General features: G+C 46.9%; 5 protein-coding genes across 5 annotated transcripts in view; all 5 read left to right on the top strand.

Moving 5' to 3' along the window:
* The window catches only part of LOC142920260 (MAD2L1-binding protein-like), a 5,528-nt gene extending 22 nt beyond the window's left edge, over window positions 1-5,506 (top strand). Inside the window, exons 1-2 of the mRNA XM_076062770.1 lie at window positions 1-353; window positions 2,646-5,506. The exon at window positions 1-353 is cut by the window's left edge and continues 22 nt beyond it. Coding sequence (XP_075918885.1) covers window positions 201-353; window positions 2,646-3,161 — 669 coding nt within the window. The 5' untranslated portion in view covers window positions 1-200 and the 3' untranslated portion in view covers window positions 3,162-5,506. The remainder of the gene's footprint in view (window positions 354-2,645) is intronic.
* A 29,435-nt stretch (window positions 5,507-34,941) lies between these two features.
* Window positions 34,942-36,486, top strand: LOC142920259 (heat shock protein HSP 90-alpha-like). The gene is made up of 3 exons (XM_076062769.1): window positions 34,942-35,142; window positions 35,281-35,428; window positions 35,838-36,486. The coding sequence occupies exons 1-3, from the start codon at window positions 34,957-34,959 to the stop codon at window positions 36,128-36,130; spliced, it is 627 nt and encodes a 208-aa protein (XP_075918884.1). The 5' UTR covers window positions 34,942-34,956; the 3' UTR covers window positions 36,131-36,486.
* A 984-nt stretch (window positions 36,487-37,470) lies between these two features.
* Window positions 37,471-43,232, top strand: LOC142920258 (MAD2L1-binding protein-like). The gene is made up of 2 exons (XM_076062768.1): window positions 37,471-37,843; window positions 40,372-43,232. Exons 1-2 carry the CDS (start codon window positions 37,691-37,693, stop codon window positions 40,885-40,887), a joined length of 669 nt encoding a protein of 222 aa, XP_075918883.1. The 5' UTR covers window positions 37,471-37,690; the 3' UTR covers window positions 40,888-43,232.
* Window positions 43,233-56,475: 13,243 nt separating this feature from the next.
* On the top strand, window positions 56,476-58,037 carry LOC142920257 (heat shock protein HSP 90-alpha-like). Its single transcript, XM_076062767.1, has 3 exons — window positions 56,476-56,693; window positions 56,832-56,979; window positions 57,389-58,037. The coding sequence occupies exons 1-3, from the start codon at window positions 56,508-56,510 to the stop codon at window positions 57,679-57,681; spliced, it is 627 nt and encodes a 208-aa protein (XP_075918882.1). The 5' UTR covers window positions 56,476-56,507; the 3' UTR covers window positions 57,682-58,037.
* A 933-nt stretch (window positions 58,038-58,970) lies between these two features.
* Window positions 58,971-64,733, top strand: LOC142920256 (MAD2L1-binding protein-like). Its single transcript, XM_076062766.1, has 2 exons — window positions 58,971-59,344; window positions 61,873-64,733. The coding sequence occupies exons 1-2, from the start codon at window positions 59,192-59,194 to the stop codon at window positions 62,386-62,388; spliced, it is 669 nt and encodes a 222-aa protein (XP_075918881.1). The 5' UTR covers window positions 58,971-59,191; the 3' UTR covers window positions 62,389-64,733.
* Window positions 64,734-72,089: the final 7,356 nt, after the last annotated feature.

Genomic DNA, 72,089 nt, shown 5'->3' with positions numbered 1-72,089 from the left:
CCTTCTTCCCGTCGTGCCCTTTTCCGGTGGGTAGGCCACGTGACGCCGTTTTGAACTGTTCAGTTTATTAACTGGGAGACGACTAACGGGCCAGCGGAGCCGGGCGAGCGAGGGGAGTGAGAAGAAGAGGAAGAAGAGGAGGAGGAAGGAGAGGAGGAGAGAGGAGGAGGAAGGAGAGGAGAGTGGCGGCAGCGGCGGCGATGTCGGCGCGGCGCTGCGAGGTGACGGTGCGCGGCGCTGTGAGCCAGCGGAGCCTTGGCGCCCTGGTCTGGGAGATCTTCGCTCACGCCCTGTACCAGCGCGGCCAGCTGCCGCTTCCCTACCCGCAGCTGCTGCACTTCCACAGCCACCTGGTGAGGGGAGTGGTGAGGTGGGGGTGGAGTGTTCAGGGGTGGAGTGTTCAGGGGCGGAGTGTGCAGGGTGGAGTGTGCAGGGTGGAGTGTGCAGGGTGGAGTGTTCAGGGGTGGAGTGTTCAGGGTGGAGTGTTCAGGGGTGGAGTGTGCAGGGTGGAGTGTTCAGGGGTGGAGTCTGCAGGGGTGGAGTGTTCAGGGGTGGAGTGTTCAGGGGTGGAGTCTGCAGGTGGAGTGTGCAGGGTGGAGTGTTCAGGGGTGGAGTGTGCAGGGGTGGGGTGTTCAGGGGTGGAGTGTTCAGAGGTGGAGTGTTCAGGGGTGGAGTGTTCAGGGGTGGAGTGTGCAGGGTGGAGTGTTCAGGGGTGGAGTTTTCAGGAGTGGAGTGTTCAGGGGTGGAGTGTTCAGGGGTGGAATGTGCAGGGTGGAGTGTTCAGGGGTGGAGTGTTCAGGGGTGGAGTGTGCAGGGGTGGAGTGTTCAGGGGTGGAGTGTGCAGGGGTGGAGTGTTCAGGGGTGGAGTGTGCAGGGGTGGAGTGTTCAGGGGTGGAATGTTCAGGGGTGGAGTGTGCAGGGTGGAGTGTTCAGGGGTGGAGTGTGCAGGGTGGAGTGTTCAGGGGTGGAGTCTGCAGGGTGGAGTGTTCAGGGGTGGAGTCTGCAGGGTGGAGTGTTCAGGGGTGGAGTCTGCAGGGGTGGAGTCTGCAGGGGTGGAGTGTTCAGGGGTGGAGTGTTCAGGGGTGGAGTGTGCAGGGTGGAGTGTTCAGGGGTGGAGTCTGCAGGGTGGAGTGTTCAGGGGTGGAGTCTGCAGGGGTGGAGTCTGCAGGGGTGGAGTGTTCAGGGGTGGAGTGTTCAGGGGTGGAGTGTGCAGGGTGGCGTGTTCAGGGGTGGAGTGTTCAGGGGTGGAGTGTGCAGGGGTGGAGTGTTCAGGGGTGGAGTGTGCAGGGGTGGCGTGTTCAGGGGTGGAGTGTGCAGGGGTGGAGTGTTCAGGGGTGGAGTGTGCAGGGGTGGCGTGTTCAGGGGTGGAGTGTGCAGGGGTGGAGTGTGCAGGGGTGGAGTGTGCAGGGGTGTAGGCTTTGAGGGTTCAGCAATTTGGGTTTCGGTGTGTGGGCGCAAGGTCACCGATTGGTTTAGACCTGACCCCGGGTCGTGTGTGGAGGCGGAGCGGCTGTGGACGCGAAGGGTGGACACGAGCGGGCGACATTCGACATGAAATTAAGGTTTTAATAATTTCGGTGATGTTTAAACAGTAATAGAAATCTCCATATATATAAAAGGCAAAGTTGTGATTGTGTGTCTGTTCGAAATGTTTAGCGTACTTCCCGACATGCAACAAACTGGAAATTTGCCATGTGGGTACTTTCCAGACTGTACACTATGCAAAAATTATAAAAATACACTTTCTTATTTTTGGGAGGGGGGTTGGGGAGCTCAATGCATTTATTTTTTGCACGGCAAGTGAGCTGTGATTTCAGTTCTGTCACGTGACCCGCGCATGTGGAAGCGTAACGCATTGTAGTGTAGTGGTTAGCGCGCCGCGCTACAAACCCGGCGACCCGAGTTCGATTCCCGCTCACGGCCACCACGATTATTTGAACCGGTCCTGGGCCTCCCCTAGGTCGACTCAAACGAGTAACTGGTGTGGTGTGTGAACATCGCCACTGGGGAGACAAAGACGGCCGGGCGTCCCGGGCGAAGCCAGGTAGTCAAGCTAGTGAGATTATAAAAAGCAAAGATACATTTTATCATTATGGCCGGTGTCCTTCACGTGTTAGATGACGCTGTACCCATGGAGTACAGTCGCTGAACTACAGCATCTCTTAAGGACTCGTAAATGGGGCGATGGTGGCGAGGTGGCAGTTAAATGTTGGATGTGGTGATAGTCGATGTTGCTGCTGATGTTAAATGTGATGGTGGAGGTGAATGTGATGATGGATAATATGTGCCGGATATAGTGGTGGTGATAGTATGGTGTGACAGGTGACTGTTGCGATGTTTGTGGTAGAGGCCGACCGAAAACGAAACCAGACTGAAAGTTAAAAATTTACTTTCGGCCGAAACCAAAACTATGCCGAAAGAGGCCATTTGCCAACTTTCGGCGCCCAAACCGAATTTCGGTCGGCCTCTAGTTTGTGGTGACGGTGATGGTAGAGGTGGATATATTGACGTGGGACACAACGTAATAATGCTGGACGTGATGTTTATAATATCTGCAATTGCATCTCAGGGCAGCAGTTCTGTTGGTGGCTGAAGACCGTGGCTTTCGTCCTGGTGTGAACGCCTCCCTCCCCTCTTCCCTGCAGGCAGAGGTGCCCCCCAGGTTAAGGCAAGAAGCACGCATGCTGACGGCCCTGCACGAGCTGAGCGGCCACCTGGAGACGCTCTTCTCCCTGTCGCACGTGCCCCGGGTCCTCATCCTGCTAGGGCCGAGCCCCATGTCGCCGCTTGAGCTCTACGAGCTGGACTTCCACGAGCTGGCGCTGGGAGGCAGCGGTGATTCACTGTGCCACGCTCGCTACAGCCGCCACGTGTTTCACTCACTCTTCGTGCAGAATGTGTTTGGCGAGCCGCGCGCTCTGCCTGTCACCTCGGCCACACTGCTGCTGTGGGCGCACAGGGACTGCGGCGTCGACTGGTTCAAGCCCAAGCTCAACTACAAGCCGCCCAACCGCGGGAGGAGGGTCGTCGTCGCGTTTAGCAACAGCCTGGAGGAGCCGCTGGGCACGGCCCTCGGCCAGCCATGCGAGGACGACTGCGTGTGGTTCCAGGCCCCTGTGGCCATCAAGGGCGTCCTGGACAGTGGGTCAGGCCAGGGTTAGAGGGGCTGATGGATGGGACCAGCTAGGCCAAAATTCTAGGGATGCTGCAAATTTTAATATTACTTATTTCAATATTATATCTGAATCTCCTTCCTTATGGTCAATCAAGGCCAACTATTAAAAATTCTGCCGTAAACGTATTCATCCATTAAATTGCCTAGTCTCACGTTTATATTTGGGGCAGTGCGAATTCACGCGCTACGTGGTTTTAATTTCGGAGCCGCAGTTGCACACAGGAGAGTCTCTGATTCGCAACTTGTGCAACTCGCGTGCTTCGTGTGGGTCCGGGTATGTGCTGCCCCGTTGTTCCCATGGCAGTTGGAAGCCAGGGAAGTCGAGCTGGAATATAGTGCTTGCAAGGGTGTCCAGGGTATGGGGACACTTTAGTACATTGTACGATTCAAGGTCTGCAATAACACAATTTTTTTTGTTCCTGGGTAGTGAGTGTTATTTCCTAATTGCTTATGCCTCAAAAGTACAGAAAATGGCTATTATTCCCCACAAACTTTGCTTTTGTGACCAGGAGAATGATATTTAGAAATTATCCTATTTTCCAGAACATTCCAGATAGATTCAGTGCTGAGTAAACTTGTAGTAACTTCTAGAACATTCTGGAACTTTCCAGTAATATAAATAGTAGTATAAATACAGGGGCCTTAAGCCCACCAGTTCAGTTTAGTTCCAGCTGCCTAAGTGGATACATATCTGCATTTTTCTGAGATGGCATCAAGAGGCTGCAAGCATCCGGCAGACGCATTTTGCCATATCTGCGGCCAATTTATCAAGACAAGAGCGAAAAAGTACTCTGTGGAAGCATTACATATACATACACAGATACTCAGCTATTGTGAAAGCCTGGTGGGCCGTTTGCCCATTTCTCCACTAACAAAATTATAAGAGGCTTGCAGAAGTCTAAAGAGTTAAGAAATTGGGGAGTAAATATTTGATATAAAAGGTTCCCGAAAATTGTCGACCCCCCCCCTCAAAAGCAAAGTATGTGCTTTGGTAACAAAGTTTGTGTGGAATAATAGCCATTTTCTCTACTTTATAGGCATAAGCAATTACGAAATAACACTATCCATTTCCAAAATAACATCACATTGTGATAATCTATACTGATTATGGTTTTTAAAATGTTATTTCCTGATTATTTTGTGAGATAAACTTTGTCATAAAAGTTGTCAATTTGTAGCCGTTACCCACAACATTGGTGCTTTGCAAAATGTCATGCAGAGTAATTGAACAGTGCTGGTTTTCATGATAATGTTAATAGTTCATTTATTTAATAGTTTTTGTTTTCCTTTTACCGAAAGCATATACATGGTGAATGTTATATGTTGAAAAGTTTTAATGTTTGCAAGACTCATAGGCTAATGCTGGATGAACTGCAGTGGAAAGAGTTTACCGGTCTTTATTGGCACTGGAAGCCATCAAGGGTATAAAGACTGTCAAGGCAGCAGGCATTCGGACATCTGCACTGAACAGTTAAAGAATGTTGCACTAAAAACAAGGGATTGGCTCTTGAGAATGTTAAATTTCTGTGCTCATACCCAAGACACGGAAGACTTGTCACGTTTCCAAAGCCAGGAAAAGACCCATCTGACCCTAAGAGCGTCTGACCAATGGCCTTGTTCTGCTACCTCTTCAAACTTTTTGAGAGACTTATCTTGAAGCAGCAATCACCTATACTGGAGGAACAACTCTTTCCAGAACAATCTGATTTCCAGCCGCGCAAGTCCTGCACTGGCCAAGTGCTAAACCTCACCCAGTACATAAGAGACGGTTTCAAGAACAACCAAATTACTGGTGTCGCCTTGGTCAACCTATCAGCAGCATATGCCACTTGTTAACCAGATAATTCTCCTTTCAAAGATCTACAGCCTGACAAAGTACCACCACCGAGTCGGAATAATTCTGTCACTGATTGAATTATTGGAGCAAAATGCAGTGGAATGGACTACCACAAGGAAGTGTTCTGATACCCCTCAAGATCTACACAAAGATCAAACTTTCTACCCACATACAGCTTCATCTATGCCGATAACCTGATAATTGCAACGCAAGCAGGAGACTTCGCCAAAATTGAGCACACCCTGACACCAACCAGCTCCGGCAAAACCCAAGCAAGACAGGTCGGTCATAACGGTGATGTAAAAAAAACGTAAAAGGTCACCGAGAATGACATTCCCCTGACTCGCAGCACCAACTTCATCTACCTTGGAGTGACCCTGGACCGCACACACTCCTTCAAGACCCACGTGTTGTACATGATAGTATACCGTGTGAGGCTATGCAAGGGATAGGTGCCAAATTTGTGGAAGGTGAATAAATGTTTTGACACTGAATCATCTAGAATCCCCCTACAAATCAAACGCATTGTTGAGGAAATGTTGTTAGCAAGCACCTATTACGGGGTTCGCGGCGAAACCAGGGGGTGGTGGAGCCAGCACCATGCTCGGCCACCTTTGTCTCCCCAGTGCTGATGTGTTCGCATCGTGCGGGGTGCTCATTAACTTTTGCAGTGAATGAGTATTTTACTGAATACTTTCAAGTAAGCTCTTATACAGTACGAATTGGAAACGGCAATAACGAATCTCGACGTTTCAGCTACTTTGCCTGCAAGAAATTACGAGAGAACATAAAACATGCAAAATCAACGTATGTTAAATCCACAGACCATGCTCAATCCCTGGTGTGTGTTAAATCCACAGACCATGCCCAACCCATAGCGTGTGTTAAATCCACAGACCATGCCCAACCCATAGCGTGTGTTAAATCCACAGACCATACTCAATCCCTGGTGTGTGTTAAATCCACAGACCTGTGTTAAATCCACAGACCATGCCCAACCCATAGCATGTGTTAAACTCACAGACCATGCCCAACCCATAGCGTGTGTTAAATCCACAGACCATGCCCAACCCATAGCGTGTGTTAAATCCACAGACCATACTCAATCCCTGGTGTGTGTTAAATTTTAGTATTTGGGTGCTACAAATTTCCACATACACTGCTTCGTTGAGCTATCAGTTATGTCCAGATGGCTTTTGAAAAAGAGCTATATAACTCAGCAGGCCTTACCTGGTAGAATAAAACATAGTTTTAAATCGTGTTTTTACAGTCGCTGCTAAACCCAAACATATTACATCTACAGACCACACCCACCCTACAGCCTGTGTTCAAACCACAGACCATGCTCAACCGATGAAGTGTGTTCAATCCACAGACCATGGTTAACCCATGCAGTGTGTTCAATCCACAGACCATGCACAACCCTTAGCGTGTGTTAAATCCACAGACCATGCCCAACCCATGGCGTGTGTTAAATCCACAGACCATGTCCAATCCATTGCGTGTGTTAAATCCACAGACCTGTGTTCAATCCACCGACCATGATCAACCCATATCGTGTGTTAAATCCATAGACCATGTCCAATCCATAGCGTGTGTTAAATCTACAGACCTGTGTTCAATCCACAGACCATGCCCAACCCATAGCGTGTGTTAAATCCACAGACCATGTCCAATCCATTGCGTGTGTGAAATCCACAGACCTGTGTTCAATCCACCGACCATGATCAACCCATATCGTGTGTTAAATCCATAGACCATGTCCAATCCATAGCGTGTGTTAAATCTACAGACCTGTGTTCAATCCACAGACCATGCCCAACCCATAGCGTGTGTTAAATCCACAGACCATGTCCAATCCATAGCGTGTGTTAAATCTACAGACCTGTGTTAAATCCACAGACCATACCCAAACCATAGCGTGTGTTAAATTTATAGACCATGTCCAATCCATAGCGTGTTAAATCTACAGACCTGTGTTCAATCCACAGACCATGCCCAACCCATAGCATGTGTTAAATCCACAGACCATACCCAAACCATAGCGTTTGTTAAATCCACAGACAATGCCCAACCCATAGCGTGTGTTAAATCAACAGACCATACCCAAACCATAGCGTTTGTTAAATCCACAGACCATGCCCAACCCATAGCGTTTGTTAAATCCACAGACCATGCCCAACCCACAGCGTGTGTTAAATCCACAGACCATACCCAAACCATAGCGTGTGTTAAATCCACAGACCATGTCCAATCCATAGCGTGTGTTAAATCCACCGACCTGTGTTCAATCCGCCGACCATGCCCAACCCATAGCGTGTGTTAAATCCACAGACCATACCCAACCCATAGCGTGTGTTAAATCCACAGACCATACCCAACCCACAGCGTGTGTTAAATCCACAGACCATACCCAACCCATAGCGTGTGTAAAAATCCACAGACCATACCCAACCCATAGCGTGTGTTAAATCCACAGACCATGCCCAACCCATAACGTGTGTTAAATTCACAGACCATGCCCAACCCATAGCGTGTGTTAAATCCACCGACCATGCCCAACCCATAGCGTGTGTTAAATCTAAAGACCATACTCAATCCCTGGTCTGTGTTAAATTTTAGTATTTGGGTGCTATAAATTTCCACATACACCGCTTCGTTGAGCTATCAGTTATGTCCAGATGGCTTTTGAAAAAGCTATATAACTCAGCAGGCCTTACCTGGTAGAATAAAACATAGTTTTAAATCGTGTTTTTACAGTCGCTGCTAAACCCAAAGCATATTACATCTACAGACCATACCCACCCTACAGCCTGTGTTCACACCACAGACCATGCTCAACCCATGAAGTGTGTTCAATCCACAGACCATGGTTAACCCATGCAGTGTGTTCAATCCACAGACCATGCACAACCCTTAGCGTGTGTTAAATCCACAGACCATGCCTAACCCATAGCGTGTGTTAAATCCACAGACCATGTCCAATCCATTGCGTGTGTTAAATCCACAGACCTGTGTTCAATCCACCGACCATGATCAACCCATAGCGTGCTTTAAATCCACAGACCATGTCCAATCCATAGCGTGTGTTAAATCTACAGAACTGTGTTCAATCCACAGACCATGCCCAACCCATAGCGTGTGTTAAAACCACAGACCATGTCCAATCCATAGCGTGTGTTAAATCTACAGACCTGTGTTAAATCCACAGACCATACCCAAACCATAGCGTGTGTTAAATTTATAGACCATGTCCAATCCATAGCGTGTTAAATCTACAGACCTGTGTTCAATCCACAGACCATGCCCAACCCATAGCATGTGTTAAATCCACAGACCATACCCAAACCATAGCGTTTGTTAAATCCACAGACCATGCCCAACCCATAGCGTGTGTTAAATCCACAGACCATACCCAAACCATAGCGTTTGTTAAATCCACAGACCATGCCCAACCCATAGCGTGTGTTAAATCAACAGACCATACCCAAACCATAGCGTTTGTTAAATCCACAGACCATGCCCAACCCATAGCGTTTGTTAAATCCACAGACCATGCCCAACCCACAGCGTGTGTTAAATCCACAGACCATACCCAAACCATAGCGTGTGTTAAATCCACAGACCATGTCCAATCCATAGCGTGTGTTAAATCCACCGACCTGTGTTCAATCCGCCGACCATGCCCAACCCATAGCGTGTGTTAAATCTACAGACCATACCCAACCCATAGCGTGTGTTAAATCCACAGACCATACCCAACCCACAGCGTGTGTTAAATCCACAGACCATACCCAACCCATAGCGTGTGTAAAAATCCACAGACCATACCCAACCCATAGCGTGTGTTAAATCCACAGACCATGCCCAACCCATAACGTGTGTTAAATTCACAGACCATGCCCAACCCATAGCCTGTGTTAAATCCACAGACCATGCCCAACCCATAGCATGTGTTAAATCCACAGACCATACTCAATCCCTGGTGTGAGTTAAATTTTAGTATTTGGGTGCAATAAATTTCCACATACACCGCTTCGTTGAGCTATCAGTTATGTCCAGATGGCTTTTGAAAAAGCGCTATATAACTCAGCAGGCCTTACCTGGTAGAATAAAACATAGTTTTAAATCGTGTTTTTACAGTCGCTGCTAAACCCAAAGCATATTACATCTACAGACCATACCCACCCTACAGCCTGTGTTCAAACCACAGACCATGCTCAACCCATGAAGTGTGTTCAATCCACAGACCATGGTTAACCCATGCAGTGTGTTCAATCCACAGACCATGCACAACCCTTAGCGTGTGTTAAATCCACAGACCATGCCCAACCCATAGCGTGTGTTAAATCCACAGACCATGTCCAATCCATTGCGTGTGTTAAATCCACAGACCTGTGTTCAATCCACCGACCATGATCAACCCATAGCGTGTGTTAAATCCACAGACCATGTCCAATCCATAGCGTGTGTTAAATCTACAGACCTGTGTTCAATCCACAGACCATGCCCAACCCATAGCGTGTGTTAAATCCACAGACCATGTCCAATCCATAGCGTGTGTTAAATCTACAGACCTGTGTTAAATCCACAGACCATACCCAAACCATAGCGTGTGTTAAATTTATAGACCATGTCCAATCCATAGCGTGTCAAATCTACAGACCTGTGTTCAATCCACAAACCATGCCCAACCCATAGCATGTGTTAAATCCACAGACCATACCCAAACCATAGCGTTTGTTAAATCCACAGACCATGCCCAACCCATAGCGTGTGTTAAATCCACAGACCATACCCAAACCATAGCGTTTGTTAAATCCACAGACCATGCCCAACCCATAGCGTGTGTTAAATCAACAGACCATACCCAAACCATAGCGTTTGTTAAATCCACAGACCATGTCCAATCCATAGCGTGTGTTAAATCCACCGACCTGTGTTCAATCCGCCGACCATGCCCAACCCATAGCGTGTGTTAAATCCACAGACCATATCCAACCCATAGCGTGTGTTTAATCCACAGACCATACCCAACCCACAGCGTGTGTTAAATCCACAGACCATACCCAACCCATAGCGTGTGTAAAAATCCACAGACCATACCCAACCCATAGCGTGTGTTAAATCCACAGACCATGCCCAACCCATAACGTGTGTTAAATTCACAGACCATGCCCAACCCATAGCGTGTGTTAAATCCACAGACCATGCCCAACCCATAGCGTGTGTTAAATCCACAGACCATACTCAATCCCTGGTGTGTGTTAAATTTTAGTATTTGGGTGCTATAAATTTCCACATACACCGCTTCGTTGAGCTATCAGTTATGTCCAGATGGCTTTTGAAAAAGCTATATAACTCAGCAGGCCTTACCTGGTAGAATAAAACATAGTTTTAAATCGTGTTTTTACAGTCGCTGCTAAACCCAAAGCATATTACATCTACAGACCATACCCACCCTACAGCCTGTGTTCACACCACAGACCATGCTCAACCCATGAAGTGTGTTCAATCCACAGACCATGGTTAACCCATGCAGTGTGTTCAATCCACAGACCATGCACAACCCTTAGCGTGTGTTAAATCCACAGACCATGCCTAACCCATAGCGTGTGTTAAATCCACAGACCATGTCCAATCCATTGCGTGTGTTAAATCCACAGACCTGTGTTCAATCCACCGACCATGATCAACCCATAGCGTGTGTTAAATCCACAGACCATGTCCAATCCATAGCGTGTGTTAAATCTACAGACCTGTGTTCAATCCACAGACCATGCCCAACCCATAGCGTGTGTTAAATCCACAGACCATGTCCAATCCATAGCGTGTGTTAAATCTACAGACCTGTGTTAAATCCACAGACCATACCCAAACCATAGCGTGTGTTAAATTTATAGACCATGTCCAATCCATAGCGTGTCAAATCTACAGACCTGTGTTCAATCCACAAACCATGCCCAACCCATAGCATGTGTTAAATCCACAGACCATACCCAAACCATAGCGTTTGTTAAATCCACAGACCATGCCCAACCCATAGCGTGTGTTAAATCCACAGACCATACCCAAACCATAGCGTTTGTTAAATCCACAGACCATGCCCAACCCATAGCGTGTGTTAAATCAACAGACCATACCCAAACCATAGCGTTTGTTAAATCCACAGACCATGTCCAATCCATAGCGTGTGTTAAATCCACCGACCTGTGTTCAATCCGCCGACCATGCCCAACCCATAGCGTGTGTTAAATCCACAGACCATATCCAACCCATAGCGTGTGTTTAATCCACAGACCATACCCAACCCACAGCGTGTGTTAAATCCACAGACCATACCCAACCCATAGCGTGTGTAAAAATCCACAGACCATACCCAACCCATAGCGTGTGTTAAATCCACAGACCATGCCCAACCCATAACGTGTGTTAAATTCACAGACCATGCCCAACCCATAGCGTGTGTTAAATCCACAGACCATGCCCAACCCATAGCGTGTGTTAAATCCACAGACCATACTCAATCCCTGGTGTGTGTTAAATTTTAGTATTTGGGTGCTATAAATTTCCACATACACCGCTTCGTTGAGCTATCAGTTATGTCCAGATGGCTTTTGAAAAAGCTATATAACTCAGCAGGCCTTACCTGGTAGAATAAAACATAGTTTTAAATCGTGTTTTTACAGTCGCTGCTAAACCCAAAGCATATTACATCTACAGACCATACCCACCCTACAGCCTGTGTTCACACCACAGACCATGCTCAACCCATGAAGTGTGTTCAATCCACAGACCATGGTTAACCCATGCAGTGTGTTCAATCCACAGACCATGCACAACCCTTAGCGTGTGTTAAATCCACAGACCATGCCTAACCCATAGCGTGTGTTAAATCCACAGACCATGTCCAATCCATTGCGTGTGTTAAATCCACAGACCTGTGTTCAATCCACCGACCATGATCAACCCATAGCGTGCTTTAAATCCACAGACCATGTCCAATCCATAGCGTGTGTTAAATCTACAGAACTGTGTTCAATCCACAGACCATGCCCAACCCATAGCGTGTGTTAAAACCACAGACCATGTCCAATCCATAGCGTGTGTTAAATCTACAGACCTGTGTTAAATCCACAGACCATACCCAAACCATAGCGTGTGTTAAATTTATAGACCATGTCCAATCCATAGCGTGTTAAATCTACAGACCTGTGTTCAATCCACAGACCATGCCCAACCCATAGCATGTGTTAAATCCACAGACCATACCCAAACCACAGCGTTTGTTAAATCCACAGACCATGCCCAACCCATAGCGTGTGTTAAATCCACAGACCATACCCAAACCATAGCGTTTGTTAAATCCACAGACCATGCCCAACCCATAGCGTGTGTTAAATCAACAGACCATACCCAAACCATAGCGTTTGTTAAATCCACAGACCATGCCCAACCCATAGCGTTTGTTAAATCCACAGACCATGCCCAACCCACAGCGTGTGTTAAATCCACAGACCATACCCAAACCATAGCGTGTGTTAAATCCACAGACCATGTCCAATCCATAGCGTGTGTTAAATCCACCGACCTGTGTTCAATCCGCCGACCATGCCCAACCCATAGCGTGTGTTAAATCCACAGACCATACCCAACCCATAGCGTGTGTTAAATCCACAGACCATACCCAACCCACAGCGTGTGTTAAATCCACAGACCATACCCAACCCATAGCGTGTGTAAAAATCCACAGACCATACCCAACCCATAGCGTGTGTTAAATCCACAGACCATGCCCAACCCATAACGTGTGTTAAATTCACAGACCATGCCCAACCCATAGCCTGTGTTAAATCCACAGACCATGCCCAACCCATAGCATGTGTTAAATCCACAGACCATACTCAATCCCTGGTGTGAGTTAAATTTTAGTATTTGGGTGCAATAAATTTCCACATACACCGCTTCGTTGAGCTATCAGTTATGTCCAGATGGCTTTTGAAAAAGCGCTATATAACTCAGCAGGCCTTACCTGGTAGAATAAAACATAGTTTTAAATCGTGTTTTTACAGTCGCTGCTAAACCCAAAGCATATTACATCTACAGACCATACCCACCCTACAGCCTGTGTTCAAACCACAGACCATGCTCAACCCATGAAGTGTGTTCAATCCACAGACCATGGTTAACCCATGCAGTGTGTTCAATCCACAGACCATGCACAACCCTTAGCGTGTGTTAAATCCACAGACCATGCCCAACCCATAGCGTGTGTTAAATCCACAGACCATGTCCAATCCATTGCGTGTGTTAAATCCACAGACCTGTGTTCAATCCACCGACCATGATCAACCCATAGCGTGTGTTAAATCCACAGACCATGTCCAATCCATAGCGTGTGTTAAATCTACAGACCTGTGTTCAATCCACAGACCATGCCCAACCCATAGCGTGTGTTAAATCCACAGACCATGTCCAATCCATAGCGTGTGTTAAATCTACAGACCTGTGTTAAATCCACAGACCATACCCAAACCATAGCGTGTGTTAAATTTATAGACCATGTCCAATCCATAGCGTGTCAAATCTACAGACCTGTGTTCAATCCACAAACCATGCCCAACCCATAGCATGTGTTAAATCCACAGACCATACCCAAACCATAGCGTTTGTTAAATCCACAGACCATGCCCAACCCATAGCGTGTGTTAAATCCACAGACCATACCCAAACCATAGCGTTTGTTAAATCCACAGACCATGCCCAACCCATAGCGTGTGTTAAATCAACAGACCATACCCAAACCATAGCGTTTGTTAAATCCACAGACCATGTCCAATCCATAGCGTGTGTTAAATCCACCGACCTGTGTTCAATCCGCCGACCATGCCCAACCCATAGCGTGTGTTAAATCCACAGACCATATCCAACCCATAGCGTGTGTTTAATCCACAGACCATACCCAACCCACAGCGTGTGTTAAATCCACAGACCATACCCAACCCATAGCGTGTGTAAAAATCCACAGACCATACCCAACCCATAGCGTGTGTTAAATCCACAGACCATGCCCAACCCATAACGTGTGTTAAATTCACAGACCATGCCCAACCCATAGCGTGTGTTAAATCCACAGACCATGCCCAACCCATAGCGTGTGTTAAATCCACAGACCATACTCAATCCCTGGTGTGTGTTAAATTTTAGTATTTGGGTGCTATAAATTTCCACATACACCGCTTCGTTGAGCTATCAGTTATGTCCAGATGGCTTTTGAAAAAGAGCTATATAACTCAGCAGGCCTTACCTGGTAGAATAAAACAGTTTTAAATCGTGTTTTTACAGTCGCTGCTAAACCCAAAGCATATTACATCTACAGACCATACCCACCCTACAGCCTGTGTTCAAACCACAGACCATGCTCAACCCATGAAGTGTGTTCAATCCACAGACCATGGTTAACCCATGCAGTGTGTTCAATCCACAGACCATGCACAACCCTTAGCGTGTGTTAAATCCACAGACCATGCCCAACCCATAGCGTGTGTTAAATCCACAGACCATGTCCAATCCATTGCGTGTGTTAAATCCACAGACCTGTGTTCAATCCACCGACCATGATCAACCCATAGCGTGTGTTAAATCCACAGACCATGTCCAATCCATAGCGTGTGTTAAATCTACAGACCTGTGTTCAATCCACAGACCATGCCCAACCCATAGCGTGTGTTAAATCCACAGACCATGTCCAATCCATAGCGTGTGTTAAATCTACAGACCTGTGTTAAATCCACAGACCATACCCAAACCATAGCGTGTGCTAAATTTATAGACCATGTCCAATCCATAACGTGTTAAATCTACAGACCTGTGTTCAATCCACAGACCATGCCCAACCCATAGCATGTGTTAAATCCACAGACCATACCCAAACCATAGCGTTTGTTAAATCCACAGACCATGCCCAACCCATAACGTGTGTTAAATCCACAGACCATACCCAAACCATAGCGTTTGTTAAATCCACAGACCATGCCCAACCCATAGCGTGTGTTAAATCAACAGACCATACCCAAACCATAGCGTTTGTTAAATCCACAGACCATGCCCAACCCATAGCGTTTGTTAAATCCACAGACCATGCCCAACCCACAGCGTGTGTTAAATCCACAGACCATACCCAAACCATAGCGTGTGTTAAATCCACAGACCATGCCCAACCCATAGCGTGTGTTAAATCCACAGACCATACCCAACCCATAGCGTGTGTTAAATCCACAGACCATACCCAACCCACAGCGTGTGTTAAATCCACAGGCCATACCCAACCCATAGCGTGTGTAAAAATCCACAGACCATACCCAACCCATAGCGTGTGTTAAATCCACAGACCATGCCCAACCCATAGCGTGTGTTAAATCTACAGACCATACTCAATCCCTGGTGTGTGTTAAATTTTAGTATTTGGGTGCTATAAATTTCCACATACACCGCTTCGTTGAGCTATCAGTTATGTCCAGATGGCTTTTGAAAAAGAGCTATATAACTCAGCAGGCCTTACCTGGTAGAATAAAACATAGTTTTAAATCGTGTTTTTACAGTCGCTGCTAAACCCATAGCATATTACATCTACAGACCATACCCACCCTACAGCCTGTGTTCAAACCACAGACCATGCTCAACCCATAAAGTGTGTTCAATCCACAGACCATGGTTAACCCATGCAGTGTGTTCAATCCACAGACCATGCACAACCCTTAGCGTGTGTTAAATCCACAGACCATGCCCAACCCATAGCGTGTGTTAAATCCACAGACCATGTCCAATCCATAGCGTGTGTTAAATCTACAGACCTGTGTTCAATCCACAGACCATGCCCAACCCATAGCGTGTGTTAAATCCACAGACCATGTCCAATCCATAGCGTGTGTTAAATCTACAGACCTGTGTTAAATCCACAGACCATACCCAAACCATAGCGTGTGTTAAATTTATAGACCATGTCCAATCCATAGCGTGTTAAATCTACAGACCTGTGTTCAATCCACAGACCATGCCCAACCCATAGCATGTGTTAAATCCACAGACCATACCCAAACCATAGCGTTTGTTAAATCCACAGACCATGCCCAAACCATAGCGTGTGTTAAATCCACAGACCATACCCAAACCATAGCGTTTGTTAAATCCACAGACCATGCCCAACCCATAGCGTGTGTTAAATCAACAGACCATACCCAAACCATAGCGTTTGTTAAATCCACAGACCATGTCCAATCCATAGCGTGTGTTAAATCCACCGACCTGTGTTCAATCCGCCGACCATGCCCAACCCATAGCGTGTGTTAAATCCACAGACCATATCCAACCCATAGCGTGTGTTTAATCCACAGACCATACCCAACCCACAGCGTGTGTTAAATCCACAGACCATACCCAACCCATAGCGTGTGTAAAAATCCACAGACCATACCCAACCCATAGCGTGTGTTAAATCCACAGACCATGCCCAACCCATAACGTGTGTTAAATTCACAGACCATGCCCAACCCATAGCGTGTGTTAAATCCACAGACCATGCCCAACCCACAGCGTGTGTTAAATCCACAGACCATACCCAAACCATAGCGTGTGTTAAATCCACAGACCATGCCCAACCCATAGCGTGTGTTAAATCCACAGACCATACCCAACCCATAGCGTGTGTTAAATCCACAGACCATAACCAACCCACAGCGTGTGTTAAATCCACAGGCCATACCCAACCCATAGCGTGTGTAAAAATCCACAGACCATACCCAACCCATAGCGTGTGTTAAATCCACAGACCATGCCCAACCCATAACGTGTGTTAAATTCACAGACCATGCCCAACCCATAGCGTGTGTTAAATCCACCGACCATGCCCAACCCATAGCGTGTGTTAAATCTACAGACCATACTCAATCCCTGGTGTGTGTTAAATTTTAGTATTTGGGTGCTATAAATTTCCACATACACCGCTTCGTTGAGCTATCAGTTATGTCCAGATGGCTTTTGAAAAAGAGCTATATAACTCAGCAGGCCTTACCTGGTAGAATAAAACAGTTTTAAATCGTGTTTTTACAGTCGCTGCTAAACCCAAAGCATATTACATCTACAGACCATACCCACCCTACAGCCTGTGTTCAAACCACAGACCATGCTCAACCCATGAAGTGTGTTCAATCCACAGACCATGGTTAACCCATGCAGTGTGTTCAATCCACAGACCATGCACAACCCTTAGCGTGTGTTAAATCCACAGACCATGCCCAACCCATAGCGTGTGTTAAATCCACAGACCATGTCCAATCCATTGCGTGTGTTAAATCCACAGACCTGTGTTCAATCCACCGACCATGATCAACCCATAGCGTGTGTTAAATCCACAGACCATGTCCAATCCATAGCGTGTGTTAAATCTACAGACCTGTGTTCAATCCACAGACCATGCCCAACCCATAGCGTGTGTTAAATCCACAGACCATGCCCAACCCATAGCGTGTGTTAAATCTACAGACCATACTCAATCCCTGGTGTGTGTTAAATTTTAGTATTTGGGTGCTATAAATTTCCACATACACCGCTTCGTTGAGCTATCAGTTATGTCCAGATGGCTTTTGAAAAAGAGCTATATAACTCAGCAGGCCTTACCTGGTAGAATAAAACATAGTTTTAAATCGTGTTTTTACAGTCGCTGCTAAACCCATAGCATATTACATCTACAGACCATACCCACCCTACAGCCTGTGTTCAAACCACAGACCATGCTCAACCCATAAAGTGTGTTCAATCCACAGACCATGGTTAACCCATGCAGTGTGTTCAATCCACAGACCATGCACAACCCTTAGCGTGTGTTAAATCCACAGACCATGCCCAACCCATAGCGTGTGTTAAATCCACAGACCATGTCCAATCCATAGCGTGTGTTAAATCTACAGACCTGTGTTCAATCCACAGACCATGCCCAACCCATAGCGTGTGTTAAATCCACAGACCATGTCCAATCCATAGCGTGTGTTAAATCTACAGACCTGTGTTAAATCCACAGACCATACCCAAACCATAGCGTGTGTTAAATTTATAGACCATGTCCAATCCATAGCGTGTTAAATCTACAGACCTGTGTTCAATCCACAGACCATGCCCAACCCATAGCATGTGTTAAATCCACAGACCATACCCAAACCATAGCGTTTGTTAAATCCACAGACCATGCCCAAACCATAGCGTGTGTTAAATCCACAGACCATACCCAAACCATAGCGTTTGTTAAATCCACAGACCATGCCCAACCCATAGCGTGTGTTAAATCAACAGACCATACCCAAACCATAGCGTTTGTTAAATCCACAGACCATGTCCAATCCATAGCGTGTGTTAAATCCACCGACCTGTGTTCAATCCGCCGACCATGCCCAACCCATAGCGTGTGTTAAATCCACAGACCATATCCAACCCATAGCGTGTGTTTAATCCACAGACCATACCCAACCCACAGCGTGTGTTAAATCCACAGACCATACCCAACCCATAGCGTGTGTAAAAATCCACAGACCATACCCAACCCATAGCGTGTGTTAAATCCACAGACCATGCCCAACCCATAACGTGTGTTAAATTCACAGACCATGCCCAACCCATAGCGTGTGTTAAATCCACAGACCATGCCCAACCCACAGCGTGTGTTAAATCCACAGACCATACCCAAACCATAGCGTGTGTTAAATCCACAGACCATGCCCAACCCATAGCGTGTGTTAAATCCACAGACCATACCCAACCCATAGCGTGTGTTAAATCCACAGACCATAACCAACCCACAGCGTGTGTTAAATCCACAGGCCATACCCAACCCATAGCGTGTGTAAAAATCCACAGACCATACCCAACCCATAGCGTGTGTTAAATCCACAGACCATGCCCAACCCATAACGTGTGTTAAATTCACAGACCATGCCCAACCCATAGCGTGTGTTAAATCCACCGACCATGCCCAACCCATAGCGTGTGTTAAATCTACAGACCATACTCAATCCCTGGTGTGTGTTAAATTTTAGTATTTGGGTGCTATAAATTTCCACATACACCGCTTCGTTGAGCTATCAGTTATGTCCAGATGGCTTTTGAAAAAGAGCTATATAACTCAGCAGGCCTTACCTGGTAGAATAAAACAGTTTTAAATCGTGTTTTTACAGTCGCTGCTAAACCCAAAGCATATTACATCTACAGACCATACCCACCCTACAGCCTGTGTTCAAACCACAGACCATGCTCAACCCATGAAGTGTGTTCAATCCACAGACCATGGTTAACCCATGCAGTGTGTTCAATCCACAGACCATGCACAACCCTTAGCGTGTGTTAAATCCACAGACCATGCCCAACCCATAGCGTGTGTTAAATCCACAGACCATGTCCAATCCATTGCGTGTGTTAAATCCACAGACCTGTGTTCAATCCACCGACCATGATCAACCCATAGCGTGTGTTAAATCCACAGACCATGTCCAATCCATAGCGTGTGTTAAATCTACAGACCTGTGTTCAATCCACAGACCATGCCCAACCCATAGCGTGTGTTTAATCCACAGACCATGTCCAATCCATAGCGTGTGTTAAATCTGCAGACCTGTGTTAAATCCACAGACCATACCCAAACCATAGCGTGTGTTAAATTTATAGACCATGTCCAATCCATAACGTGTTAAATCTACAGACCTGTGTTCAATCCACAGACCATGCCCAACCCATAGCATGTGTTAAATCCACAGACCATACCCAAACCATAGCGTTTGTTAAATCCACAGACCATGCCCAACCCATAGCGTGTGTTAAATCATCAGACCATACCCAAACCATAGCGTTTGTTAAATCCACAGACCATGCCCAACCCATAGCGTTTGTTAAATCCACAGACCATGCCCAACCCACAGCGTGTGTTAAATCCACAGACCATACCCAAACCATAGCGTGTGTTAAATCCACAGACCATGCCCAACCCATAGCGTGTGTTAAATCCACAGACCATACCCAACCCATAGCGTGTGTTAAATCCACAGACCATACCCAACCCACAGCGTGTGTTAAATCCACAGGCCATACCCAACCCATAGCGTGTGTAAAAATCCACAGACCATACCCAACCCATAGCGTGTGTTAAATCCACAGACCATGCCCAACCCATAGCGTGTGTTAAATCTACAGACCATACTCAATCCCTGGTGTGTGTTAAATTTTAGTATTTGGGTGCTATAAATTTCCACATACACCGCTTCGTTGAGCTATCAGTTATGTCCAGATGGCTTTTGAAAAAGAGCTATATAACTCAGAAGGCCTTACCTGGTAGAATAAAACATAGTTTTAAATCGTGTTTTTACAGTCGCTGCTAAACCCATAGCATATTACATCTACAGACCATACCCACCCTACAGCCTGTGTTCAAACCACAGACCATGCTCAACCCATAAAGTGTGTTCAATCCACAGACCATGGTTAACCCATGCAGTGTGTTCAATCCACAGACCATGCACAACCCTTAGCGTGTGTTAAATCCACAGACCATGCCCAACCCATAGCGTGTGTTAAATCCACAGACCATGTCCAATCCATAGCGTGTGTTAAATCTACAGACCTGTGTTCAATCCACAGACCATGCCCAACCCATAGCGTGTGTTAAATCCACAGACCATGTCCAATCCATAGCGTGTGTTAAATCTACAGACCTGTGTTAAATCCACAGACCATACCCAAACCATAGCGTGTGTTAAATTTATAGACCATGTCCAATCCATAGCGTGTTAAATCTACAGACCTGTGTTCAATCCACAGACCATGCCCAACCCATAGCATGTGTTAAATCCACAGACCATACCCAAACCATAGCGTTTGTTAAATCCACAGACCATGCCCAACCCATAGCGTGTGTTAAATCCACAGACCATACCCAAACCATAGCGTTTGTTAAATCCACAGACCATGCCCAACCCATAGCGTGTGTTAAATCAACAGACCATACCCAAACCATAGCGTTTGTTAAATCCACAGACCATGTCCAATCCATAGCGTGTGTTAAATCCACCGACCTGTGTTCAATCCGCCGACCATGCCCAACCCATAGCGTGTGTTAAATCCACAGACCATATCCAACCCATAGCGTGTGTTTAATCCACAGACCATACCCAACCCACAGCGTGTGTTAAATCCACAGACCATACCCAACCCATAGCGTGTGTAAAAATCCACAGACCATACCCAACCCATAGCGTGTGTTAAATCCACAGACCATGCCCAACCCATAACGTGTGTTAAATTCACAGACCATGCCCAACCCATAGCGTGTGTTAAATCCACAGACCATGCCCAACCCACAGCGTGTGTTAAATCCACAGACCATACCCAAACCATAGCGTGTGTTAAATCCACAGACCATGCCCAACCCATATCGTGTGTTAAATCCACAGACCATACCCAACCCATAGCGTGTGTTAAATCCACAGACCATAACCAACCCACAGCGTGTGTTAAATCCACAGGCCATACCCAACCCATAGCGTGTGTAAAAATCCACAGACCATACCCAACCCATAGCGTGTGTTAAATCCACAGACCATGCCCAACCCATAACGTGTGTTAAATTCACAGACCATGCCCAACCCATAGCGTGTGTTAAATCCACCGACCATGCCCAACCCATAGCGTGTGTTAAATCTACAGACCATACTCAATCCCTGGTGTGTGTTAAATTTTAGTATTTGGGTGCTATAAATTTCCACATACACCGCTTCGTTGAGCTATCAGTTATGTCCAGATGGCTTTTGAAAAAGAGCTATATAACTCAGCAGGCCTTACCTGGTAGAATAAAACAGTTTTAAATCGTGTTTTTACAGTCGCTGCTAAACCCAAAGCATATTACATCTACAGACCATACCCACCCTACAGCCTGTGTTCAAACCACAGACCATGCTCAACCCATGAAGTGTGTTCAATCCACAGACCATGGTTAACCCATGCAGTGTGTTCAATCCACAGACCATGCACAACCCTTAGCGTGTGTTAAATCCACAGACCATGCCCAACCCATAGCGTGTGTTAAATCCACAGACCATGTCCAATCCATTGCGTGTGTTAAATCCACAGACCTGTGTTCAATCCACCGACCATGATCAACCCATAGCGTGTGTTAAATCCACAGACCATGTCCAATCCATAGCGTGTGTTAAATCTACAGACCTGTGTTCAATCCACAGACCATGCCCAACCCATAGCGTGTGTTTAATCCACAGACCATGTCCAATCCATAGCGTGTGTTAAATCTGCAGACCTGTGTTAAATCCACAGACCATACCCAAACCATAGCGTGTGTTAAATTTATAGACCATGTCCAATCCATAACGTGTTAAATCTACAGACCTGTGTTCAATCCACAGACCATGCCCAACCCATAGCATGTGTTAAATCCACAGACCATACCCAAACCATAGCGTTTGTTAAATCCACAGACCATGCCCAACCCATAGCGTGTGTTAAATCAACAGACCATACCCAAACCATAGCGTTTGTTAAATCCACAGACCATGCCCAACCCATAGCGTTTGTTAAATCCACAGACCATGCAAAACCCACAGCGTGTGTTAAATCCACAGACCATACCCAAACCATAGCGTGTGTTAAATCCACAGACCATGCCCAACCCATAGCGTGTGTTAAATCCACAGACCATACCCAACCCATAGCGTGTGTTAAATCCACAGACCATACCCAACCCACAGCGTGTGTTAAATCCACAGGCCATACCCAACCCATAGCGTGTGTAAAAATCCACAGACCATACCCAACCCATAGCGTGTGTTAAATCCACAGACCATGCCCAACCCATAGCGTGTGTTAAATCTACAGACCATACTCAATCCCTGGTGTGTGTTAAATTTTAGTATTTGGGTGCTATAAATTTCCACATACACCGCTTCGTTGAGCTATCAGTTATGTCCAGATGGCTTTTGAAAAAGAGCTATATAACTCAGCAGGCCTTACCTGGTAGAATAAAACATAGTTTTAAATCGTGTTTTTACAGTCGCTGCTAAACCCATAGCATATTACATCTACAGACCATACCCACCCTACAGCCTGTGTTCAAACCACAGACCATGCTCAACCCATAAAGTGTGTTCAATCCACAGACCATGGTTAACCCATGCAGTGTGTTCAATCCACAGACCATGCACAACCCTTAGCGTGTGTTAAATCCACAGACCATGCCCAACCCATAGCGTGTGTTAAATCCACAGACCATGTCCAATCCATAGCGTGTGTTAAATCTACAGACCTGTGTTCAATCCACAGACCATGCCCAACCCATAGCGTGTGTTAAATCCACAGACCATGTCCAATCCATAGCGTGTGTTAAATCTACAGACCTGTGTTAAATCCACAGACCATACCCAAACCATAGCGTGTGTTAAATTTATAGACCATGTCCAATCCATAGCGTGTTAAATCTACAGACCTGTGTTCAATCCACAGACCATGCCCAACCCATAGCATGTGTTAAATCCACAGACCATACCCAAACCATAGCGTTTGTTAAATCCACAGACCATGCCCAACCCATAGCGTGTGTTAAATCCACAGACCATACCCAAACCATAGCGTTTGTTAAATCCACAGACCATGCCCAACCCATAGCGTGTGTTAAATCAACAGACCATACCCAAACCATAGCGTTTGTTAAATCCACAGACCATGTCCAATCCATAGCGTGTGTTAAATCCACCGACCTGTGTTCAATCCGCCGACCATGCCCAACCCATAGCGTGTGTTAAATCCACAGACCATATCCAACCCATAGCGTGTGTTTAATCCACAGACCATACCCAACCCACAGCGTGTGTTAAATCCACAGACCATACCCAACCCATAGCGTGTGTAAAAATCCACAGACCATACCCAACCCATAGCGTGTGTTAAATCCACAGACCATGCCCAACCCATAACGTGTGTTAAATTCACAGACCATGCCCAACCCATAGCGTGTGTTAAATCCACAGACCATGCCCAACCCATAGCGTGTGTTAAATCCACAGACCATACTCAATCCCTGGTGTGTGTTAAATTTTAGTATTTGGGTGCTATAAATTTCCACATACACCGCTTCGTTGAGCTATCAGTTATGTCCAGATGGCTTTTGAAAAAGAGCTATATAACTCAGCAGGCCTTACCTGGTAGAATAAAACAGTTTTAAATCGTGTTTTTACAATCGCTGCTAAACCCAAAGCATATTACATCTACAGACCAAACCCACCCTACAGCCTGTGTTCAAACCACAGACCATGCTCAACCCATGAAGTGTGTTCAATCCACAGACCATGGTTAACCCATGCAGTGTGTTCAATCCACAGACCATGCACAACCCTTAGCGTGTGTTAAATCCACAGACCATGCTCAACCCATAGCGTGTGTTAAATCCACAGACCATGTCCAATCCATTGCGTGTGTTAAATCCACAGACCTGTGTTCAATCCACCGACCATGATCAACCCATAGCGTGTGTTAAATCCACAGACCATACCCAAACCATAGCGTTTGTTAAATCCACAGACCATGCCCAACCCATAGCGTGTGTTAAATCAACAGACCATACCCAAACCATAGCGTTTGTTAAATCCACAGACCATGCCCAACCCATAGCGTTTGTTAAATCCACAGACCATGCCCAACCCACAGCGTGTGTTAAATCCACAGACCATACCCAAACCATAGCGTGTGTTAAATCCACAGACCATGCCCAACCCATAGCGTGTGTTAAATCCACAGACCATGCCCAACCCATAGCGTGTGTTAAATCCACAGACCATACCCAACCCATAGCGTGTGTTAAATCCACAGACCATACCCAACCCACAGCGTGTGTTAAATCCACAGGCCATACCCAACCCATAGCGTGTGTAAAAATCCACAGACCATACCCAACCCATAGCGTGTGTTAAATCCACAGACCATGCCCAACCCATAACGTGTGTTAAATTCACAGACCATGCCCAACCCATAGCGTGTGTTAAATCCACCGACCATGCCCAACCCATAGCGTGTGTTAAATCAACAGACCATACTCAATCCCTGGTGTGTGTTAAATTTTAGTATTTGGGTGCTATAAATTTCCACATACACCGCTTCGTTGAGCTATCAGTTATGTCCAGATGGCTTTTGAAAAAGAGCTATATAACTCAGCAGGCCTTACCTGGTAGAATAAAACATAGTTTTAAATCGTGTTTTTACAGTCGCTGCTAAACCCAAAGCATATTACATCTACAGACCATACCCACCCTACAGCCTGTGTTCAAACCACAGACCATGCTCAACCCATGAAGTGTGTTCAATCCACAGACCATGGTTAACCCATGCAGTGTGTTCAATCCACAGACCATGCACAACCCTTAGCGTGTGTTAAATCCACAGACCATGCCCAACCCATAGCGTGTGTTAAATCCACAGACCATGTCCAATCCATTGCGTGTGTTAAATCCACAGACCTGTGTTCAATCCACCGACCATGATCAACCCATAGCGTGTGTTAAATCCACAGACCATGTCCAATCCATAGCGTGTGTTAAATCTACAGACCTGTGTTCAATCTACAGACCATGCCCAACCCATAGCGTGTGTTAAATCCACAGACCATGTCCAATCCATAGCGTGTGTTAAATCTACAGACCTGTGTTAAATCCACAGACCATACCCAAACCATAGCGTGTGTTAAATTTATAGACCATGTCCAATCCATAACGTGTTAAATCTACAGACCTGTGTTCAATCCACAGACCATGCCCAACCCATAGCATGTGTTAAATCCACAGACCATACCCAAACCATAGCGTTTGTTAAATCCACAGACCATGTCCAATCCATAGCGTGTGTTAAATCCACCGACCTGTGTTCAATCCGCCGACCATGCCCAACCCATAGCGTGTGTTAAATCCACAGACCATATCCAACCCATAGCGTGTGTTTAATCCACAGACCATACCCAACCCACAGCGTGTGTTAAATCCACAGACCATACCCAACCCATAGCGTGTGTAAAAATCCACAGACCATACCCAACCCATAGCGTGTGTTAAATCCACAGACCATGCCCAACCCATAACGTGTGTTAAATTCACAGACCATGCCCAACCCATAGCGTGTGTTAAATCCACAGACCATGCCCAACCCACAGCGTGTGTTAAATCCACAGACCATACCCAAACCATAGCGTGTGTTAAATCCACAGACCATGCCCAACCCATAGCGTGTGTTAAATCCACAGACCATACCCAACCCATAGCGTGTGTTAAATCCACAGACCATAACCAACCCACAGCGTGTGTTAAATCCACAGGCCATACCCAACCCATAGCGTGTGTAAAAATCCACAGACCATACCCAACCCATAGCGTGTGTTAAATCCACAGACCATGCCCAACCCATAACGTGTGTTAAATTCACAGACCATGCCCAACCCATAGCGTGTGTTAAATCCACCGACCATGCCCAACCCATAGCGTGTGTTAAATCTACAGACCATACTCAATCCCTGGTGTGTGTTAAATTTTAGTATTTGGGTGCTATAAATTTCCACATACACCGCTTCGTTGAGCTATCAGTTATGTCCAGATGGCTTTTGAAAAAGAGCTATATAACTCAGCAGGCCTTACCTGGTAGAATAAAACAGTTTTAAATCGTGTTTTTACAGTCGCTGCTAAACCCAAAGCATATTACATCTACAGACCATACCCACCCTACAGCCTGTGTTCAAACCACAGACCATGCTCAACCCATGAAGTGTGTTCAATCCACAGACCATGGTTAACCCATGCAGTGTGTTCAATCCACAGACCATGCACAACCCTTAGCGTGTGTTAAATCCACAGACCATGCCCAACCCATAGCGTGTGTTAAATCCACAGACCATGTCCAATCCATTGCGTGTGTTAAATCCACAGACCTGTGTTCAATCCACCGACCATGATCAACCCATAGCGTGTGTTAAATCCACAGACCATGTCCAATCCATAGCGTGTGTTAAATCTACAGACCTGTGTTCAATCCACAGACCATGCCCAACCCATAGCGTGTGTTTAATCCACAGACCATGTCCAATCCATAGCGTGTGTTAAATCTGCAGACCTGTGTTAAATCCACAGACCATACCCAAACCATAGCGTGTGTTAAATTTATAGACCATGTCCAATCCATAACGTGTTAAATCTACAGACCTGTGTTCAATCCACAGACCATGCCCAACCCATAGCATGTGTTAAATCCACAGACCATACCCAAACCATAGCGTTTGTTAAATCCACAGACCATGCCCAACCCATAGCGTGTGTTAAATCAACAGACCATACCCAAACCATAGCGTTTGTTAAATCCACAGACCATGCCCAACCCATAGCGTTTGTTAAATCCACAGACCATGCAAAACCCACAGCGTGTGTTAAATCCACAGACCATACCCAAACCATAGCGTGTGTTAAATCCACAGACCATGCCCAACCCATAGCGTGTGTTAAATCCACAGACCATACCCAACCCATAGCGTGTGTTAAATCCACAGACCATACCCAACCCACAGCGTGTGTTAAATCCACAGGCCATACCCAACCCATAGCGTGTGTAAAAATCCACAGACCATACCCAACCCATAGCGTGTGTTAAATCCACAGACCATGCCCAACCCATAGCGTGTGTTAAATCTACAGACCATACTCAATCCCTGGTGTGTGTTAAATTTTAGTATTTGGGTGCTATAAATTTCCACATACACCGCTTCGTTGAGCTATCAGTTATGTCCAGATGGCTTTTGAAAAAGAGCTATATAACTCAGCAGGCCTTACCTGGTAGAATAAAACATAGTTTTAAATCGTGTTTTTACAGTCGCTGCTAAACCCATAGCATATTACATCTACAGACCATACCCACCCTACAGCCTGTGTTCAAACCACAGACCATGCTCAACCCATAAAGTGTGTTCAATCCACAGACCATGGTTAACCCATGCAGTGTGTTCAATCCACAGACCATGCACAACCCTTAGCGTGTGTTAAATCCACAGACCATGCCCAACCCATAGCGTGTGTTAAATCCACAGACCATGTCCAATCCATAGCGTGTGTTAAATCTACAGACCTGTGTTCAATCCACAGACCATGCCCAACCCATAGCGTGTGTTAAATCCACAGACCATGTCCAATCCATAGCGTGTGTTAAATCTACAGACCTGTGTTAAATCCACAGACCATACCCAAACCATAGCGTGTGTTAAATTTATAGACCATGTCCAATCCATAGCGTGTTAAATCTACAGACCTGTGTTCAATCCACAGACCATGCCCAACCCATAGCATGTGTTAAATCCACAGACCATACCCAAACCATAGCGTTTGTTAAATCCACAGACCATGCCCAACCCATAGCGTGTGTTAAATCCACAGACCATACCCAAACCATAGCGTTTGTTAAATCCACAGACCATGCCCAACCCATAGCGTGTGTTAAATCAACAGACCATACCCAAACCATAGCGTTTGTTAAATCCACAGACCATGTCCAATCCATAGCGTGTGTTAAATCCACCGACCTGTGTTCAATCCGCCGACCATGCCCAACCCATAGCGTGTGTTAAATCCACAGACCATATCCAACCCATAGCGTGTGTTTAATCCACAGACCATACCCAACCCACAGCGTGTGTTAAATCCACAGACCATACCCAACCCATAGCGTGTGTAAAAATCCACAGACCATACCCAACCCATAGCGTGTGTTAAATCCACAGACCATGCCCAACCCATAACGTGTGTTAAATTCACAGACCATGCCCAACCCATAGCGTGTGTTAAATCCACAGACCATGCCCAACCCATAGCGTGTGTTAAATCCACAGACCATACTCAATCCCTGGTGTGTGTTAAATTTTAGTATTTGGGTGCTATAAATTTCCACATACACCGCTTCGTTGAGCTATCAGTTATGTCCAGATGGCTTTTGAAAAAGAGCTATATAACTCAGCAGGCCTTACCTGGTAGAATAAAACAGTTTTAAATCGTGTTTTTACAATCGCTGCTAAACCCAAAGCATATTACATCTACAGACCAAACCCACCCTACAGCCTGTGTTCAAACCACAGACCATGCTCAACCCATGAAGTGTGTTCAATCCACAGACCATGGTTAACCCATGCAGTGTGTTCAATCCACAGACCATGCACAACCCTTAGCGTGTGTTAAATCCACAGACCATGCTCAACCCATAGCGTGTGTTAAATCCACAGACCATGTCCAATCCATTGCGTGTGTTAAATCCACAGACCTGTGTTCAATCCACCGACCATGATCAACCCATAGCGTGTGTTAAATCCACAGACCATACCCAAACCATAGCGTTTGTTAAATCCACAGACCATGCCCAACCCATAGCGTGTGTTAAATCAACAGACCATACCCAAACCATAGCGTTTGTTAAATCCACAGACCATGCCCAACCCATAGCGTTTGTTAAATCCACAGACCATGCCCAACCCACAGCGTGTGTTAAATCCACAGACCATACCCAAACCATAGCGTGTGTTAAATCCACAGACCATGCCCAACCCATAGCGTGTGTTAAATCCACAGACCATGCCCAACCCATAGCGTGTGTTAAATCCACAGACCATACCCAACCCATAGCGTGTGTTAAATCCACAGACCATACCCAACCCACAGCGTGTGTTAAATCCACAGGCCATACCCAACCCATAGCGTGTGTAAAAATCCACAGACCATACCCAACCCATAGCGTGTGTTAAATCCACAGACCATGCCCAACCCATAACGTGTGTTAAATTCACAGACCATGCCCAACCCATAGCGTGTGTTAAATCCACCGACCATGCCCAACCCATAGCGTGTGTTAAATCAACAGACCATACTCAATCCCTGGTGTGTGTTAAATTTTAGTATTTGGGTGCTATAAATTTCCACATACACCGCTTCGTTGAGCTATCAGTTATGTCCAGATGGCTTTTGAAAAAGAGCTATATAACTCAGCAGGCCTTACCTGGTAGAATAAAACATAGTTTTAAATCGTGTTTTTACAGTCGCTGCTAAACCCAAAGCATATTACATCTACAGACCATACCCACCCTACAGCCTGTGTTCAAACCACAGACCATGCTCAACCCATGAAGTGTGTTCAATCCACAGACCATGGTTAACCCATGCAGTGTGTTCAATCCACAGACCATGCACAACCCTTAGCGTGTGTTAAATCCACAGACCATGCCCAACCCATAGCGTGTGTTAAATCCACAGACCATGTCCAATCCATTGCGTGTGTTAAATCCACAGACCTGTGTTCAATCCACCGACCATGATCAACCCATAGCGTGTGTTAAATCCACAGACCATGTCCAATCCATAGCGTGTGTTAAATCTACAGACCTGTGTTCAATCTACAGACCATGCCCAACCCATAGCGTGTGTTAAATCCACAGACCATGTCCAATCCATAGCGTGTGTTAAATCTACAGACCTGTGTTAAATCCACAGACCATACCCAAACCATAGCGTGTGTTAAATTTATAGACCATGTCCAATCCATAACGTGTTAAATCTACAGACCTGTGTTCAATCCACAGACCATGCCCAACCCATAGCATGTGTTAAATCCACAGACCATACCCAAACCATAGCGTTTGTTAAATCCACAGACCATGCCCAACCCATAGCGTGTGTTAAATCCACAGACCATACCCAAACCATAGCGTTTGTTAAATCCACAGACCATGCCCAACCCATAGCGTTTGTTAAATCCACAGACCATGCCCAAACCACAGCGTGTGTTAAATCCACAGACCATACCCAAACCATAGCGTGTGTTAAATCCACAGACCATGCCCAACCCATAGCGTGTGTTAAATCCACAGACCATACCCAACCCATAGCGTGTGTTAAATCCACAGACCATAACCAACCCACAGCGTGTGTTAAATCCACAGGCCATACCCAACCCATAGCGTGTGTAAAAATCCACAGACCATACCCCACCCATAGCGTGTGTTAAATCCACAGACCATACCCAAACCATAGCGTGTGTTAAATTTATAGACCATGTCCAATCCATAACGTGTTAAATCTACAGACCTGTGTTCAATCCACAGACCAGGCCCAACCCATAGCATGTGTTAAATCCACAGACCATACCCAAACCATAGCGTTTGTTAAATCCACAGACCATGCCCAACCCATAGCGTGTGTTAAATCCACAGACCATTCCCAAACCATAGCGTTTGTTAAATCCACAGACCATGCCCAACCCATAGCGTGTGTTAAACCAACAGACCATACCCAAACCATAGCGTTTGTTAAATCCACAGACCATGCCCAACCCATAGCGTTTGTTAAATCCACAGACCATGCCCAACCCACAGCGTGTGTTAAATCCACAGACCATACCCAAACCATAGCGTGTGTTAAATCCACAGACCATGCCCAACCCATAGCGTGTGTTAAATCCACAGACCATACCCAACCCATAGCGTGTGTTAAATCCACAGACCATAACCAACCCACAGCGTGTGTTAAATCCACAGGCCATACCCAACCCATAGCGTGTGTAAAAATCCACAGACCATACCCAACCCATAGCGTGTGTTAAATCCACAGACCATGCCCAACCCATAACGTGTGTTAAATTCACAGACCATGCCCAACCCATAGCGTGTGTTAAATCCACCGACCATGCCCAACCCATAGCGTGTGTTAAATCTACAGACCATACTCAATCCCTGGTGTGTGTTAAATTTTAGTATTTGGGTGCTATAAATTTCCACATACACCGCTTCGTTGAGCTATCAGTTATGTCCAGATGGCTTTTGAAAAAGAGCTATATAACTCAGCAGGCCTTACCTGGTAGAATAAAACATAGTTTTAAATCGTGTTTTTACAGTCGCTGCTAAACCCATAGCATATTACATCTACAGACCATACCCACCCTACAGCCTGTGTTCAAACCACAGACCATGCTCAACCCATAAAGTGTGTTCAATCCACAGACCATGGTTAACCCATGCAGTGTGTTCAATCCACAGACCATGCACAACCCTTAGCGTGTGTTAAATCCACAGACCATGCCCAACCCAAAGCGTGTGTTAAATCTACAGACCATGTCCAATCCATTGCTTGTGTTAAATCCACAGACCTGTGTTCAATCCACTGACCATGATCAACCCATAGCGTGTGTTAAATCCACAGACCATGTCCAATCCATAGCGTGTGTTAAATCTACAGACCTGTGTTCAATCCACAGACCATGCCCAACCCATAGCGTGTGTTAAATCCACAGACCATGTCCAATCCATAGCGTGTGTTAAATCTACAGACCTGTGTTAAATCCACAGACCACACCCAAACCATAGCGTGTGTTAAATTTATAGACCATGTCCAATCCATAGCGTGTTAAATCTACAGACCTGTGTTCAATCCACAGACCATGCCCAACCCATAGCATGTGTTAAATCCACAGACCATACTCAATCCCTGGTGTGTGTTAAATTTTAGTATTTGGGTGCTATAAATTTCCACATACACCGCTTCGTTGAGCTATCAGTTATGTCCAGATAGCTTTTGAAAAAGAGCTATATAACTCAGCAGGCCTTACCTGGTAGAATAAAACATAGTTTTAAATCGTGTTTTTACAGTCGCTGCTAAACCCAAACATATTACATCTACAGACCATACCCACCCTACAGCCTGTGTTCAAACCACAGACCATGGTTAACCCATGCAGTGTGTTCAATCCACAGACCATGCACAACCCTTAGCGTGTGTTAAATCCACAGACCATGCCCAACCCATAGCGTGTGTTAAATCCACAGACCATGTCCAATCCATTGCGTGTGTTAAATCCACAGACCTGTGTTCAATCCACCGACCATGATCAACCCATATCGTGTGTTAAATCCATAGACCATGTCCAATCCATAGCGTGTGTTAAATCTACAGACCTGTGTTCAATCCACAGACCATGCCCAACCCATAGCGTGTGTTAAATCCACAGACCATGTCCAATCCATTGCGTGTGTTAAATCCACAGACCTGTGTTCAATCCACCGACCATGATCAACCCATATCGTGTGTTAAATCCATAGACCATGTCCAATCCATAGCGTGTGTTAAATCTACAGACCTGTGTTCAATCCACAGACCATGCCCAACCCATAGCGTGTGTTAAATCCACAGACCATGTCCAATCCATAGCGTGTGTTAAATCTACAGACCTGTGTTAAATCCACAGACCATACCCAAACCATAGCGTGTGTTAAATTTATAGACCATGTCCAATCCATAGCGTGTTAAATCTACAGACCTGTGTTCAATCCACAGACCATGCCCAACCCATAGCATGTGTTAAATCCACAGACCATACCCAAACCATAGCGTTTGTTAAATCCACAGACCATGCCCAACCCATAGCGTGTGTTAAATCAACAGACCATACCCAAACCATAGCGTTTGTTAAATCCACAGACCATGCCCAACCCATAGCGTTTGTTAAATCCACAGACCATGCCCAACCCACAGCGTGAGTTAAATCCACAGACCATACCCAAACCATAGCGTGTGTTAAATCCACAGACCATGTCCAATCCATAGCGTGTGTTAAATCCACCGACCTGTGTTCAATCCGCCGACCATGCCCAACCCATAGCGTGTGTTAAATCCACAGACCATACCCAACCCATAGCGTGTGTTAAATCCACAGACCATACCCAACCCACAGCGTGTGTTAAATCCACAGACCATACCCAACCCATAGCGTGTGTAAAAATCCACAGACCATGGTTAACCCATGCAGTGTGTTCAATCCACAGACCATGGTTAACCCATGCAGTGTGTTCAATCCACAGACCATGCACAACCCTTAGCGTGTGTTAAATCCACAGACCATGCCCAACCCATAGCGTGTGTTAAATCCACAGTCCATGTCCAATCCATTGCGTGTGTTAAATCCACAGACCTGTGTTCAATCCACCGACCATGATCAACCCATAGCGTGTGTTAAATCCACAGACCATGTCCAATCCATAGCGTGTGTTAAATCTACAGACCTGTGTTCAATCCACAGACAATGCCCAACCCATAGCGTGTGTTAAATCCACAGACCATGTCCAATCCATAGCGTGTGTTAAATCTACAGACCTGTGTTAAATCCACAGACCATACCCAAACCATAGCGTGTGTTAAATTTATAGACCATGTCCAATCCATAGCGTGTTAAATCTACAGACCTGTGTTCAATCCACAGACCATGCCCAACCCATAGCATGTGTTAAATCCACAGACCATACCCAATCCATAGCGTTTGTTAAATCCACAGACCATGCCCAACCCATAGCGTTTGTTAAATCTACAGACCATGCCCAACCCACAGCGTGTGTTAAATCCACAGACCATACCCAAACCATAGCGTGTGTTAAATCCACAGACCATGTCCAATCCATAGCGTGTGTTAAATCCACCGACCTGTGTTCAATCCGCCGACCATGCCCAACCCATAGCGTGTGTGAAATCCACAGACCATACCCAACCCATAGCGTGTGTTAAATCCACAGACCATACCCAACCCACAGCGTGTGTTAAATCCACAGACCATACCCAACCCATAGCGTGTGTAAAAATCCACAGACCATACCCAACCCATAGCGTGTGTTAAATCCACAGACAATACCCAACCCATAGCGTGTGTTAAATCCAGTAAGCGGGGATGCATGCAGGCTTGAGAGCAACTCGTAAACAATGTCATTTTTTTCCTCCCTTAAAGCACTTCTATTCAATGGTTTCTCTAGAGTTTTTACAGTGATAAATACTAAAGCCGTGAATGTTCACCGTTTGCAGACTTCATGAAGGGAGTGGTGGACTCCGAGGACCTTCCCCTCAACATCTCGCGTGAGATGCTGCAGCAGGGCAAAATCCTCAAGGTGATCCGCAAGAACATCGTCAAGAAGTCCATGGAGCTGTTCGCGGAGCTCGCCGAGGACAAAGATAACTACAAGAAGTTCTATGAGCAGTTCTCCAAAAACATCAAGGTGGATGCTCTCACCATTTGCCGAATTTCTGCAGCGGTGTGGATTTAAATATTTTGCGATTCGTGCTTTTCCAGTCGTTCAGTTCGTCAGGGGGAAATCTGACCCTGTCGCTCTGCCTTTTATCGTTATTCCCCACAGCTGGGAATCCACGAGGACTCTCAGAACCGGAAGAAGCTGGCGGAGCTGCTCCGCTACCATACGTCCATGTCGGGCGAGGACATGTGCTCGCTGAAGGACTACGTGTCTCGAATGAAAGAAAACCAGAAGCACATCTACTACATCACCGGTGCGGGCAGACACGCACGTGCCAACAGCACCACACGCGCCACGACACCACACTCCATGGCACCACACACGCACTGCTGCACGACACACGCTGCTCTTCACACAGCCTGCTAGCACTTCCTGGCTAAGAACGTTGCCCAAGTATTGAATTTAAGTGTAGACTGTACAAGTAATCTAATTGTGAAGCTTTGCAGACTGTTAATCGTCCCTCGGTCTATAAATAGCATTCCACTTTGTGGTTGTTAACAGTGGTTCTCCTTTAGATTAGTCTTCGCCAAAGGAATTTGGAATGGGACTGTAAACGGGAGATGAGCATCGTCGCGATGCTCATTTGAGCGGGAATTTGCCAAACCGTTAGACGAGGCCGTGGTGCCGGAAGGCTAATTTGTGAACCGCGATTTAGCTCGCAGGCGAGTCAAAAGCGCAAGTGGCCAACTCTGCGTTTGTGGAGCGCGTGCGCAAGCGTGGCCTGGAGGTGGTGTACATGGTGGAGCCCATCGATGAGTACTGCGTGCAGCAGCTGAAGGAGTTTGACGGGAAGACCCTCGTCTCCGTCACCAAGGAGGGCATGGAGCTTCCGGAAGATGAGGAAGAGAAAAAGAGACAGGAGGAGGCCAAGGCCAAGTTTGAGAATCTCTGCAAGGTGGTCAAGGAGATCCTGGAGAAGAAGGTGGAGAAGGTGAGCACTCGGCAGGACTTGTGATGTGAACCTGTCTGGGGTGGGGAGCCACCCCCAAACTGAAACTAAATTATTTTTAGCTTACCAGGCAAGGCCCACTGAGCTATACAGCTCTTAGAAGCGATCTGGCCACAAATGATAGCCCAATGAAGTGGCTTATCATGTGGAAATTTCTAGGAGCTATATACTCTCGATGCATGTTTCTAAATGTGGAGAGAACAACCGGAGGTACTGGAGAAAAATCCATGTGACCACGGGGAGAACATGCAAACTCCAAATATCCAGGTGTCAGGACTGGGATCGAACCCACGACCTGTATACCAGGCGAGGTAGTTAACATCTCAACACTGCGGCACCCAGTTCCTACCTCGCTGTGCTTGTTATAATTCAATGTAGAGTAGGTTTATGGTTGATGCAGCACTCCATCCAGTCACTTATTCAACGATGGTCAGTCCCCTCATCAATCTTCATGTTTACATTGACGACCCCCCTCAACCCCCCCCAACCAACCCCTCCCCTCAACTCCCGCTAACCTATTCTCAGCTCTTTCAGACAGCAAACATTAATTTTTCGTCTTCCCCCTCCTCTTTTCAGAACATAGATGGACTTGTCCTTCTAAATAAACTGCCAAATCACTGCCCGTGATGCTAACGGTTTTTTGTTTTTTTTTAAAAGAAATAAAACACCCGTTTAGAAATAAATAAATACCGACACTTCTTTCAAATGTTTCTTGCCATTGCTTTTCACACCTGATGATGACCGTTTGTGTTATGGTCGAAACGTCGTGAGAATTTTTATTGTTTTGTATATATTTTATTATTTTATTGTTTCCCTTCAACGTGACTTTACCGAAAGAGCTAAGAATATGAATTACTGCAGTCACGAAAGCTTTAAATAAAAATTCCCCCTTACCTCTCCACGCAACGCCTCTCACCACCCCCCTCAAACCCCCCCAACCAACCCCTCCCCTCACCACCCCCCTAAAACCCCCCAACCAACCCCTCCCCTCACCAAACCCCTCACCAAACCCCTCCCCTCACCAAACCCCTCAAACCCCCCTAACCAACCCCTCCCCTCACCAAACCCCTCCCCTCACCAAACCCCTCCCCTCACCAAACCCCTCCCCTCACCAAACCCCTCCCTCACCAAACCCCTCCCCTCACCAAACCCCTCAAACCCCCATAACCAACCCCTCCCCTCACCAAACCCCTCCCCTCACCAAACCCCTCCCTCACCAAACCCCTCCCCTCACCAAACCCCCCTAACCAACCCCTCCCCTCACCAAACCCCTCCCTCACCAAAACCCTCCCCTCACCAAACCCCTCACCAAACCCCTCCCTCACCAAACCCCTCACCAAACCCCTCCCCTCACCTAAGCCGCGCCCCTTCTTCCCGTCGTGCCCTTTTCCGGTGGGTAGGCCACGTGACGCCGTTTTGAACTGTTCAGTTTATTAACTGGGAGACGACTAACGGGCCAGCGGAGCCGGGCGAGCGAGGGGAGTGAGAAGAAGAGGAAGAAGAGGAGGAGGAAGGAGAGGAGGAGAGAGGAGGAGGAAGGAGAGGAGAGTGGCGGCGGCGGCGGCGATGTCGGCGCGGCGCTGCGAGGTGACGGTGCGCGGCGCCGTGAGCCAGCGGAGCCTTGGCGCCCTGGTCTGGGAGATCTTCGCTCACGCCCTGTACCAGCGCGGCCAGCTGCCGCTTCCCTACCCGCAGCTGCTGCACTTCCACAGCCACCTGGTGAGGGGAGTGGTGAGGTGGGGGTGGAGTGTTCAGGGGTGGAGTGTTCAGGGGCGGAGTGTGCAGGGTGGAGTGTGCAGGGTGGAGTGTTCAGGGGTGGAGCGTTCAGGGGTGGAGTGTTCAGGGTGGAGTGTTCAGGGGTGGAGTGTGCAGGGTGGAGTGTTCAGGGGTGGAGTCTGCAGGGGTGGAGTGTTCAGGGGTGGAGTGTTCAGGGGTGGAGTGTTCAGGGGTGGAGTCTGCAGGGGTGGAGTCTGCAGGTGGAGTGTGCAGGGTGGAGTGTTCAGGGGTGGAGTGTGCAGGGGTGGGGTGTTCAGGGGTGGAGTGTTCAGGGGTGGAGTGTTCAGCGGTGGAGTGTTCAGGGTGGAGTGTTCAGGGGTGGAGTGTGCAGGGTGGAGTGTTCAGGGGTGGAGTCTGCAGGGGTGGAGTGTTCAGGGGTGGAGTGTTCAGGGGTGGAGTCTGCAGGTGGAGTGTGCAGGGTGGAGTGTTCAGGGGTGGAGTGTGCAGGGGTGGGGTGTTCAGGGGTGGAGTGTTCAGGGGTGGAGTGTTCAGGGGTGGAGTGTTCAGGGGTGGAGTGTGCAGGGTGGAGTGTTCAGGGGTGGAGTTTTCAGGAGTGGAGTGTTCAGGGGTGGAGTGTTCAGGGGTGGAATGTGCAGGGTGGAGTGTTCAGGGGTGGAGTGTTCAGGGGTGGAGTGTGCAGGGGTGGAGTGTTCAGGGGTGGAGTGTGCAGGGGTGGAGTGTTCAGGGGTGGAGTGTGCAGGGGTGGAGTGTTCAGGGGTGGAATGTTCAGGGGTGGAGTGTGCAGGGTGGAGTGTTCAGGGGTGGAGTGTGCAGGGTGGAGTGTTCAGGGGTGGAGTCTGCAGGGTGGAGTGTTCAGGGGTGGAGTCTGCAGGGTGGAGTGTTCAGGGGTGGAGTCTGCAGGGGTGGAGTCTGCAGGGGTGGAGTGTTCAGGGGTGGAGTGTTCAGGGGTGGAGTGTGCAGGGTGGAGTGTTCAGGGGTGGAGTCTGCAGGGTGGAGTGTTCAGGGGTGGAGTCTGCAGGGGTGGAGTCTGCAGGGGTGGAGTGTTCAGGGGTGGAGTGTTCAGGGGTGGAGTGTGCAGGGTGGCGTGTTCAGGGGTGGAGTGTTCAGGGGTGGAGTGTGCAGGGGTGGAGTGTTCAGGGGTGGAGTGTGCAGGGGTGGCGTGTTCAGGGGTGGAGTGTGCAGGGGTGGAGTGTTCAGGGGTGGAGTGTGCAGGGGTGGCGTGTTCAGGGGTGGAGTGTGCAGGGGTGGAGTGTGCAGGGGTGGAGTGTGCAGGGGTGTAGGCTTTGAGGGTTCAGCAATTTGGGTTTCGGTGTGTGGGCGCAAGGTCACCGATTGGTTTAGACCTGACCCCGGGTCGTGTGTGGAGGCGGAGCGGCTGTGGACGCGAAGGGTGGACACGAGCGGGCGACATTCGACATGAAATTAAGGTTTTAATAATTTCGGTGATGTTTAAACAGTAATAGAAATCTCCATATATATAAAAGGCAAAGTTGTGATTGTGTGTCTGTTCGAAATGTTTAGCGTACTTCCCGACATGCAACAAACTGGAAATTTGCCATGTGGGTACTTTCCAGACTGTACACTATGCAAAAATTATAAAAATACACTTTCTTATTTTTGGGAGGGGGGTTGGGGAGCTCAATGCATTTATTTTTTGCACGGCAAGTGAGCTGTGATTTCAGTTCTGTCACGTGACCCGCGCATGTGGAAGCGTAACGCATTGTAGTGTAGTGGTTAGCGCGCCGCGCTACAAACCCGGCGACCCGAGTTCGATTCCCGCTCACGGCCACCACGATTATTTGAACCGGTCCTGGGCCTCCCCTAGGTCGACTCAAACGAGTAACTGGTGTGGTGTGTGAACATCGCCACTGGGGAGACAAAGACGGCCGGGCGTCCCGGGCGAAGCCAGGTAGTCAAGCTAGTGAGATTATAAAAAGCAAAGATACATTTTATCATTATGGCCGGTGTCCTTCACGTGTTAGATGACGCTGTACCCATGGAGTACAGTCGCTGAACTACAGCATCTCTTAAGGACTCGTAAATGGGGCGATGGTGGCGAGGTGGCAGTTAAATGTTGGATGTGGTGATAGTCGATGTTGCTGCTGATGTTAAATGTGATGGTGGAGGTGAATGTGATGATGGATAATATGTGCCGGATATAGTGGTGGTGATAGTATGGTGTGACAGGTGACTGTTGCGATGTTTGTGGTAGAGGCCGACCGAAAACGAAACCAGACTGAAAGTTAAAAATTTACTTTCGGCCGAAACCAAAACTATGCCGAAAGAGGCCATTTGCCAACTTTCGGCGCCCAAACCGAATTTCGGTCGGCCTCTAGTTTGTGGTGACGGTGATGGTAGAGGTGGATATATTGACGTGGGACACAACGTAATAATGCTGGACGTGATGTTTATAATATCTGCAATTGCATCTCAGGGCAGCAGTTCTGTTGGTGGCTGAAGACCGTGGCTTTCGTCCTGGTGTGAACGCCTCCCTCCCCTCTTCCCTGCAGGCAGAGGTGCCCCCCAGGTTAAGGCAAGAAGCACGCATGCTGACGGCCCTGCACGAGCTGAGCGGCCACCTGGAGACGCTCTTCTCCCTGTCGCACGTGCCCCGGGTCCTCATCCTGCTAGGGCCGAGCCCCATGTCGCCGCTTGAGCTCTACGAGCTGGACTTCCACGAGCTGGCGCTGGGAGGCAGCGGTGATTCACTGTGCCACGCTCGCTACAGCCGCCACGTGTTTCACTCACTCTTCGTGCAGAATGTGTTTGGCGAGCCGCGCGCTCTGCCTGTCACCTCGGCCACACTGCTGCTGTGGGCGCACAGGGACTGCGGCGTCGACTGGTTCAAGCCCAAGCTCAACTACAAGCCGCCCAACCGCGGGAGGAGGGTCGTCGTCGCGTTTAGCAACAGCCTGGAGGAGCCGCTGGGCACGGCCCTCGGCCAGCCATGCGAGGACGACTGCGTGTGGTTCCAGGCCCCTGTGGCCATCAAGGGCGTCCTGGACAGTGGGTCAGGCCAGGGTTAGAGGGGCTGATGGATGGGACCAGCTAGGCCAAAATTCTAGGGATGCTGCAAATTTTAATATTACTTATTTCAATATTATATCTGAATCTCCTTCCTTATGGTCAATCAAGGCCAACTATTAAAAATTCTGCCGTAAACGTATTCATCCATTAAATTGCCTAGTCTCACGTTTATATTTGGGGCAGTGCGAATTCACGCGCTACGTGGTTTTAATTTCGGAGCCGCAGTTGCACACAGGAGAGTCTCTGATTCGCAACTTGTGCAACTCGCGTGCTTCGTGTGGGTCCGGGTATGTGCTGCCCCGTTGTTCCCATGGCAGTTGGAAGCCAGGGAAGTCGAGCTGGAATATAGTGCTTGCAAGGGTGTCCAGGGTATGGGGACACTTTAGTACATTGTACGATTCAAGGTCTGCAATAACACAATTTTTTTTGTTCCTGGGTAGTGAGTGTTATTTCCTAATTGCTTATGCCTCAAAAGTACAGAAAATGGCTATTATTCCCCACAAACTTTGCTTTTGTGACCAGGAGAATGATATTTAGAAATTATCCTATTTTCCAGAACATTCCAGATAGATTCAGTGCTGAGTAAACTTGTAGTAACTTCTAGAACATTCTGGAACTTTCCAGTAATATAAATAGTAGTATAAATACAGGGGCCTTAAGCCCACCAGTTCAGTTTAGTTCCAGCTGCCTAAGTGGATACATATCTGCATTTTTCTGAGATGGCATCAAGAGGCTGCAAGCATCCGGCAGACGCATTTTGCCATATCTGCGGCCAATTTATCAAGACAAGAGCGAAAAAGTACTCTGTGGAAGCATTACATATACATACACAGATACTCAGCTATTGTGAAAGCCTGGTGGGCCGTTTGCCCATTTCTCCACTAACAAAATTATAAGAGGCTTGCAGAAGTCTAAAGAGTTAAGAAATTGGGGAGTAAATATTTGATATAAAAGGTTCCCGAAAATTGTCGACCCCCCCCCTCAAAAGCAAAGTATGTGCTTTGGTAACAAAGTTTGTGTGGAATAATAGCCATTTTCTCTACTTTATAGGCATAAGCAATTACGAAATAACACTATCCATTTCCAAAATAACATCACATTGTGATAATCTATACTGATTATGGTTTTTAAAATGTTATTTCCTGATTATTTTGTGAGATAAACTTTGTCATAAAAGTTGTCAATTTGTAGCCGTTACCCACAACATTGGTGCTTTGCAAAATGTCATGCAGAGTAATTGAACAGTGCTGGTTTTCATGATAATGTTAATAGTTCATTTATTTAATAGTTTTTGTTTTCCTTTTACCGAAAGCATATACATGGTGAATGTTATATGTTGAAAAGTTTTAATGTTTGCAAGACTCATAGGCTAATGCTGGATGAACTGCAGTGGAAAGAGTTTACCGGTCTTTATTGGCACTGGAAGCCATCAAGGGTATAAAGACTGTCAAGGCAGCAGGCATTCGGACATCTGCACTGAACAGTTAAAGAATGTTGCACTAAAAACAAGGGATTGGCTCTTGAGAATGTTAAATTTCTGTGCTCATACCCAAGACACGGAAGACTTGTCACGTTTCCAAAGCCAGGAAAAGACCCATCTGACCCTAAGAGCGTCTGACCAATGGCCTTGTTCTGCTACCTCTTCAAACTTTTTGAGAGACTTATCTTGAAGCAGCAATCACCTATACTGGAGGAACAACTCTTTCCAGAACAATCTGATTTCCAGCCGCGCAAGTCCTGCACTGGCCAAGTGCTAAACCTCACCCAGTACATAAGAGACGGTTTCAAGAACAACCAAATTACTGGTGTCGCCTTGGTCAACCTATCAGCAGCATATGCCACTTGTTAACCAGATAATTCTCCTTTCAAAGATCTACAGCCTGACAAAGTACCACCACCGAGTCGGAATAATTCTGTCACTGATTGAATTATTGGAGCAAAATGCAGTGGAATGGACTACCACAAGGAAGTGTTCTGATACCCCTCAAGATCTACACAAAGATCAAACTTTCTACCCACATACAGCTTCATCTATGCCGATAACCTGATAATTGCAACGCAAGCAGGAGACTTCGCCAAAATTGAGCACACCCTGACACCAACCAGCTCCGGCAAAACCCAAGCAAGACAGGTCGGTCATAACGGTGATGTAAAAAAAACGTAAAAGGTCACCGAGAATGACATTCCCCTGACTCGCAGCACCAACTTCATCTACCTTGGAGTGACCCTGGACCGCACACACTCCTTCAAGACCCACGTGTTGTACATGATAGTATACCGTGTGAGGCTATGCAAGGGATAGGTGCCAAATTTGTGGAAGGTGAATAAATGTTTTGACACTGAATCATCTAGAATCCCCCTACAAATCAAACGCATTGTTGAGGAAATGCTGTTAGCAAGCACCTATTACGGGGTTCGCGGCGAAACCAGGGGGTGGTGGAGCCAGCACCATGCTCGGCCACCTTTGTCTCCCCAGTGCTGATGTGTTCGCATCGTGCGGGGTGCTCATTAACTTTTGCAGTGAATGAGTATTTTACTGAATACTTTCAAGTAAGCTCTTATACAGTACGAATTGGAAACGGCAATAACGAATCTCGACGTTTCAGCTACTTTGCCTGCAAGAAATTACGAGAGAACATAAAACATGCAAAATCAACGTATGTTAAATCCACAGACCATGCTCAATCCCTGGTGTGTGTTAAATCCACAGACCATGCCCAACCCATAGCGTGTGTTAAATCCACAGACCATGCCCAACCCATAGCGTGTGTTAAATCCACAGACCATACTCAATCCCTGGTGTGTGTTAAATCCACAGACCTGTGTTAAATCCACAGACCATGCCCAACCCATAGCATGTGTTAAACTCACAGACCATGCCCAACCCATAGCGTGTGTTAAATCCACAGACCATGCCCAACCCATAGCGTGTGTTAAATCCACAGACCATACTCAATCCCTGGTGTGTGTTAAATTTTAGTATTTGGGTGCTACAAATTTCCACATACACTGCTTCGTTGAGCTATCAGTTATGTCCAGATGGCTTTTGAAAAAGAGCTATATAACTCAGCAGGCCTTACCTGGTAGAATAAAACATAGTTTTAAATCGTGTTTTTACAGTCGCTGCTAAACCCAAACATATTACATCTACAGACCATACCCACCCTACAGCCTGTGTTCAAACCACAGACCATGCTCAACCGATGAAGTGTGTTCAATCCACAGACCATGGTTAACCCATGCAGTGTGTTCAATCCACAGACCATGCACAACCCTTAGCGTGTGTTAAATCCACAGACCATGCCCAACCCATGGCGTGTGTTAAATCCACAGACCATGTCCAATCCATTGCGTGTGTTAAATCCACAGACCTGTGTTCAATCCACCGACCATGATCAACCCATATCGTGTGTTAAATCCATAGACCATGTCCAATCCATAGCGTGTGTTAAATCTACAGACCTGTGTTCAATCCACAGACCATGCCCAACCCATAGCGTGTGTTAAATCCACAGACCATGTCCAATCCATTGCGTGTGTGAAATCCACAGACCTGTGTTCAATCCACCGACCATGATCAACCCATATCGTGTGTTAAATCCATAGACCATGTCCAATCCATAGCGTGTGTTAAATCTACAGACCTGTGTTCAATCCACAGACCATGCCCAACCCATAGCGTGTGTTAAATCCACAGACCATGTCCAATCCATAGCGTGTGTTAAATCTACAGACCTGTGTTAAATCCACAGACCATACCCAAACCATAGCGTGTGTTAAATTTATAGACCATGTCCAATCCATAGCGTGTTAAATCTACAGACCTGTGTTCAATCCACAGACCATGCCCAACCCATAGCATGTGTTAAATCCACAGACCATACCCAAACCATAGCGTTTGTTAAATCCACAGACAATGCCCAACCCATAGCGTGTGTTAAATCAACAGACCATACCCAAACCATAGCGTTTGTTAAATCCACAGACCATGCCCAACCCATAGCGTTTGTTAAATCCACAGACCATGCCCAACCCACAGCGTGTGTTAAATCCACAGACCATACCCAAACCATAGCGTGTGTTAAATCCACAGACCATGTCCAATCCATAGCGTGTGTTAAATCCACCGACCTGTGTTCAATCCGCCGACCATGCCCAACCCATAGCGTGTGTTAAATCCACAGACCATACCCAACCCATAGCGTGTGTTAAATCCACAGACCATACCCAACCCACAGCGTGTGTTAAATCCACAGACCATACCCAACCCATAGCGTGTGTAAAAATCCACAGACCATACCCAACCCATAGCGTGTGTTAAATCCACAGACCATGCCCAACCCATAACGTGTGTTAAATTCACAGACCATGCCCAACCCATAGCGTGTGTTAAATCCACCGACCATGCCCAACCCATAGCGTGTGTTAAATCTACAGACCATACTCAATCCCTGGTCTGTGTTAAATTTTAGTATTTGGGTGCTATAAATTTCCACATACACCGCTTCGTTGAGCTATCAGTTATGTCCAGATGGCTTTTGAAAAAGCTATATAACTCAGCAGGCCTTACCTGGTAGAATAAAACATAGTTTTAAATCGTGTTTTTACAGTCGCTGCTAAACCCAAAGCATATTACATCTACAGACCATACCCACCCTACAGCCTGTGTTCACACCACAGACCATGCTCAACCCATGAAGTGTGTTCAATCCACAGACCATGGTTAACCCATGCAGTGTGTTCAATCCACAGACCATGCACAACCCTTAGCGTGTGTTAAATCCACAGACCATGCCTAACCCATAGCGTGTGTTAAATCCACAGACCATGTCCAATCCATTGCGTGTGTTAAATCCACAGACCTGTGTTCAATCCACCGACCATGATCAACCCATAGCGTGCTTTAAATCCACAGACCATGTCCAATCCATAGCGTGTGTTAAATCTACAGAACTGTGTTCAATCCACAGACCATGCCCAACCCATAGCGTGTGTTAAAACCACAGACCATGTCCAATCCATAGCGTGTGTTAAATCTACAGACCTGTGTTAAATCCACAGACCATACCCAAACCATAGCGTGTGTTAAATTTATAGACCATGTCCAATCCATAGCGTGTTAAATCTACAGACCTGTGTTCAATCCACAGACCATGCCCAACCCATAGCATGTGTTAAATCCACAGACCATACCCAAACCATAGCGTTTGTTAAATCCACAGACCATGCCCAACCCATAGCGTGTGTTAAATCCACAGACCATACCCAAACCATAGCGTTTGTTAAATCCACAGACCATGCCCAACCCATAGCGTGTGTTAAATCAACAGACCATACCCAAACCATAGCGTTTGTTAAATCCACAGACCATGCCCAACCCATAGCGTTTGTTAAATCCACAGACCATGCCCAACCCACAGCGTGTGTTAAATCCACAGACCATACCCAAACCATAGCGTGTGTTAAATCCACAGACCATGTCCAATCCATAGCGTGTGTTAAATCCACCGACCTGTGTTCAATCCGCCGACCATGCCCAACCCATAGCGTGTGTTAAATCTACAGACCATACCCAACCCATAGCGTGTGTTAAATCCACAGACCATACCCAACCCACAGCGTGTGTTAAATCCACAGACCATACCCAACCCATAGCGTGTGTAAAAATCCACAGACCATACCCAACCCATAGCGTGTGTTAAATCCACAGACCATGCCCAACCCATAACGTGTGTTAAATTCACAGACCATGCCCAACCCATAGCCTGTGTTAAATCCACAGACCATGCCCAACCCATAGCATGTGTTAAATCCACAGACCATACTCAATCCCTGGTGTGAGTTAAATTTTAGTATTTGGGTGCAATAAATTTCCACATACACCGCTTCGTTGAGCTATCAGTTATGTCCAGATGGCTTTTGAAAAAGCGCTATATAACTCAGCAGGCCTTACCTGGTAGAATAAAACATAGTTTTAAATCGTGTTTTTACAGTCGCTGCTAAACCCAAAGCATATTACATCTACAGACCATACCCACCCTACAGCCTGTGTTCAAACCACAGACCATGCTCAACCCATGAAGTGTGTTCAATCCACAGACCATGGTTAACCCATGCAGTGTGTTCAATCCACAGACCATGCACAACCCTTAGCGTGTGTTAAATCCACAGACCATGCCCAACCCATAGCGTGTGTTAAATCCACAGACCATGTCCAATCCATTGCGTGTGTTAAATCCACAGACCTGTGTTCAATCCACCGACCATGATCAACCCATAGCGTGTGTTAAATCCACAGACCATGTCCAATCCATAGCGTGTGTTAAATCTACAGACCTGTGTTCAATCCACAGACCATGCCCAACCCATAGCGTGTGTTAAATCCACAGACCATGTCCAATCCATAGCGTGTGTTAAATCTACAGACCTGTGTTAAATCCACAGACCATACCCAAACCATAGCGTGTGTTAAATTTATAGACCATGTCCAATCCATAGCGTGTCAAATCTACAGACCTGTGTTCAATCCACAAACCATGCCCAACCCATAGCATGTGTTAAATCCACAGACCATACCCAAACCATAGCGTTTGTTAAATCCACAGACCATGCCCAACCCATAGCGTGTGTTAAATCCACAGACCATACCCAAACCATAGCGTTTGTTAAATCCACAGACCATGCCCAACCCATAGCGTGTGTTAAATCAACAGACCATACCCAAACCATAGCGTTTGTTAAATCCACAGACCATGTCCAATCCATAGCGTGTGTTAAATCCACCGACCTGTGTTCAATCCGCCGACCATGCCCAACCCATAGCGTGTGTTAAATCCACAGACCATATCCAACCCATAGCGTGTGTTTAATCCACAGACCATACCCAACCCACAGCGTGTGTTAAATCCACAGACCATACCCAACCCATAGCGTGTGTAAAAATCCACAGACCATACCCAACCCATAGCGTGTGTTAAATCCACAGACCATGCCCAACCCATAACGTGTGTTAAATTCACAGACCATGCCCAACCCATAGCGTGTGTTAAATCCACAGACCATGCCCAACCCATAGCGTGTGTTAAATCCACAGACCATACTCAATCCCTGGTGTGTGTTAAATTTTAGTATTTGGGTGCTATAAATTTCCACATACACCGCTTCGTTGAGCTATCAGTTATGTCCAGATGGCTTTTGAAAAAGCTATATAACTCAGCAGGCCTTACCTGGTAGAATAAAACATAGTTTTAAATCGTGTTTTTACAGTCGCTGCTAAACCCAAAGCATATTACATCTACAGACCATACCCACCCTACAGCCTGTGTTCACACCACAGACCATGCTCAACCCATGAAGTGTGTTCAATCCACAGACCATGGTTAACCCATGCAGTGTGTTCAATCCACAGACCATGCACAACCCTTAGCGTGTGTTAAATCCACAGACCATGCCTAACCCATAGCGTGTGTTAAATCCACAGACCATGTCCAATCCATTGCGTGTGTTAAATCCACAGACCTGTGTTCAATCCACCGACCATGATCAACCCATAGCGTGCTTTAAATCCACAGACCATGTCCAATCCATAGCGTGTGTTAAATCTACAGAACTGTGTTCAATCCACAGACCATGCCCAACCCATAGCGTGTGTTAAAACCACAGACCATGTCCAATCCATAGCGTGTGTTAAATCTACAGACCTGTGTTAAATCCACAGACCATACCCAAACCATAGCGTGTGTTAAATTTATAGACCATGTCCAATCCATAGCGTGTTAAATCTACAGACCTGTGTTCAATCCACAGACCATGCCCAACCCATAGCATGTGTTAAATCCACAGACCATACCCAAACCATAGCGTTTGTTAAATCCACAGACCATGCCCAACCCATAGCGTGTGTTAAATCCACAGACCATACCCAAACCATAGCGTTTGTTAAATCCACAGACCATGCCCAACCCATAGCGTGTGTTAAATCAACAGACCATACCCAAACCATAGCGTTTGTTAAATCCACAGACCATGCCCAACCCATAGCGTTTGTTAAATCCACAGACCATGCCCAACCCACAGCGTGTGTTAAATCCACAGACCATACCCAAACCATAGCGTGTGTTAAATCCACAGACCATGTCCAATCCATAGCGTGTGTTAAATCCACCGACCTGTGTTCAATCCGCCGACCATGCCCAACCCATAGCGTGTGTTAAATCCACAGACCATACCCAACCCATAGCGTGTGTTAAATCCACAGACCATACCCAACCCACAGCGTGTGTTAAATCCACAGACCATACCCAACCCATAGCGTGTGTAAAAATCCACAGACCATACCCAACCCATAGCGTGTGTTAAATCCACAGACCATGCCCAACCCATAACGTGTGTTAAATTCACAGACCATGCCCAACCCATAGCCTGTGTTAAATCCACAGACCATGCCCAACCCATAGCATGTGTTAAATCCACAGACCATACTCAATCCCTGGTGTGAGTTAAATTTTAGTATTTGGGTGCAATAAATTTCCACATACACCGCTTCGTTGAGCTATCAGTTATGTCCAGATGGCTTTTGAAAAAGCGCTATATAACTCAGCAGGCCTTACCTGGTAGAATAAAACATAGTTTTAAATCGTGTTTTTACAGTCGCTGCTAAACCCAAAGCATATTACATCTACAGACCATACCCACCCTACAGCCTGTGTTCAAACCACAGACCATGCTCAACCCATGAAGTGTGTTCAATCCACAGACCATGGTTAACCCATGCAGTGTGTTCAATCCACAGACCATGCACAACCCTTAGCGTGTGTTAAATCCACAGACCATGCCCAACCCATAGCGTGTGTTAAATCCACAGACCATGTCCAATCCATAGCGTGTGTTAAATCTACAGACCTGTGTTCAATCCACAGACCATGCCCAACCCATAGCGTGTGTTAAATCCACAGACCATGTCCAATCCATAGCGTGTGTTAAATCTACAGACCTGTGTTAAATCCACAGACCATACCCAAACCATAGCGTGTGTTAAATTTATAGACCATGTCCAATCCATAGCGTGTTAAATCTACAGACCTGTGTTCAATCCACAGACCATGCCCAACCCATAGCATGTGTTAAATCCACAGACCATACCCAAACCATAGCGTTTGTTAAATCCACAGACCATGCCCAACCCATAGCATGTGTTAAATCCACAGACCATACCCAAACCATAGCGTTTGTTAAATCCACAGACCATGCCCAACCCATAGCGTGTGTTAAATCAACAGACCATACCCAAACCATAGCGTTTGTTAAATCCACAGACCATGTCCAATCCATAGCGTGTGTTAAATCCACCGACCTGTGTTCAATCCGCCGACCATGCCCATCCCATAGCGTGTGTTAAATCCACAGACCATATCCAACCCATAGCGTGTGTTTAATCCACAGACCATACCCAACCCACAGCGTGTGTTAAATCCACAGACCATACCCAACCCATAGCGTGTGTAAAAATCCACAGACCATACCCAACCCATAGCGTGTGTTAAATCCACAGACCATGCCCAACCCATAACGTGTGTTAAATTCACAGACCATGCCCAACCCATAGCGTGTGTTAAATCCACAGACCATGCCCAACCCATAGCGTGTGTTAAATCCACAGACCATACTCAATCCCTGGTGTGTGTTAAATTTTAGTATTTGGGTGCTATAAATTTCCACATACACCGCTTCGTTGAGCTATCAGTTATGTCCAGATGGCTTTTGAAAAAGAGCTATATAACTCAGCAGGCCTTACCTGGTAGAATAAAACAGTTTTAAATCGTGTTTTTACAATCGCTGCTAAACCCAAAGCATATTACATCTACAGACCATACCCACCCTACAGCCTGTGTTCAAACCACAGACCATGCTCAACCCATGAAGTGTGTTCAATCCACAGACCATGGTTAACCCATGCAGTGTGTTCAATCCACAGACCATGCACAACCCTTAGCGTGTGTTAAATCCACAGACCATGCCCAACCCATAGCGTGTGTTAAATCCACAGACCATGTCCAATCCATTGCGTGTGTTAAATCCACAGACCTGTGTTCAATCCACCGACCATGATCAACCCATAGCGTGTGTTAAATCCACAGACCATACCCAAACCATAGCGTTTGTTAAATCCACAGACCATGCCCAACCCATAGCGTGTGTTAAATCAACAGACCATACCCAAACCATAGCGTTTGTTAAATCCACAGACCATGCCCAACCCATAGCGTTTGTTAAATCCACAGACCATGCCCAACCCACAGCGTGTGTTAAATCCACAGACCATACCCAAACCATAGCGTGTGTTAAATCCACAGACCATGCCCAACCCATAGCGTGTGTTAAATCCACAGACCATGCCCAACCCATAGCGTGTGTTAAATCCACAGACCATACCCAACCCATAGCGTGTGTTAAATCCACAGACCATACCCAACCCACAGCGTGTGTTAAATCCACAGGCCATACCCAACCCATAGCGTGTGTAAAAATCCACAGACCATACCCAACCCATAGCGTGTGTTAAATCCACAGACCATGCCCAACCCATAACGTGTGTTAAATTCACAGACCATGCCCAACCCATAGCGTGTGTTAAATCCACCGACCATGCCCAACCCATAGCGTGTGTTAAATCAACAGACCATACTCAATCCCTGGTGTGTGTTAAATTTTAGTATTTGGGTGCTATAAATTTCCACATACACCGCTTCGTTGAGCTATCAGTTATGTCCAGATGGCTTTTGAAAAAGAGCTATATAACTCAGCAGGCCTTACCTGGTAGAATAAAACATAGTTTTAAATCGTGTTTTTACAGTCGCTGCTAAACCCATAGCATATTACATCTACAGACCATACCCACCCTACAGCCTGTGTTCAAACCACAGACCATGCTCAACCCATAAAGTGTGTTCAATCCACAGACCATGGTTAACCCATGCAGTGTGTTCAATCCACAGACCATGCACAACCCTTAGCGTGTGTTAAATCCACAGACCATGCCCAACCCATAGCGTGTGTTAAATCCACAGACCATGTCCAATCCATTGCGTGTGTTAAATCCACAGACCTGTGTTCAATCCACCGACCATGATCAACCCATAGCGTGTGTTAAATCCACAGACCATGTCCAATCCATAGCGTGTGTTAAATCTACAGACCTGTGTTCAATCCACAGACCATGCCCAACCCATAGCGTGTGTTAAATCCACAGACCATGTCCAATCCATAGCGTGTGTTAAATCTACAGACCTGTGTTAAATCCACAGACCATACCCAAACCATAGCGTGTGTTAAATTTATAGACCATGTCCAATCCATAACGTGTTAAATCTACAGACCTGTGTTCAATCCACAGACCATGCCCAACCCATAGCATGTGTTAAATCCACAGACCATACCCAAACCATAGCGTTTGTTAAATCCACACACCATGCCCAACCCATAGCGTGTGTTAAATCCACAGACCATACCCAAACCATAGCGTTTGTTAAATCCACAGACCATGCCCAACCCATAGCGTTTGTTAAATCCACAGACCATGCCCAAACCACAGCGTGTGTTAAATCCACAGACCATACCCAAACCATAGCGTGTGTTAAATCCACAGACCATGCCCAACCCATAGCGTGTGTTAAATCCACAGACCATACCCAACCCATAGCGTGTGTTAAATCCACAGACCATAACCAACCCACAGCGTGTGTTAAATCCACAGGCCATACCCAACCCATAGCGTGTGTAAAAATCCACAGACCATACCCCACCCATAGCGTGTGTTAAATCCACAGACCATACCCAAACCATAGCGTGTGTTAAATTTATAGACCATGTCCAATCCATAACGTGTTAAATCTACAGACCTGTGTTCAATCCACAGACCAGGCCCAACCCATAGCATGTGTTAAATCCACAGACCATACCCAAACCATAGCGTTTGTTAAATCCACAGACCATGCCCAACCCATAGCGTGTGTTAAATCCACAGACCATTCCCAAACCATAGCGTTTGTTAAATCCACAGACCATGCCCAACCCATAGCGTGTGTTAAACCAACAGACCATACCCAAACCATAGCGTTTGTTAAATCCACAGACCATGCCCAACCCATAGCGTTTGTTAAATCCACAGACCATGCCCAACCCACAGCGTGTGTTAAATCCACAGACCATACCCAAACCATAGCGTGTGTTAAATCCACAGACCATACCCAACCCATAGCGTGTGTTAAATCCACAGACCATAACCAACCCACAGCGTGTGTTAAATCCACAGGCCATACCCAACCCATAGCGTGTGTAAAAATCCACAGACCATACCCAACCCATAGCGTGTGTTAAATCCACAGACCATGCCCAACCCATAACGTGTGTTAAATTCACAGACCATGCCCAACCCATAGCGTGTGTTAAATCCACCGACCATGCCCAACCCATAGCGTGTGTTAAATCTACAGACCATACTCAATCCCTGGTGTGTGTTAAATTTTAGTATTTGGGTGCTATAAATTTCCACATACACCGCTTCGTTGAGCTATCAGTTATGTCCAGATGGCTTTTGAAAAAGAGCTATATAACTCAGCAGGCCTTACCTGGTAGAATAAAACATAGTTTTAAATCGTGTTTTTACAGTCGCTGCTAAACCCATAGCATATTACATCTACAGACCATACCCACCCTACAGCCTGTGTTCAAACCACAGACCATGCTCAACCCATAAAGTGTGTTCAATCCACAGACCATGGTTAACCCATGCAGTGTGTTCAATCCACAGACCATGCACAACCCTTAGCGTGTGTTAAATCCACAGACCATGCCCAACCCAAAGCGTGTGTTAAATCTACAGACCATGTCCAATCCATTGCTTGTGTTAAATCCACAGACCTGTGTTCAATCCACTGACCATGATCAACCCATAGCGTGTGTTAAATCCACAGACCATGTCCAATCCATAGCGTGTGTTAAATCTACAGACCTGTGTTCAATCCACAGACCATGCCCAACCCATAGCGTGTGTTAAATCCACAGACCATGTCCAATCCATAGCGTGTGTTAAATCTACAGACCTGTGTTAAATCCACAGACCACACCCAAACCATAGCGTGTGTTAAATTTATAGACCATGTCCAATCCATAGCGTGTTAAATCTACAGACCTGTGTTCAATCCACAGACCATGCCCAACCCATAGCATGTGTTAAATCCACAGACCATACTCAATCCCTGGTGTGTGTTAAATTTTAGTATTTGGGTGCTATAAATTTCCACATACACCGCTTCGTTGAACCATCAGTTATGTCCAGATAGCTTTTGAAAAAGAGCTATATAACTCAGCAGGCCTTACCTGGTAGAATAAAACATAGTTTTAAATCGTGTTTTTACAGTCGCTGCTAAACCCAAACATATTACATCTACAGACCATACCCACCCTACAGCCTGTGTTCAAACCACAGACCATGGTTAACCCATGCAGTGTGTTCAATCCACAGACCATGCACAACCCTTAGCGTGTGTTAAATCCACAGACCATGCCCAACCCATAGCGTGTGTTAAATCCACAGACCATGTCCAATCCATTGCGTGTGTTAAATCCACAGACCTGTGTTCAATCCACCGACCATGATCAACCCATATCGTGTGTTAAATCCATAGACCATGTCCAATCCATAGCGTGTGTTAAATCTACAGACCTGTGTTCAATCCACAGACCATGCCCAACCCATAGCGTGTGTTAAATCCACAGACCATGTCCAATCCATTGCGTGTGTTAAATCCACAGACCTGTGTTCAATCCACCGACCATGATCAACCCATATCGTGTGTTAAATCCATAGACCATGTCCAATCCATAGCGTGTGTTAAATCTACAGACCTGTGTTCAATCCACAGACCATGCCCAACCCATAGCGTGTGTTAAATCCACAGACCATGTCCAATCCATAGCGTGTGTTAAATCTACAGACCTGTGTTAAATCCACAGACCATACCCAAACCATAGCGTGTGTTAAATTTATAGACCATGTCCAATCCATAGCGTGTTAAATCTACAGACCTGTGTTCAATCCACAGACCATGCCCAACCCATAGCATGTGTTAAATCCACAGACCATACCCAAACCATAGCGTTTGTTAAATCCACAGACCATGCCCAACCCATAGCGTGTGTTAAATCAACAGACCATACCCAAACCATAGCGTTTGTTAAATCCACAGACCATGCCCAACCCATAGCGTTTGTTAAATCCACAGACCATGCCCAACCCACAGCGTGAGTTAAATCCACAGACCATACCCAAACCATAGCGTGTGTTAAATCCACAGACCATGTCCAATCCATAGCGTGTGTTAAATCCACCGACCTGTGTTCAATCCGCCGACCATGCCCAACCCATAGCGTGTGTTAAATCCACAGACCATACCCAACCCATAGCGTGTGTTAAATCCACAGACCATACCCAACCCACAGCGTGTGTTAAATCCACAGACCATACCCAACCCATAGCGTGTGTAAAAATCCACAGACCATGGTTAACCCATGCAGTGTGTTCAATCCACAGACCATGGTTAACCCATGCAGTGTGTTCAATCCACAGACCATGCACAACCCTTAGCGTGTGTTAAATCCACAGACCATGCCCAACCCATAGCGTGTGTTAAATCCACAGTCCATGTCCAATCCATTGCGTGTGTTAAATCCACAGACCTGTGTTCAATCCACCGACCATGATCAACCCATAGCGTGTGTTAAATCCACAGACCATGTCCAATCCATAGCGTGTGTTAAATCTACAGACCTGTGTTCAATCCACAGACAATGCCCAACCCATAGCGTGTGTTAAATCCACAGACCATGTCCAATCCATAGCGTGTGTTAAATCTACAGACCTGTGTTAAATCCACAGACCATACCCAAACCATAGCGTGTGTTAAATTTATAGACCATGTCCAATCCATAGCGTGTTAAATCTACAGACCTGTGTTCAATCCACAGACCATGCCCAACCCATAGCATGTGTTAAATCCACAGACCATACCCAATCCATAGCGTTTGTTAAATCCACAGACCATGCCCAACCCATAGCGTTTGTTAAATCTACAGACCATGCCCAACCCACAGCGTGTGTTAAATCCACAGACCATACCCAAACCATAGCGTGTGTTAAATCCACAGACCATGTCCAATCCATAGCGTGTGTTAAATCCACCGACCTGTGTTCAATCCGCCGACCATGCCCAACCCATAGCGTGTGTGAAATCCACAGACCATACCCAACCCATAGCGTGTGTTAAATCCACAGACCATACCCAACCCACAGCGTGTGTTAAATCCACAGACCATACCCAACCCATAGCGTGTGTAAAAATCCACAGACCATACCCAACCCATAGCGTGTGTTAAATCCACAGACAATACCCAACCCATAGCGTGTGTTAAATCCAGTAAGCGGGGATGCATGCAGGCTTGAGAGCAACTCGTAAACAATGTCATTTTTTTCCTCCCTTAAAGCACTTCTATTCAATGGTTTCTCTAGAGTTTTTACAGTGATAAATACTAAAGCCGTGAATGTTCACCGTTTGCAGACTTCATGAAGGGAGTGGTGGACTCCGAGGACCTTCCCCTCAACATCTCGCGTGAGATGCTGCAGCAGGGCAAAATCCTCAAGGTGATCCGCAAGAACATCGTCAAGAAGTCCATGGAGCTGTTCGCGGAGCTCGCCGAGGACAAAGATAACTACAAGAAGTTCTATGAGCAGTTCTCCAAAAACATCAAGGTGGATGCTCTCACCATTTGCCGAATTTCTGCAGCGGTGTGGATTTAAATATTTTGCGATTCGTGCTTTTCCAGTCGTTCAGTTCGTCAGGGGGAAATCTGACCCTGTCGCTCTGCCTTTTATCGTTATTCCCCACAGCTGGGAATCCACGAGGACTCTCAGAACCGGAAGAAGCTGGCGGAGCTGCTCCGCTACCATACGTCCATGTCGGGCGAGGACATGTGCTCGCTGAAGGACTACGTGTCTCGAATGAAAGAAAACCAGAAGCACATCTACTACATCACCGGTGCGGGCAGACACGCACGTGCCAACAGCACCACACGCGCCACGACACCACACTCCATGCCACCACACACGCACTGCTGCACGACACACGCTGCTCTTCACACAGCCTGCTAGCACTTCCTGGCTAAGAACGTTGCCCAAGTATTGAATTTAAGTGTAGACTGTACAAGTAATCTAATTGTGAAGCTTTGCAGACTGTTAATCGTCCCTCGGTCTATAAATAGCATTCCACTTTGTGGTTGTTAACAGTGGTTCTCCTTTAGATTAGTCTTCGCCAAAGGAATTTGGAATGGGACTGTAAACGGGAGATGAGCATCGTCGCGATGCTCATTTGAGCGGGAATTTGCCAAACCGTTAGACGAGGCCGTGGTGCCGGAAGGCTAATTTGTGAACCGCGATTTAGCTCGCAGGCGAGTCAAAAGCGCAAGTGGCCAACTCTGCGTTTGTGGAGCGCGTGCGCAAGCGTGGCCTGGAGGTGGTGTACATGGTGGAGCCCATCGATGAGTACTGCGTGCAGCAGCTGAAGGAGTTTGACGGGAAGACCCTCGTCTCCGTCACCAAGGAGGGCATGGAGCTTCCGGAAGATGAGGAAGAGAAAAAGAGACAGGAGGAGGCCAAGGCCAAGTTTGAGAATCTCTGCAAGGTGGTCAAGGAGATCCTGGAGAAGAAGGTGGAGAAGGTGAGCACTCGGCAGGACTTGTGATGTGAACCTGTCTGGGGTGGGGAGCCACCCCCAAACTGAAACTAAATTATTTTTAGCTTACCAGGCAAGGCCCACTGAGCTATACAGCTCTTAGAAGCGATCTGGCCACAAATGATAGCCCAATGAAGTGGCTTATCATGTGGAAATTTCTAGGAGCTATATACTCTCGATGCATGTTTCTAAATGTGGAGAGAACAACCGGAGGTACTGGAGAAAAATCCATGTGACCACGGGGAGAACATGCAAACTCCAAATATCCAGGTGTCAGGACTGGGATCGAACCCACGACCTGTATACCAGGCGAGGTAGTTAACATCTCAACACTGCGGCACCCAGTTCCTACCTCGCTGTGCTTGTTATAATTCAATGTAGAGTAGGTTTATGGTTGATGCAGCACTCCATCCAGTCACTTATTCAACGATGGTCAGTCCCCTCATCAATCTTCATGTTTACATTGACGACCCCCCTCAACCCCCCCCAACCAACCCCTCCCCTCAACTCCCGCTAACCTATTCTCAGCTCTTTCAGACAGCAAACATTAATTTTTCGTCTTCCCCCTCCTCTTTTCAGAACATAGATGGACTTGTCCTTCTAAATAAACTGCCAAATCACTGCCCGTGATGCTAACGGTTTTTTGGTTTTTTTTAAAAGAAATAAAACACCCGTTTAGAAATAAATAAATACCGACACTTCTTTCAAATGTTTCTTGCCATTGCTTTTCACACCTGATGATGACCGTTTGTGTTATGGTCGAAACGTCGTGAGAATTTTTATTGTTTTGTATATATTTTATTATTTTATTGTTTCCCTTCAACGTGACTTTACCGAAAGAGCTAAGAATATGAATTACTGCAGTCACGAAAGCTTTAAATAAAAATTCCCCCTTACCTCTCCACGCAACGCCTCTCACCACCCCCCTCAAACCCCCCCAACCAACCCCTCCCCTCACCACCCCCCTAAAACCCCCCAACCAACCCCTCCCCTCACCAAACCCCTCACCAAACCCCTCCCCTCACCAAACCCCTCAAACCCCCCTAACCAACCCCTCCCCTCACCAAACCCCTCCCCTCACCAAACCCCTCCCCTCACCAAACCCCTCAAACCCCCATAACCAACCCCTCCCCTCACCAAACCCCTCCCCTCACCAAACCCCTCCCTCACCAAACCCCTCCCCTCACCAAACCCCCCTAACCAACCCCTCCCCTCACCAAACCCCTCCCTCACCAAAACCCTCCCCTCACCAAACCCCTCACCAAACCCCTCCCTCACCAAACCCCTCACCAAACCCCTCCCCTCACCTAAGCCGCGCCCCTTCTTCCCGTCGTGCCCTTTTCCGGTGGGTAGGCCACGTGACGCCGTTTTGAACTGTTCAGTTTATTAACTGGGAGACGACTAACGGGCCAGCGGAGCCGGGCGAGCGAGGGGAGTGAGAAGAAGAGGAAGAAGAGGAGGAGGAAGGAGAGGAGGAGAGAGGAGGAGGAAGGAGAGGAGAGTGGCGGCGGCGGCGGCGATGTCGGCGCGGCGCTGCGAGGTGACGGTGCGCGGCGCCGTGAGCCAGCGGAGCCTTGGCGCCCTGGTCTGGGAGATCTTCGCTCACGCCCTGTACCAGCGCGGCCAGCTGCCGCTTCCCTACCCGCAGCTGCTGCACTTCCACAGCCACCTGGTGAGGGGAGTGGTGAGGTGGGGGTGGAGTGTTCAGGGGTGGAGTGTTCAGGGGCGGAGTGTGCAGGGTGGAGTGTGCAGGGTGGAGTGTTCAGGGGTGGAGCGTTCAGGGGTGGAGTGTTCAGGGTGGAGTGTTCAGGGGTGGAGTGTGCAGGGTGGAGTGTTCAGGGGTGGAGTCTGCAGGGGTGGAGTGTTCAGGGGTGGAGTGTTCAGGGGTGGAGTGTTCAGGGGTGGAGTCTGCAGGGGTGGAGTCTGCAGGTGGAGTGTGCAGGGTGGAGTGTTCAGGGGTGGAGTGTGCAGGGGTGGGGTGTTCAGGGGTGGAGTGTTCAGGGGTGGAGTGTTCAGCGGTGGAGTGTTCAGGGTGGAGTGTTCAGGGGTGGAGTGTGCAGGGTGGAGTGTTCAGGGGTGGAGTCTGCAGGGGTGGAGTGTTCAGGGGTGGAGTGTTCAGGGGTGGAGTCTGCAGGTGGAGTGTGCAGGGTGGAGTGTTCAGGGGTGGAGTGTGCAGGGGTGGGGTGTTCAGGGGTGGAGTGTTCAGGGGTGGAGTGTTCAGGGGTGGAGTGTTCAGGGGTGGAGTGTGCAGGGTGGAGTGTTCAGGGGTGGAGTTTTCAGGAGTGGAGTGTTCAGGGGTGGAGTGTTCAGGGGTGGAATGTGCAGGGTGGAGTGTTCAGGGGTGGAGTGTTCAGGGGTGGAGTGTGCAGGGGTGGAGTGTTCAGGGGTGGAGTGTGCAGGGGTGGAGTGTTCAGGGGTGGAGTGTGCAGGGGTGGAGTGTTCAGGGGTGGAATGTTCAGGGGTGGAGTGTGCAGGGTGGAGTGTTCAGGGGTGGAGTGTGCAGGGTGGAGTGTTCAGGGGTGGAGTCTGCAGGGTGGAGTGTTCAGGGGTGGAGTCTGCAGGGTGGAGTGTTCAGGGGTGGAGTCTGCAGGGGTGGAGTCTGCAGGGGTGGAGTGTTCAGGGGTGGAGTGTTCAGGGGTGGAGTGTGCAGGGTGGAGTGTTCAGGGGTGGAGTCTGCAGGGTGGAGTGTTCAGGGGTGGAGTCTGCAGGGGTGGAGTCTGCAGGGGTGGAGTGTTCAGGGGTGGAGTGTTCAGGGGTGGAGTGTGCAGGGTGGCGTGTTCAGGGGTGGAGTGTTCAGGGGTGGAGTGTGCAGGGGTGGAGTGTTCAGGGGTGGAGTGTGCAGGGGTGGCGTGTTCAGGGGTGGAGTGTGCAGGGGTGGAGTGTTCAGGGGTGGAGTGTGCAGGGGTGGCGTGTTCAGGGGTGGAGTGTGCAGGGGTGGAGTGTGCAGGGGTGGAGTGTGCAGGGGTGTAGGCTTTGAGGGTTCAGCAATTTGGGTTTCGGTGTGTGGGCGCAAGGTCACCGATTGGTTTAGACCTGACCCCGGGTCGTGTGTGGAGGCGGAGCGGCTGTGGACGCGAAGGGTGGACACGAGCGGGCGACATTCGACATGAAATTAAGGTTTTAATAATTTCGGTGATGTTTAAACAGTAATAGAAATCTCCATATATATAAAAGGCAAAGTTGTGATTGTGTGTCTGTTCGAAATGTTTAGCGTACTTCCCGACATGCAACAAACTGGAAATTTGCCATGTGGGTACTTTCCAGACTGTACACTATGCAAAAATTATAAAAATACACTTTCTTATTTTTGGGAGGGGGGTTGGGGAGCTCAATGCATTTATTTTTTGCACGGCAAGTGAGCTGTGATTTCAGTTCTGTCACGTGACCCGCGCATGTGGAAGCGTAACGCATTGTAGTGTAGTGGTTAGCGCGCCGCGCTACAAACCCGGCGACCCGAGTTCGATTCCCGCTCACGGCCACCACGATTATTTGAACCGGTCCTGGGCCTCCCCTAGGTCGACTCAAACGAGTAACTGGTGTGGTGTGTGAACATCGCCACTGGGGAGACAAAGACGGCCGTGCGTCCCGGGCGAAGCCAGGTAGTCAAGCTAGTGAGATTATAAAAAGCAAAGATACATTTTATCATTATGGCCGGTGTCCTTCACGTGTTAGATGACGCTGTACCCATGGAGTACAGTCGCTGAACTACAGCATCTCTTAAGGACTCGTAAATGGGGCGATGGTGGCGAGGTGGCAGTTAAATGTTGGATGTGGTGATAGTCGATGTTGCTGCTGATGTTAAATGTGATGGTGGAGGTGAATGTGATGATGGATAATATGTGCCGGATATAGTGGTGGTGATAGTATGGTGTGACAGGTGACTGTTGCGATGTTTGTGGTAGAGGCCGACCGAAAACGAAACCAGACTGAAAGTTAAAAATTTACTTTCGGCCGAAACCAAAACTATGCCGAAAGAGGCCATTTGCCAACTTTCGGCGCCCAAACCGAATTTCGGTCGGCCTCTAGTTTGTGGTGACGGTGATGGTAGAGGTGGATATATTGACGTGGGACACAACGTAATAATGCTGGACGTGATGTTTATAATATCTGCAATTGCATCTCAGGGCAGCAGTTCTGTTGGTGGCTGAAGACCGTGGCTTTCGTCCTGGTGTGAACGCCTCCCTCCCCTCTTCCCTGCAGGCAGAGGTGCCCCCCAGGTTAAGGCAAGAAGCACGCATGCTGACGGCCCTGCACGAGCTGAGCGGCCACCTGGAGACGCTCTTCTCCCTGTCGCACGTGCCCCGGGTCCTCATCCTGCTAGGGCCGAGCCCCATGTCGCCGCTTGAGCTCTACGAGCTGGACTTCCACGAGCTGGCGCTGGGAGGCAGCGGTGATTCACTGTGCCACGCTCGCTACAGCCGCCACGTGTTTCACTCACTCTTCGTGCAGAATGTGTTTGGCGAGCCGCGCGCTCTGCCTGTCACCTCGGCCACACTGCTGCTGTGGGCGCACAGGGACTGCGGCGTCGACTGGTTCAAGCCCAAGCTCAACTACAAGCCGCCCAACCGCGGGAGGAGGGTCGTCGTCGCGTTTAGCAACAGCCTGGAGGAGCCGCTGGGCACGGCCCTCGGCCAGCCATGCGAGGACGACTGCGTGTGGTTCCAGGCCCCTGTGGCCATCAAGGGCGTCCTGGACAGTGGGTCAGGCCAGGGTTAGAGGGGCTGATGGATGGGACCAGCTAGGCCAAAATTCTAGGGATGCTGCAAATTTTAATATTACTTATTTCAATATTATATCTGAATCTCCTTCCTTATGGTCAATCAAGGCCAACTATTAAAAATTCTGCCGTAAACGTATTCATCCATTAAATTGCCTAGTCTCACGTTTATATTTGGGGCAGTGCGAATTCACGCGCTACGTGGTTTTAATTTCGGAGCCGCAGTTGCACACAGGAGAGTCTCTGATTCGCAACTTGTGCAACTCGCGTGCTTCGTGTGGGTCCGGGTATGTGCTGCCCCGTTGTTCCCATGGCAGTTGGAAGCCAGGGAAGTCGAGCTGGAATATAGTGCTTGCAAGGGTGTCCAGGGTATGGGGACACTTTAGTACATTGTACGATTCAAGGTCTGCAATAACACAATTTTTTTTGTTCCTGGGTAGTGAGTGTTATTTCCTAATTGCTTATGCCTCAAAAGTACAGAAAATGGCTATTATTCCCCACAAACTTTGCTTTTGTGACCAGGAGAATGATATTTAGAAATTATCCTATTTTCCAGAACATTCCAGATAGATTCAGTGCTGAGTAAACTTGTAGTAACTTCTAGAACATTCTGGAACTTTCCAGTAATATAAATAGTAGTATAAATACAGGGGCCTTAAGCCCACCAGTTCAGTTTAGTTCCAGCTGCCTAAGTGGATACATATCTGCATTTTTCTGAGATGGCATCAAGAGGCTGCAAGCATCCGGCAGACGCATTTTGCCATATCTGCGGCCAATTTATCAAGACAAGAGCGAAAAAGTACTCTGTGGAAGCATTACATATACATACACAGATACTCAGCTATTGTGAAAGCCTGGTGGGCCGTTTGCCCATTTCTCCACTAACAAAATTATAAGAGGCTTGCAGAAGTCTAAAGAGTTAAGAAATTGGGGAGTAAATATTTGATATAAAAGGTTCCCGAAAATTGTCGACCCCCCCCCTCAAAAGCAAAGTATGTGCTTTGGTAACAAAGTTTGTGTGGAATAATAGCCATTTTCTCTACTTTATAGGCATAAGCAATTACGAAATAACACTATCCATTTCCAAAATAACATCACATTGTGATAATCTATACTGATTATGGTTTTTAAAATGTTATTTCCTGATTATTTTGTGAGATAAACTTTGTCATAAAAGTTGTCAATTTGTAGCCGTTACCCACAACATTGGTGCTTTGCAAAATGTCATGCAGAGTAATTGAACAGTGCTGGTTTTCATGATAATGTTAATAGTTCATTTATTTAATAGTTTTTGTTTTCCTTTTACCGAAAGCATATACATGGTGAATGTTATATGTTGAAAAGTTTTAATGTTTGCAAGACTCATAGGCTAATGCTGGATGAACTGCAGTGGAAAGAGTTTACCGGTCTTTATTGGCACTGGAAGCCATCAAGGGTATAAAGACTGTCAAGGCAGCAGGCATTCGGACATCTGCACTGAACAGTTAAAGAATGTTGCACTAAAAACAAGGGATTGGCTCTTGAGAATGTTAAATTTCTGTGCTCATACCCAAGACACGGAAGACTTGTCACGTTTCCAAAGCCAGGAAAAGACCCATCTGACCCTAAGAGCGTCTGACCAATGGCCTTGTTCTGCTACCTCTTCAAACTTTTTGAGAGACTTATCTTGAAGCAGCAATCACCTATACTGGAGGAACAACTCTTTCCAGAACAATCTGATTTCCAGCCGCGCAAGTCCTGCACTGGCCAAGTGCTAAACCTCACCCAGTACATAAGAGACGGTTTCAAGAACAACCAAATTACTGGTGTCGCCTTGGTCAACCTATCAGCAGCATATGCCACTTGTTAACCAGATAATTCTCCTTTCAAAGATCTACAGCCTGACAAAGTACCACCACCGAGTCGGAATAATTATGTCACTGATTGAATTATTGGAGCAAAATGCAGTGGAATGGACTACCACAAGGAAGTGTTCTGATACCCCTCAAGATCTACACAAAGATCAAACTTTCTACCCACATACAGCTTCATCTATGCCGATAACCTGATAATTGCAACGCAAGCAGGAGACTTCGCCAAAATTGAGCACACCCTGACACCAACCAGCTCCGGCAAAACCCAAGCAAGACAGGTCGGTCATAACGGTGATGTAAAAAAAACGTAAAAGGTCACCGAGAATGACATTCCCCTGACTCGCAGCACCAACTTCATCTACCTTGGAGTGACCCTGGACCGCACACACTCCTTCAAGACCCACGTGTTGTACATGATAGTATACCGTGTGAGGCTATGCAAGGGATAGGTGCCAAATTTGTGGAAGGTGAATAAATGTTTTGACACTGAATCATCTAGAATCCCCCTACAAATCAAACGCATTGTTGAGGAAATGCTGTTAGCAAGCACCTATTACGGGGTTCGCGGCGAAACCAGGGGGTGGTGGAGCCAGCACCATGCTCGGCCACCTTTGTCTCCCCAGTGCTGATGTGTTCGCATCGTGCGGGGTGCTCATTAACTTTTGCAGTGAATGAGTATTTTACTGAATACTTTCAAGTAAGCTCTTATACAGTACGAATTGGAAACGGCAATAACGAATCTCGACGTTTCAGCTACTTTGCCTGCAAGAAATTACGAGAGAACATAAAACATGCAAAATCAACGTATGTTAAATCCACAGACCATGCTCAATCCCTGGTGTGTGTTAAATCCACAGACCATGCCCAACCCATAGCGTGTGTTAAATCCACAGACCATGCCCAACCCATAGCGTGTGTTAAATCCACAGACCATACTCAATCCCTGGTGTGTGTTAAATCCACAGACCTGTGTTAAATCCACAGACCATGCCCAACCCATAGCATGTGTTAAACTCACAGACCATGCCCAACCCATAGCGTGTGTTAAATCCACAGACCATGCCCAACCCATAGCGTGTGTTAAATCCACAGACCATACTCAATCCCTGGTGTGTGTTAAATTTTAGTATTTGGGTGCTACAAATTTCCACATACACTGCTTCGTTGAGCTATCAGTTATGTCCAGATGGCTTTTGAAAAAGAGCTATATAACTCAGCAGGCCTTACCTGGTAGAATAAAACATAGTTTTAAATCGTGTTTTTACAGTCGCTGCTAAACCCAAACATATTACATCTACAGACCATACCCACCCTACAGCCTGTGTTCAAACCACAGACCATGCTCAACCGATGAAGTGTGTTCAATCCACAGACCATGGTTAACCCATGCAGTGTGTTCAATCCACAGACCATGCACAACCCTTAGCGTGTGTTAAATCCACAGACCATGCCCAACCCATGGCGTGTGTTAAATCCACAGACCATGTCCAATCCATTGCGTGTGTTAAATCCACAGACCTGTGTTCAATCCACCGACCATGATCAACCCATATCGTGTGTTAAATCCATAGACCATGTCCAATCCATAGCGTGTGTTAAATCTACAGACCTGTGTTCAATCCACAGACCATGCCCAACCCATAGCGTGTGTTAAATCCACAGACCATGTCCAATCCATTGCGTGTGTGAAATCCACAGACCTGTGTTCAATCCACCGACCATGATCAACCCATATCGTGTGTTAAATCCATAGACCATGTCCAATCCATAGCGTGTGTTAAATCTACAGACCTGTGTTCAATCCACAGACCATGCCCAACCCATAGCGTGTGTTAAATCCACAGACCATGTCCAATCCATAGCGTGTGTTAAATCTACAGACCTGTGTTAAATCCACAGACCATACCCAAACCATAGCATGTGTTAAATTTATAGACCATGTCCAATCCATAGCGTGTTAAATCTACAGACCTGTGTTCAATCCACAGACCATGCCCAACCCATAGCATGTGTTAAATCCACAGACCATACCCAAACCATAGCGTTTGTTAAATCCACAGACAATGCCCAACCCATAGCGTGTGTTAAATCAACAGACCATACCCAAACCATAGCGTTTGTTAAATCCACAGACCATGCCCAACCCATAGCGTTTGTTAAATCCACAGACCATGCCCAACCCACAGCGTGTGTTAAATCCACAGACCATACCCAAACCATAGCGTGTGTTAAATCCACAGACCATGTCCAATCCATAGCGTGTGTTAAATCCACCGACCTGTGTTCAATCCGCCGACCATGCCCAACCCATAGCGTGTGTTAAATCCACAGACCATACCCAACCCATAGCGTGTGTTAAATCCACAGACCATACCCAACCCACAGCGTGTGTTAAATCCACAGACCATACCCAACCCATAGCGTGTGTAAAAATCCACAGACCATACCCAACCCATAGCGTGTGTTAAATCCACAGACCATGCCCAACCCATAACGTGTGTTAAATTCACAGACCATGCCCAACCCATAGCGTGTGTTAAATCCACCGACCATGCCCAACCCATAGCGTGTGTTAAATCTACAGACCATACTCAATCCCTGGTCTGTGTTAAATTTTAGTATTTGGGTGCTATAAATTTCCACATACACCGCTTCGTTGAGCTATCAGTTATGTCCAGATGGCTTTTGAAAAAGCTATATAACTCAGCAGGCCTTACCTGGTAGAATAAAACATAGTTTTAAATCGTGTTTTTACAGTCGCTGCTAAACCCAAAGCATATTACATCTACAGACCATACCCTCCCTACAGCCTGTGTTCACACCACAGACCATGCTCAACCCATGAAGTGTGTTCAATCCACAGACCATGGTTAACCCATGCAGTGTGTTCAATCCACAGACCATGCACAACCCTTAGCGTGTGTTAAATCCACAGACCATGCCTAACCCATAGCGTGTGTTAAATCCACAGACCATGTCCAATCCATTGCGTGTGTTAAATCCACAGACCTGTGTTCAATCCACCGACCATGATCAACCCATAGCGTGCTTTAAATCCACAGACCATGTCCAATCCATAGCGTGTGTTAAATCTACAGAACTGTGTTCAATCCACAGACCATGCCCAACCCATAGCGTGTGTTAAAACCACAGACCATGTCCAATCCATAGCGTGTGTTAAATCTACAGACCTGTGTTAAATCCACAGACCATACCCAAACCATAGCGTGTGTTAAATTTATAGACCATGTCCAATCCATAGCGTGTTAAATCTACAGACCTGTGTTCAATCCACAGACCATGCCCAACCCATAGCATGTGTTAAATCCACAGACCATACCCAAACCATAGCGTTTGTTAAATCCACAGACCATGCCCAACCCATAGCGTGTGTTAAATCCACAGACCATACCCAAACCATAGCGTTTGTTAAATCCACAGACCATGCCCAACCCATAGCGTGTGTTAAATCAACAGACCATACCCAAACCATAGCGTTTGTTAAATCCACAGACCATGCCCCACCCATAGCGTTTGTTAAATCCACAGACCATGCCCAACCCATAGCGTGTGTTAAATCCACAGACCATACCCAAACCATAGCGTGTGTTAAATCCACAGACCATGTCCAATCCATAGCGTGTGTTAAATCCACCGACCTGTGTTCAATCCGCCGACCATGCCCAACCCATAGCGTGTGTTAAATCTACAGACCATACCCAACCCATAGCGTGTGTTAAATCCACAGACCATACCCAACCCACAGCGTGTGTTAAATCCACAGACCATACCCAACCCATAGCGTGTGTAAAAATCCACAGACCATACCCAAGCCATAGCGTGTGTTAAATCCACAGACCATGCCCAACCCATAACGTGTGTTAAATTCACAGACCATGCCCAACCCATAGCCTGTGTTAAATCCACAGACCATGCCCAACCCATAGCATGTGTTAAATCCACAGACCATACTCAATCCCTGGTGTGAGTTAAATTTTAGTATTTGGGTGCAATAAATTTCCACATACACCGCTTCGTTGAGCTATCAGTTATGTCCAGATGGCTTTTGAAAAAGCGCTATATAACTCAGCAGGCCTTACCTGGTAGAATAAAACATAGTTTTAAATCGTGTTTTTACAGTCGCTGCTAAACCCAAAGCATATTACATCTACAGACCATACCCACCCTACAGCCTGTGTTCAAACCACAGACCATGCTCAACCCATGAAGTGTGTTCAATCCACAGACCATGGTTAACCCATGCAGTGTGTTCAATCCACAGACCATGCACAACCCTTAGCGTGTGTTAAATCCACAGACCATGCCCAACCCATAGCGTGTGTTAAATCCACAGACCATGTCCAATCCATTGCGTGTGTTAAATCCACAGACCTGTGTTCAATCCACCGACCATGATCAACCCATAGCGTGTGTTAAATCCACAGACCATGTCCAATCCATAGCGTGTGTTAAATCTACAGACCTGTGTTCAATCCACAGACCATGCCCAACCCATAGCGTGTGTTAAATCCACAGACCATGTCCAATCCATAGCGTGTGTTAAATCTACAGACCTGTGTTAAATCCACAGACCATACCCAAACCATAGCGTGTGTTAAATTTATAGACCATGTCCAATCCATAGCGTGTCAAATCTACAGACCTGTGTTCAATCCACAAACCATGCCCAACCCATAGCATGTGTTAAATCCACAGACCATACCCAAACCATAGCGTTTGTTAAATCCACAGACCATGCCCAACCCATAGCGTGTGTTAAATCCACAGACCATACCCAAACCATAGCGTTTGTTAAATCCACAGACCATGCCCAACCCATAGCGTGTGTTAAATCAACAGACCATACCCAAACCATAGCGTTTGTTAAATCCACAGACCATGTCCAATCCATAGCGTGTGTTAAATCCACCGACCTGTGTTCAATCCGCCGACCATGCCCAACCCATAGCGTGTGTTAAATCCACAGACCATATCCAACCCATAGCGTGTGTTTAATCCACAGACCATACCCAACCCACAGCGTGTGTTAAATCCACAGACCATACCCAACCCATAGCGTGTGTAAAAATCCACAGACCATACCCAACCCATAGCGTGTGTTAAATCCACAGACCATGCCCAACCCATAACGTGTGTTAAATTCACAGACCATGCCCAACCCATAGCGTGTGTTAAATCCACAGACCATGCCCAACCCATAGCGTGTGTTAAATCCACAGACCATACTCAATCCCTGGTGTGTGTTAAATTTTAGTATTTGGGTGCTATAAATTTCCACATACACCGCTTCGTTGAGCTATCAGTTATGTCCAGATGGCTTTTGAAAAAGCTATATAACTCAGCAGGCCTTACCTGGTAGAATAAAACATAGTTTTAAATCGTGTTTTTACAGTCGCTGCTAAACCCAAAGCATATTACATCTACAGACCATACCCACCCTACAGCCTGTGTTCACACCACAGACCATGCTCAACCCATGAAGTGTGTTCAATCCACAGACCATGCACAACCCTTAGCGTGTGTTAAATCCACAGACCATGCCTAACCCATAGCGTGTGTTAAATCCACAGACCATGTCCAATCCATTGCGTGTGTTAAATCCACAGACCTGTGTTCAATCCACCGACCATGATCAACCCATAGCGTGCTTTAAATCCACAGACCATGTCCAATCCATAGCGTGTGTTAAATCTACAGAACTGTGTTCAATCCACAGACCATGCCCAACCCATAGCGTGTGTTAAAACCACAGACCATGTCCAATCCATAGCGTGTGTTAAATCTACAGACCTGTGTTAAATCCACAGACCATACCCAAACCATAGCGTGTGTTAAATTTATAGACCATGTCCAATCCATAGCGTGTTAAATCTACAGACCTGTGTTCAATCCACAGACCATGCCCAACCCATAGCATGTGTTAAATCCACAGACCATACCCAAACCATAGCGTTTGTTAAATCCACAGACCATGCCCAACCCATAGCGTGTGTTAAATCCACAGACCATACCCAAACCATAGCGTTTGTTAAATCCACAGACCATGCCCAACCCATAGCGTGTGTTAAATCAACAGACCATACCCAAACCATAGCGTTTGTTAAATCCACAGACCATGCCCAACCCATAGCGTTTGTTAAATCCACAGACCATGCCCAACCCACAGCGTGTGTTAAATCCACAGACCATACCCAAACCATAGCGTGTGTTAAATCCACAGACCATGTCCAATCCATAGCGTGTGTTAAATCCACCGACCTGTGTTCAATCCGCCGACCATGCCCAACCCATAGCGTGTGTTAAATCCACAGACCATACCCAACCCATAGCGTGTGTTAAATCCACAGACCATACCCAACCCACAGCGTGTGTTAAATCCACAGACCATACCCAACCCATAGCGTGTGTAAAAATCCACAGACCATACCCAACCCATAGCGTGTGTTAAATCCACAGACCATGCCCAACCCATAACGTGTGTTAAATTCACAGACCATGCCCAACCCATAGCCTGTGTTAAATCCACAGACCATGCCCAACCCATAGCATGTGTTAAATCCACAGACCATACTCAATCCCTGGTGTGAGTTAAATTTTAGTATTTGGGTGCAATAAATTTCCACATACACCGCTTCGTTGAGCTATCAGTTATGTCCAGATGGCTTTTGAAAAAGCGCTATATAACTCAGCAGGCCTTACCTGGTAGAATAAAACATAGTTTTAAATCGTGTTTTTACAGTCGCTGCTAAACCCAAAGCATATTACATCTACAGACCATACCCACCCTACAGCCTGTGTTCAAACCACAGACCATGCTCAACCCATGAAGTGTGTTCAATCCACAGACCATGGTTAACCCATGCAGTGTGTTCAATCCACAGACCATGCACAACCCTTAGCGTGTGTTAAATCCACAGACCATGCCCAACCCATAGCGTGTGTTAAATCCACAGACCATGTCCAATCCATTGCGTGTGTTAAATCCACAGACCTGTGTTCAATCCACCGACCATGATCAACCCATAGCGTGTGTTAAATCCACAGACCATGTCCAATCCATAGCGTGTGTTAAATCTACAGACCTGTGTTCAATCCACAGACCATGCCCAACCCATAGCGTGTGTTAAATCCACAGACCATGTCCAATCCATAGCGTGTGTTAAATCTACAGACCTGTGTTAAATCCACAGACCATACCCAAACCATAGCGTGTGTTAAATTTATAGACCATGTCCAATCCATAACGTGTTAAATCTACAGACCTGTGTTCAATCCACAGACCATGCCCAACCCATAGCATGTGTTAAATCCACAGACCATACCCAAACCATAGCGTTTGTTAAATCCACAGACCATGCCCAACCCATAGCGTGTGTTAAATCCACAGACCATACCCAAACCATAGCGTTTGTTAAATCCACAGACCATGCCCAACCCATAGCGTTTGTTAAATCCACAGACCATGCCCAAACCACAGCGTGTGTTAAATCCACAGACCATACCCAAACCATAGCGTGTGTTAAATCCACAGACCATGCCCAACCCATAGCGTGTGTTAAATCCACAGACCATACCCAACCCATAGCGTGTGTTAAATCCACAGACCATAACCAACCCACAGCGTGTGTTAAATCCACAGGCCATACCCAACCCATAGCGTGTGTAAAAATCCACAGACCATACCCCACCCATAGCGTGTGTTAAATCCACAGACCATACCCAAACCATAGCGTGTGTTAAATTTATAGACCATGTCCAATCCATAACGTGTTAAATCTACAGACCTGTGTTCAATCCACAGACCAGGCCCAACCCATAGCATGTGT

Source organism: Petromyzon marinus, unplaced genomic scaffold (genome assembly GCF_048934315.1).
Source record: "Petromyzon marinus isolate PM22_M1 ecotype Great Lakes invasive population unplaced genomic scaffold, UKy_Petmar_22M1.pri1.0 PM_G_Scaffold_70, whole genome shotgun sequence".
Lineage (NCBI taxonomy): Eukaryota > Metazoa > Chordata > Hyperoartia > Petromyzontiformes > Petromyzontidae > Petromyzon > Petromyzon marinus.
The sequence above is the reverse complement of the archived record's forward strand: the minus strand, read 5'-3'. Positions and strand labels throughout refer to the sequence as shown.

Excerpts from the sequence above, each read along its gene's own strand:
- LOC142920259 (XM_076062769.1), top strand. The coding sequence starts at position 34,957 with ATGAAGGGAGTGGTGGACTCCGAGGACCTTCCCCTCAACATCTCGCGT. Across the intron at positions 35,143-35,280 it reads AGTTCTCCAAAAACATCAAG|CTGGGAATCCACGAGGACTC; the intron begins GTGGATGCTCTC and ends TATTCCCCACAG. Across the intron at positions 35,429-35,837 it reads GCACATCTACTACATCACCG|GCGAGTCAAAAGCGCAAGTG; the intron begins GTGCGGGCAGAC and ends TTTAGCTCGCAG.
- LOC142920258 (XM_076062768.1), top strand. The coding sequence starts at position 37,691 with ATGTCGGCGCGGCGCTGCGAGGTGACGGTGCGCGGCGCCGTGAGCCAG. Across the intron at positions 37,844-40,371 it reads TGCACTTCCACAGCCACCTG|GCAGAGGTGCCCCCCAGGTT; the intron begins GTGAGGGGAGTG and ends TCTTCCCTGCAG.
- LOC142920257 (XM_076062767.1), top strand. The coding sequence starts at position 56,508 with ATGAAGGGAGTGGTGGACTCCGAGGACCTTCCCCTCAACATCTCGCGT. Across the intron at positions 56,694-56,831 it reads AGTTCTCCAAAAACATCAAG|CTGGGAATCCACGAGGACTC; the intron begins GTGGATGCTCTC and ends TATTCCCCACAG. Across the intron at positions 56,980-57,388 it reads GCACATCTACTACATCACCG|GCGAGTCAAAAGCGCAAGTG; the intron begins GTGCGGGCAGAC and ends TTTAGCTCGCAG.
- LOC142920256 (XM_076062766.1), top strand. The coding sequence starts at position 59,192 with ATGTCGGCGCGGCGCTGCGAGGTGACGGTGCGCGGCGCCGTGAGCCAG. Across the intron at positions 59,345-61,872 it reads TGCACTTCCACAGCCACCTG|GCAGAGGTGCCCCCCAGGTT; the intron begins GTGAGGGGAGTG and ends TCTTCCCTGCAG.